At 44.0% G+C, this 71,078-nt stretch overlaps 3 protein-coding genes and 1 pseudogene across 12 annotated transcripts; 3 read left to right on the forward strand and 1 right to left on the reverse strand.

Moving 5' to 3' along the window:
• Positions 1-11,784: 11,784 nt before the first annotated feature.
• Positions 11,785-33,574, reverse strand: LOC136489453 (polyol transporter 5-like; annotated as a pseudogene).
• LOC136487076 (histone deacetylase 1-like) lies at positions 13,592-19,613 on the forward strand. 5 transcript variants are annotated; one of them, XM_066484206.1, is made up of 9 exons: positions 13,592-13,963; positions 14,028-14,330; positions 14,666-15,106; positions 15,540-15,770; positions 16,430-16,511; positions 16,625-16,683; positions 16,767-16,871; positions 18,773-18,973; positions 19,259-19,613. In XM_066484206.1, exons 1-6 carry the CDS (start codon positions 13,733-13,735, stop codon positions 16,636-16,638), a joined length of 1,302 nt encoding a protein of 433 aa, XP_066340303.1. In that variant the 5' UTR covers positions 13,592-13,732; the 3' UTR covers positions 16,639-16,683; positions 16,767-16,871; positions 18,773-18,973; positions 19,259-19,613. The 5 variants fall into 5 exon arrangements, with proteins under 5 accessions (XP_066340303.1, XP_066340304.1, XP_066340302.1 ...); XM_066484207.1 differs by lacking the exons at positions 18,773-18,973; positions 19,259-19,613 and adding exons at positions 16,973-17,138; positions 17,201-17,654; XM_066484205.1 differs by lacking the exons at positions 18,773-18,973; positions 19,259-19,613 and adding exons at positions 16,973-17,138; positions 17,226-17,654.
• Positions 33,575-35,802: 2,228 nt separating the features above from the next.
• LOC136487075 (splicing factor U2af large subunit B-like) lies at positions 35,803-41,800 on the forward strand. 2 transcript variants are annotated; one of them, XR_010767132.1, is made up of 10 exons: positions 35,803-36,111; positions 36,863-37,152; positions 38,474-38,578; positions 38,970-39,043; positions 39,744-39,820; positions 39,996-40,097; positions 40,178-40,798; positions 40,895-41,033; positions 41,179-41,402; positions 41,502-41,582. XR_010767132.1 is itself a non-coding variant. In XM_066484201.1 (10 exons), the coding sequence occupies exons 1-10, from the start codon at positions 35,941-35,943 to the stop codon at positions 41,634-41,636; spliced, it is 1,782 nt and encodes a 593-aa protein (XP_066340298.1). In that variant the 5' UTR covers positions 35,803-35,940; the 3' UTR covers positions 41,637-41,800. The 2 variants fall into 2 exon arrangements, 1 of the variants encoding a protein (XP_066340298.1); XM_066484201.1 differs by having other exon boundaries at positions 41,335-41,402; positions 41,502-41,800.
• Positions 41,801-45,686: 3,886 nt separating this feature from the next.
• On the forward strand, positions 45,687-49,052 carry LOC136487077 (splicing factor U2af large subunit B). Of its 5 annotated transcripts, none has more exons than XM_066484210.1 (9): positions 45,687-45,830; positions 46,222-46,295; positions 46,682-46,746; positions 46,996-47,072; positions 47,248-47,349; positions 47,430-48,050; positions 48,147-48,285; positions 48,587-48,654; positions 48,754-49,052. In XM_066484210.1, exons 5-9 carry the CDS (start codon positions 47,278-47,280, stop codon positions 48,886-48,888), a joined length of 1,035 nt encoding a protein of 344 aa, XP_066340307.1. In that variant the 5' UTR covers positions 45,687-45,830; positions 46,222-46,295; positions 46,682-46,746; positions 46,996-47,072; positions 47,248-47,277; the 3' UTR covers positions 48,889-49,052. The 5 variants fall into 5 exon arrangements, 4 of the variants coding, with proteins under 4 accessions (XP_066340307.1, XP_066340308.1, XP_066340306.1 ...); XM_066484211.1 differs by having other exon boundaries at positions 46,685-46,746; XM_066484209.1 differs by lacking the exon at positions 46,682-46,746.
• The last annotated feature ends 22,026 nt before the right edge of the window (positions 49,053-71,078 follow it).

Consider the following 71,078-nt stretch of genomic DNA (forward strand, 5'->3'; position numbering starts at 1 on the left):
CGTCCTAGAAAGAAAATCTCTGCCAAGGTTATGTGGTATGCTCCTATAATACCACGCTTAAAACGTTTGTTTAGAAATAAAGACCATGCAAAGTTGTTGCGGTGGCATAAAGAAGACCGTAAGGTAGACAATATGCTGAGACACCCAGCTGATGGGTCCCAGTGGAGAGCGATAGACAGGGAATTTCCAGAGTTTGCAAATGAGGCTAGAAACTTAAGGTTTGCCTTAAGTACAGATGGTATGAATCCTTTTGGGGAGCAGAGCACTAGTCATAGCACTTGGCCAGTTACTCTATGTATCTACAACCTTCCTCCATGGTTATGCATGAAGTGGAAGTTCATTATGATGGCAATCCTCATCCAAGGTCCGAGGCAACCTGGCAACGACATTGATGTCTATCTGAAGCCATTAGTTGAAGAACTTCTAGTTTTATGGAACAAACTAGGTGTACGTGTCTAGGATGAGTACAAACAAGAACACTTTGACCTACGAGCATTGTTGTTCATAACAATCAATGATTGGCCTGCTTTAAGTAATCTTTCAGGTCAGATAAACAAAGGATATAATGCATGCACACATTGTTTTGATGACCTTGACAGTATATATTTGAAAAGATGTCGAAAGGTCATGTACCTTGGCCATTGTCGATTCCTTCCTTTGAATCACCAAGTAAAAAAGAAAGGTAAGCATTTTAAAGGTAAGCTAGACCACCGAAAGAAGCCTCATAATAGAACCAGGGAAGATATACTCGCAATGGTCAAGGATATGAAAGTAGTATTTGGAAAGGGACAAGGCAGCGAATCTGTTCCCAAAGATGCTAAGGGACACGCACCCATGTGGAAGAAGAAGTCCATCTTTTGGGAGCTACCCTATTGGCAAGTCCTAGAGGTCCGCAACGCAATCGACGTGATGCACCTGACAAAGAATCTTTGTGTGAACCTGTTAGGATTCATGGGTGTGTACGGGAAGCCAAAAGATTCACTTGAAGCACACCAGGACTTGCAGGGCATGAAAGAACGAGACAACCTTCATCCAGAGAAGACAGATGATGGACGTCATTACTTAAGTCCTGCTAGCTACATGCTTAGCAAAGAAGAGAGGGACAGCATGTTCGAATGTCTAAGCAGCATCAAGGTCCCATCAGGATTCTCCTCCAATATAAAGGGTATAATAAATGTGCCAGAGAAGAAATTCCTAAACTTAAAGTCCCATGACTACCATGTGCTTATGACGCAATTGCTTCCAGTTGCTTTAAGAGGAATTCTACCTCCACATGTACGTCTAGCCACCATGAAGCTATGTGCATTCCTCAATGCAATTTCTCAGAAGGCAATCAATCCAGTGGAACTAGCTACTCTACAGAATGATGTGGTTCAATGTCTTGTCAGCTTTGAGTTGGTGTTCCCTCCATCCTTCTTTAATATCATGACACACCTCCTAGTTCATTTGGTGAAGGAGATTAGTATTCTTGGACCTGTGTTCTTACATAACATGTTCTCCTTCGAGAGGTTTATGGGAGTCTTGAAGAAATATGTGAAAGTCCGTTCTAAGCCTGAAGGAAGCATTGCCCAGGGCTATGGAACAGAGGAGGTCATTGAGTTCTGTGTTGACTTTATTCCTGACCTTGCCCCGATTGGCGTTCCTGAATCGTGACACGAGGGGAGACTCAGTGGTTAAGGAACTTTAGGGAAGAAAACATATATTGGCATGGAAGACGATTATTTCAATAAAGCACGCTACACAGTTCTTCAGAACTCGTCATTGGTGCATCCGTACATCGAGATACATAAGGAGTTCTTACGATCTAAGTTTCCAGGGAAGACTGAAGCTTGGATTAGACGTCAGCACATGGAAAGTTTCAGTGGTTGGTTGTGAAAAGAATGTCAAGGCGATGACAATATTGATGAGCAACTGTATTTGTTGGCTAGGCAACCATCATGGCATATCCTCACGTACCAAGGGTACGAGATAAATGGAAATATATTTTACACAGTTGCCCAAGATAAAAGGAGCACCAATCAAAATAGTGGTGTTCGCATAGATGGCACAGATCCAAATGGGAATATATAAACATATTATGGCCGCATAGAAGATATATGGGAACTAGACTACGCACCTAATTTTAAAGTCCCTTTGTTCCAGTGCCAATGGGTGAAGCTGACCGAAGGAGGGGTAACAGTCGACAAAGAGTATGGAATGACAACAGTGGACCTCAACAATATTGGGTACAAAGACGAACCATTCGTCCTTGCTGCCGATGTGAGTCAGATGTTCTATGTGAAAGACATGTCTACAAAATCAAAGAGAGGAAAAAACGAAGACATCAACTCAATGATTAATGAGCCAAAGCGCCATATAGTTCTTTCTGGAAAAATAAATATAGTGGAAATTGAAGACAAGTCAGACATGTCAGAAGATTATGAAAGAAATGTCCGAATTCCACCCTTCATAGTGAAGAAAGATCCAAGCATCATGTTAAATGATGAAAACACTCCATGGTTATGACAAGATCATAACCAAGGGTCATACGTAAAAAAAATTCACTGTTGTGCCCGCATGATACAACGATGCACTGTTGTGACATAGTTTTAGAAAGTCTATATGAGATTCAAGAATTTATGACTAGTGTTTGATAAAACTTTCTCAAATGGGAAAATGAGCTATATAACAATTGTAGATCTTGCTGAGATGACCAAACTTGGTATTCAGAGATTTTTCATCTGAGGTCATTTAGTGTCTCATTTGAGTAAGTTTGACCAAGTCAAATTTGGTCAAATGAAAAAACAACACTTTGACTCTAGTATTATGAACTCTAAATGACTTCAAATTGAAAAGTTTTGAATACCAAATTTGTTAAAATCATCAAGATCTACAATTATTGTTTTGGTCAACTTTCCATTTGAGATAGTTTGGACGGTTCAAATTTGTGATTTTTAAATTTCGATGCCTACAAACTAGTTTTCGGAACCCTAGATTGTCTCCAATTGAAAAGTTTTGAATACCAAGTTTGTTCAGCTCTTCAAGATCTACAATCCTTGTATAGGTCATTTTTTCATTTGAGAAAGTTTGAATAAAATGTAGTTCAAATTTCACAAGTGTGTGACAGTTTTAGAAAGTCTATATGAGATTCAAGAATTTGTGACTAGTGTTCGATAAAACTTTCTTAAATGGGAAAATGAGCTATGTAACAATTGTAGATCTTGCTGAGATGATCAAACTTGGTATTCAGAGATTTTTCATCTGAGGTCATTTAGTGTCTCATTTGAGCAAGTTTGACCAAGTCAAATTTGGTCAAATGAAAAAACAACACTTTGACTCTAGTATTATGAACTCTAAATGACTTCAAATTGAAAAGTTTTGAATACCAAGTTTGTTAAAATCATCAAGATCTACAATTGTTGTTTTGGTCAACTTTCCATTTGAGATAGTTTGGATGGTTCAAATTTGTGATTTTTAAATTTCGATGCCTACAAACTAGTTTTCGGAACCCTAGATTGTCTCCAATTGAAAAGTTTTGAATACCAAGTTTGTTCAGCTCTTTAAGATATACAATCCTTATATAGGCCATTTTTCATTTGAGAAAGTTTGAACAAAATGTAGTTCAAATTTCACAAGTGTGTGACATAGTTTTAGAAATTCTATATGAAATTCAAGAATTTGTGACTAGTGTTTGATAAGACTTTCTCAAATGGGAAAATAAGCTATGTAACAATTGTAGATCTTGCTGAGATGATCAAACTTGGTATTCAGAGATTTTTCATCTGAGGTCATTTAGTGTCTCATTTGAGCAGCTCATCAAGATCCACAATCCTTAATGAAAAAACAACACTTTGGCGGGAGCAAAAATTTCAGGCCTTCAGTCCCGGCCTAGGCCAGGAACCGGGACTAAAGGGTGGGCGGAATTGCCCGCCCAAAAATACCTTTAGTCCCGGCTGGTAACACCAACCGGGACTAAAGATCCTTTAGTCCCGGCTGGTAAGCCGAGCCGGGACTAAAGGGTTGGACCTTTAGTCCCGGTTCGGCTTACCAGCCGGGACTAAAGGATCTTTAGTCCTGGTTGGTGTTACAAGCCGGGACTAAAGGGTCCCGGTCTATATATATCGAATGGTTCATCTTCTACTTTTCGATCTACAACATCAATCTCGTCGTCTCTGCTGCGCCTACGCCGCCATCGTCGTCTACCCCCGCCCGGCCTCGATCTCGTCGTCTCTGCCACGCCCGCGCCGCCGTCGTCATCGAGCCCCGCCCGGCGGCCGTCGAGTCTCCACCGTACGTCGTCCTCGCGTGGCTCTGCTCGGCCCCGTGGCCGGCCAGCACGCCCAGCTGCCATGCATGGCCATCCATAGCCTGTTTTAGATAGTTTATTAGATACTTTTTAGATAGTTTTTTAGATAGTTTTTTAGGTAGTGTTTGATATATATGTTAGATTAAAATGTATTAAAATTTAATTAGTAGTTTATTCTTAGTTTTTAGATAGTTGTTGATATATGTTAATTAGATTTAAATGTATTAAAATTTAATTAGTACTTTATTTAGATAGTTTTTTAGATAGTTTTTATTATAGTTTTTGATATATTTAGTAATTATTATTCTCTCTCTATATATATATATGTGTTAGATTTAATTTTGATTTAGTAATTCTATCTATGTATATATGTTAGGTTTAATTAGATTTAGTAATTAATTCTATCTAGAGATTCTATATGTATACATATATATATGTACTTAATTATTTCTATGTGTATATATACATGTACTTAATTATTTCCATGTGTTGAGAGAGAGAGAAAATTGTATCTAGAGAGACATTCTATGTGTTATCACATGCATATCTAGAGATATATACATATGCACTTATTCTATGTGTTGAGAGAGAGAGAAAAAAATGTACTTATGTTATGTGCCATAGTAATTCTATCTATGTGTTATCTTGAAGAACAAATGGCTGCTTCGGATGATAACTTGAATGATGACATAATGATGAATATTATCAATGCCAGCACCAATGTGGATGTAGATGACATGAGTCAGTACTTTGCTGATTATGAGGATATCCTGAATATGCCGGTGGTTGAAGATCAACAAATTGTCGCGCAAGAAAATACTGGCGAGGTATATTCGATTATCTATCATCTCTTATAGATGCATGCGTACGTATATTTGTTGTTAATCATTGTGTTTCTACTCATGTAGCCGGTCTCTGGATCTACATCAACCACCGGCAAGAGTAGGAAAGTCCGAGGGCCAAAAAAGCCATTAGAGGGCCGTTTCATAATATCAGAATTCGACACCGACATCGGCAAACCATTGGGACCACATGCTCAGACATATGCCAATCAATATGGGTTTATTGTAAGGGATAGGATCCCAGTTAGTGCTTGTGAATGGAAGCAGAAGATATCCGCTCCTAATGTTAGTTTTGTATCTGATCGTGACAAGAACCTAGCTTGGAGAGATATCACTCAGCATTTCACATTACAAGCAGATGATGCTTTGAAGGAGCTAGTGAGGGATTGGACAATGAAGAAGATGGCAACATTGTTCCAAAGTTGGAAGAAGACATTGTATAAAAAGTTTATCTTGAAGAATGAAACGCCGAATTTCAATGCTAAGGCGTTTGTCAAGTTGGAGTCCCATTGGGATGACTTCGTACAATACAAGACATCTCAAGAGAGTGAGGAACGTGTGATGAGGAATCAGCAGAATGCTCGACAGAAGCAATACCATCATTGCATGGGATCAGGTGGTTATAGGAGTGCTATTCCCAAGTGGCAAAACCTAGAAGCAGAGATTACTGCCAAGGGAATCATACCTGAAACAATAGAGAAGAACTGGCCTCAACGCGTGAAGAATTGGTTCTACGCTCATGGGGGAAGCCTAGACCTAGACACTGGCAAGCTAATTTTCGGCCAAAAAATTGAGAGAGCAACACAGAGACTAGCTCGTGCTAGGGAAGAAGCTGATAGTGGTGTTTTCAAGCCCAATAGAGAAAAGGATGAATTGACATATGCCCTAGAGAATCCCGAACACGGTGGTCAAACAAGAGGCTATGGGGCGGTTCCGTGGCTACAAGCATTCCCAGCAGATAGGGATACCTACAGAAGCCGCCAGAGAAAGAAGGATGAGGAGGCAGACCGAATCTGTGTATTGGAGCAATTTGTTAATGAGTCACGACAAGCATTGCTTGAATCACGTGAATGAGAAAAATCTCTTGAGGCAAGAATGCAGGAGGAGATCAAGAGGCAAGTGCAGCTAGCAATGAGTCAAATGCAATCGCAATCAACGCTGGGAGTCACCATTAGCCCCGTTGGTCAGATGAAAAGCAGTTGTGCTTCCACGGAGCTACCAGTTATTCAAGGTGATGCTAGGTTGCGCTTCCCTGTTGATGACATTACCGAGCCTCTAACAACATGTGAGCTGCACATTCCAGATGGTAATAATGCATCAATCATGGTGGCTGTCGGGGTTGTATCTCCAATAGACCGAACGAAGACACTAAGAATCCATGGGTCAGTTATTCAACCTGGATATGCTAGCGTCTCGGTCGATAGAGTGCTCAAAGGTTACAGCAATGTTCCTCTTGAGATTGAAGGCGGTGATGGGGAGAAGACACTAGGAGAAGCAGAGAAGACATTTATTCAATGGCGCAAACGCTTCATCATCATTCCTGGGGCGCCACCGCTTCCCCTACCTCACCCTAGGTACGAATGAAAGTGAATGAAATATTATTTATCCATTAATTTTAAATTGGCTTCAAAAATAATTGACCCACAACATGTTTTTATAGCAGGGTCTCCCCCCAGCCTAGCCCAATCATTCATTCCCCATCTCATCACAGCGTCGCGGGGGGCGAGACGACTTCATCCCCATGGCGATCTCCAACTCCTACACCGGCCCCATCGCCTCCACAACGATCTCTAACTCCTACACCGGCCCCACCGCCTCCACAACGATCTCCAACGCCTCCACGCTGGACTCCAACACCGGCCTCATCGCCTCCACGCCGGTCTCCAACACCGCCCCCACCCCCTCCACAGCGACGCACTACAAAGACGTCTAAGGTCCCGGCGGCAAAGAAGACCCCAAAAAAGAGAGTTATTTCTCAAGAAATACCTCCTAAAAAGACTGATGAGCAAATAGCAGTTGAAGAAGACAAAAAAGTGAAAGATTTTTTTTATAGATATCCAAAAGCAGAGACAAGCGAAGCTTAAGGAGAAGTCGTACTTTTACATACCACAAGATCAGCTGAGGCAGAAGGTCGAAGCTCACAAGAAAAAGATGCTTGAAGTTCGTAAGCCTCCGCCACTATCAGACTATGACCGCTCCCTCGTGAAGTCACATGATGCACATAAGAAAAGGAAAAGAGCATCAGGGAAGGATGTCCCACAGCTCGGACAACAGAAGCAACCAATGCAAAATCTTGTTGTTGCTAATGAATATGGTTCCAACATAGAAGTCTATCGACCAGACAACTCTGGAGAAGTGTCGGTTCAAGACCTTAATGCTTTTTTGAACAAACTAGTTTAACCTTGGATCAAGTGACGGGCAAAGCTCCAATCCAGAACCTAGACGTTGATACCTGGAAGACTTATAAATTTGGTAAAAGTCTGTACAACCCTGCGGCTCTGAATGAATTGGGTACGCAAATGTACTTGCTCAATAAGTGGTACATGCAGGCGTGTGGCAGGGGTGAGCAGTGGATCTTTGTCAGATTTAGAGACCATCATTACTTCCATGGAGATGACATCTTACATATTAGTTTCGAAAAATTGCATCAACTATTCCACTTGGACGCTCTGGACAAATAAATCATTAGCTCCTTTTGTTTGTAAGTGATTCTTACTTTTATTTAATAAACTCACTTCCATGCGTACGTGTATATAATTATCCTCACATGTAACTTATATTTATATACAGATTCCAGATGTCAGAGCTCCAAAGAATACAAGACACCAGTGTTGGCTTCATTGATCCTTATATCGTATTCAAAACCGATATTATTGTTAAGGAGCACTGGGTATCTGAAGCACAGACGAATATCATGAAGTTCTTCGTGAAGCACCATGACAAGACAACAATACTTTTCCCGTATAACTTTGGGTAAGTGTTAATAATAATGTAGTCTACACATTTTATGTAATATCAATACAACTTATATGTATGTACGTGTATGTATAAACCAATGTAGGTTTCACTGGATACTCATTGTCATTGAGTTAAACTCAAGTCAGTTAGTAATCTTGGACTCATTGAGAAAAGAGCGAGCATTATATCAAGATATGATAGACATTATCCAGGGGTAATTTCGATCTCTCGCGCATAACTATTATTGAATAGACTTTGTCATAATTTATTAACGATCGTACATTATTGGTCGCACAGGGTTTGGAAAGAGTTTATTCGGCAACACCGCAAGGATTGCAAGGCACCACTTAATGTACTTGAAATACCAGTAAGTTGTACTATATATACTTCCCCACGTGTTTAATTACTATATCGTACTTCAATTTACGTGTGAGATGATGAGAATAATCTTCTTCTCGTACAGTGGTGTTTGCGGCAGGAACCAGATAATAACTTGTGTGGATACTATGTTTGTGAATTTATCACTGCATACATAAGAAGAACTCCTGAAGATGTCCTCAGAGTACGTATATATCAATTTTTATTTATTTTTAAATGAATATATATATATATGTATGTATTAATACTTTTCCTTTTATTTCAAATGCAAGACTGAATGGTTGAAACGAAGGGTCATGCAAAAAGACCATCTGAAAGCAGTTCAAGAGTCAATAGCAGGATATCTTCTAGAAAAAGTGCTAAATCCCAACGGCGAGTTCTACTTTGATCTAAGGAACTAATGATGTAAATTAAATGTTTATTGATATCGTTATTTTCGAGAACAAGATTATGAAAGTGTTGTATATATACATATATATCTATAATATATATAGTTTCATACTTTATTCGAATATAATAATGCTCGAGATGAGAATTAGATGTAATTATATGCGTGCGTGTATTTATATTAGCAGCGTAGAATACGTACATAAAAACATATTATATATTAAACAAATATGTGTAACTGAACTAAAAACAAATTAAACAAAAAAAAGAAAAAGAAAAGGAACCTTTAGTCCTGGTTGGGGTTACCAACCGGGACTAAAGGGTGCGGCCAGGTTTGCTCGGCTGGAGGGCCTTTAGTCCCGGCTCGATGACCCGAGACTGAAGGTTCCACCTTTAGTCTCGGGATCGTTGTCCCGGCGCGGTAACCGGAACTAAAGGCCGTTACCACCCGGGACAACAAGTCCATTCTGTAGTAGTGGTGAGTGGGCGACCATGTTGGTAGCGTTGAGAGCGTGAGCACTACGTCGCGATGGCGAGGGGCTGGCGGGCCACGCGTGAAGCGGGGCTGCGTAGCGGTGCGAGCCTGGCGAGCGGCACGGAGGTGGGGTTGGGTGGTGCGGGCCCTGGCGGCATGGAGGTACGTACGGCACGCCGAGCGGCGGTGCAGGGCGGGGGACCTGGCGTGGGCGGTGCGCCTGGGCGGGGCATGGGCCCTAGCGGGTGCGGGGCACACGGTCTGGCGCCAACGTGGAGGTGCAGCAGGGCACGTCTGGCGGAAGAGCTGCAGGGCACGTGCAGGAGCAAGCCGCGCCGAGGGAGTCGTCCCTAGCAGCAGCGGCGGAGGAACAGAGAGAGAACAGAGAAAAAGCGGAAGAAGAGAACAAGCGGAGAGGATGACATGTTAGTCCCACACGTCAGCTACCTCATCCCACATCCATTTGCTCTAAAACCAAACAAGGAACCGGGCAACACGTCCTAATTTGTTCACGAAATATGAGAATATACTCTTTACGGAGGTCACGGGCACGCTCATGGTGTGTCTTGATCACGTAGTCACATCATCGCCATGAGAAGCATACAATGATACAAATGTTACAAAAAAAAAACTCATGGGTAAAAAATATCTAAATATGGGTAAGATTTGGGACTTGCCGAGCTTTTGCTCTTTTTTCCAATAAATTTACAGTAGGGTCCTAAACCCCTCCCGTTTCACTTAAAAAAAAGATTTGGGACTTGCTCGTTGAAGTCATAAATAAAGACCGAGTATTTATCAGCAAACAGAAAGAAAGAAAGAAAGACTGAATTATTACTGCCTACTAGCATAAAACTCTACGGAGTACTCCCTCCGTACTAAAAAATAAAGTCGTTTTGAATATGGCTTAGGTTAAATATTAGGAATATAAATCATGAATACCTTTTAAGTTATTGAGTTTAGAAATGTGAAAGCCATATAAATAGATTTGTCTTGAAAAATACTTTCATAAAAATATACATATATCATTTTTGATAAATATTTTTATAAAAATAAGGAGTTAAAGTAATACTTTGAAGACTGTGTCGCTGTTCAAAACGACTTTATTTTTTAGATGACGTATAGCTGTAGTTTCTGCTGTAAGATCGGTTATTTCCGTTATGTGTCTAGTTAGATGACGTGTTTATTAGTTAGTACCACAACAAATAGATATATTATGAAAAATCTATTGCACTTAATAACACTCAGAGTGAAAATTCATTTCAGGTACCTGAACTTGTTTCGTAGATGTCATATATATGTCCCTAAAGTCTTAAAATGCATTTTTTTATTATCCCTGAAGTTAGTTCGGGTCTAATTCAGGCCCAAATGGGTGTTTACCCGACCCGATAGCTGATGTGGCATACTAACTCAACGCTTAATTACATGGATCTTATAGATAGCACCTATGGAATTTTCATATCATAAATTTCGATGTCTTACGTAAATTAATTTAGTGAAACTTAAAATAACTTAATTTGGTACTGGCTAGACTTTAAATCTAATGGTAGTTTAATTTGAGTCCCAAGGTGTTTAATTTTGAACTAGACACCAATTCAGACCTCCATCTTGGGTGTGCACGGACCTTTGAGCAATTTAGCCGGCCAAGGGAGAGGCACGCTGGGGATTGATGTGCTGCCACGCTGGGGAAGGGAGAGGCACGTCTGAGGCCGTGACTACATTGGAGTGTTGTGTGTTGTTGCCTCCGTTAGCCTGCTAGGGACCATCGCTTCCTCTGAGTGAAGAAAAGGTGACAGAGTGCGCGCCACAGGCGACAACTACTAGAGGCATGCTTGGTTTCACTAGGTTGCTTACCTAGGCTAGCCTTACCTTGCTAGCGCGGAGCACGAGAACCTTGTCCAGCTAGGAGAGCCACATTAGCTCTCCCAGGCTAGCTAGCAAAGGTAAAGCTTGCCTGCAGAAGGGCCAAGGTAGTTAGGCAACTCAACCAAATAAGTAATGTTGTTCAATATCTTCTCTCGGTCATGTCAAACAGTACTCAGCAAATGAACCAAGCAGCCCCTAAGGTGTCTGCGTCGGCGATTTTAGGGTTTGCATTGCCGGTTACCCGGGACCTAGGCCCTTATTAGCAAAGGTGACATTTTTAGGTGGCCCACCATTAAAAATGATTTTTTCAGATATTAACCATCTCATAGTTCTTTGGTCCATTTGTAAAGGCGGTGAGGCTTGATCGTCTCTGGAAATAAAATGGAGTCTTCCACAATCAGTTTTGAACTAGTGGAACGAGCTGCACGTGCCGTTGCAATGCTCAAAATGCTCAGATATGTCAATGTTATTATATGATAAAATTAGAACCCAACACGAAACGAAAAACAACATGATACAAAACTCTTCACAATACAACCGTCGCACCGCCTGGGCATTTGAACTAGTGATGAAGCCATCATCCTATCGGCCGACTTTCATTTGGCGAAGAGCACGTCCATGTCCTCGAGGCTCCGTCCCTTGGTCTCCGGCATCCGCGCGTACACGAACGAGCAGGCGGCCGCCCCCACGCCGGCGTACAGGAAGAAGCACCCGGGCATGGTCATCGCGTCCGCGAGCGTGATGAATGTCATGCTCACCAGCGCGGACGTCAGCCGGTTCACCGCCGTGCCCAGGCTGGCGCCCTGCGCGCGCAGCCGCAGCGGCATGATCTCGGCGCTGTACGTGCCCGCCAGCGGGCCGAACCCGATGGAGAACGCCGCCATGAAGGCCAGCACCGACAGGACGCTGGCCGCCATGCTCCCGGCACGGCCGACGCAGAGCGTCGTCACGCCCAGCGACGCCATGGACGCGGCCACGCCCGCCGTGCTGGCGAGGAGGAGCGGCCGCCGGCCGAGGCGGTCCGAGAAGAGCGTGGCCACCAAGACGAAGCACATCTTGACGACGCCGGCGACCACGGTGGCGCCGAGGACGGCCTTGTTGGACGACATGCCGTCCTTGCGGAACACGAGCGGGCTGTAGAGCACGAGGGCGTCGATGCCGGACGCTTGCTGGAAGAAGTTCACGCCGACCACGCAGACGAGGATCCGGCACACGCTCGCCGACGGCGGGATGAGCAGCTCCTTCCAGACGTTGCTGCCTCCGTAGCTGTCGCTGACCTGTGGCCGGTGATAGATCACTGAGTTCACGATCTTGCAGCTGGCTTGCAACCAGCCCGGCTCGTTACGAGCCTGCATTCCCACAGGTCCCAGGTCCACCGAAGCTGACAACATATAAGGCCTTTGGGCCTTACTCAACACAAAAGACTAGCCTGATAGGTGGGAGCTTCTTCCGCCTTATATGTTGTGCTCCCCCACCATCGCTACACGATGTGGGACTAAACCCCAACAATCTCCCCTTTTTTTATCAGGTTTAGCTTTTCTGACCATGGGTACCGGCTCCGATACCAATTGTTGGAACCGGTGGTGACCACCGAGTTCACGATATTGGAGCTGGCTTACAGCCGGCCCGGCTCGTTACCACGAGCTTGCGCTCCCACGGGTCCTAGGTCCACTGGAGCTACAACATATAAAGCCTTGGGCCTTATCAACCCAAAGACTAGCTTTATAGGTGAGGGTTCTCCCACCTTATATGTTGTGCTCCTCCACCATCGCTACACGATGTGGGACTAAACCTCAACACCTGACAGCTTGCTTGATCTCCTCGAGCCGCAGGTCGGCCTCGGCCGGTGTGGGGGTATTAACCCCTATACCCTTACGGCTAGGCTTGGGCCGGCCCAGTCCAGGGGGTCCGGTCCACTGGAAGACGACACGTGGTTCGGCCGATCTGTTCGGAGTCCCGCGCAAGGAGTCAAGATAGACTTAGAGATCAAGCAAGCACTACACCACAACACCGCTTCACCGTCAGACATCTGACGCTAAAAATTATATTTGGCGATGGATGATCTGACGCTAAAGATAACTCAGAGACCATCTGACGCTAAATCCTCATTTAGCAATTTGTTGTCTGTCGCTATAGATGTTCATGTTTAGCGTTAGCCCGTCTGTCGCTAAAACCAGATATAGCGTTGATCTGTCTGACGCTAAAAAAATGGACCCCACGCCCAGCTCACGCGCCTTGTGTCCATAAGCAGTTCGTACGCAAATTTTTGCCCGGCCCACGGCAAACGCACGCAGCCCCGGCCGCCTTATCCCATTGCTCGGCCATCGCTCCCCATCCACCCGCATCTATCTCTCCCTCACGACCTCCTCCCAGCAGACTAACGCCGCGTGTCGGCGCCCCTGCTCTTCCGTTCCCAACGCGAGCTCTCCCTCCCTCCCTTCTCCGGCGCTGAGGTCGCCCTGCTCCCTAGACGGGCCACGGTGGCGCGGGTCAGGCATGGTGCACAAGCTCATAGCCGCCAACTAGAACCCTAGCCGCCGGCCGATGGGGTGGCCGCCCTTCTTCTCCCCTAGCCAGATTGACGACGAGGTGGCCGCCCTTCTTCTCCCTCGACCGAATCTACTACGGGATGGCCGCCCTTCTTCTCCTCTAGCCGGATCCACGGCGAGTCGGCTGCCCTTCTCCTCCGGCCAGATCCACGACAGCACACCACCGCTCCCGCCACATTCTCTTCCCTTGCTGTTGTGCTTTGCCGGTGATGAGCGCACCCACCAGGTATGCACGCCCCTTCTCTTCCCTTGCTATTGTGTGAAAGCCAGCACCCGAACCCTAACTTAAGATATTTTGCAGATCTGAGGAGGAGGAGGTCGGGGAGAAGAACCGGAAGTCACAGCTCACCCGATTGATTCCTTGCTACAGCTTCAACGTCGGCGAGGACTGCCCCGTCTTCGACGGCCTCTACAGCTTCTGCCAGACCTACGCGGGCGCCTCCGTCGGTGGGGCCGTCAAGCTCAACCACGGCCACGACATCGCAATCAACTGGTCCGGCGGCCTCCACCATGAGAAGAAGTGCGAGGCGTCGGGCTTCTGCTATGTCAACAACATCGTGCTCGCCATACTCGAGCTGCTCAAGCATCACGAGGTGATGATCATGGTTCCTCAACTCTATTCCCTTAGTTTGTTTTGGTTGGCTCGATTAGTTAGGTGCTTTGGTTGGATACGTTTCCATGAGTTACCCAATAGTGGGTAATTTTTCGAAGTTGCTTGCTGGTGTGTCTAATTCTATATTTACTTGGTGATGGGTATGTGTACGATTTGGGGTAGATTAGGTCTAAAAGTAGATATAACAACTTTTTCTCCATTTCCATGGTCACCAGTTTTGATTGATAGCCTCCCTTCTCGTCTATGAATGTTCAATCAAATCACTCCTAGTAATTTTGCTGTGCTAACATGTGATGCTTCAATTAATATTTACAGAGAGTTCTGTATGTCGACATCGATATCCACCATGGGGACGGAGTGGATGAGGCTTTCTACACAACAGACAGGGTTATGATAGTTTCGTTCCACAAGTTTGGGGATTATTTCCCTGGAACAGGGGAAATCCGTGACATTGGGCACTCAAAGGGGGAGTACTACTCCCTGAATGTCCCTCTGGATGATGGGATTGATGATGAAAGCTACCAGTCCCTTTTCAAGCCAATCATGGGCAAAGTTATGGAGGTTTTCTGCCCTGGCGCAGTTGTGCTTCAGTGTGGTGCTGATTCCTTGTCTGGGGATAGGTTGGACTGCTTTAATCTTTCATTCAGAGGTCATGCGGAATGTGTTAGGTACATGAGGTCTTTCAATGTTCCATTGCTGCTCCTTGGTGGTGGTGGATATACCATAAGAAATGTTGCACGCTGTTGGTGTTATGAGGTATGATGATCTAAGTAAAAGTTGATTTTCTTGAATCCTTATGCCTGTGTACTGCAGTTGCCACCATGAGTTGGTTAAGCTAATACCTGTGTATGGTTTTGACTTTTGAGCTAGACATGTAACGCATGATTTGGAATGTTAGTATATGTTCTCTTGCTGAAATGCATATGTTAAAGAGTATAGATGTGTATGAGCATATCAAATAACAGAACACCTTGTGTTCCTCAAATTATATTGGCGATTAGCAAAAGTGCTTTGTTAGTCAAGCTTAGAGTAGATTATCCTTAGATACAGAAAACAAATTAACTGACAGGCCACCTTCCTGTTGTACCAAGGAAATTGTCTTAAAATGTTTAGATTGCAGATGTTAGAATGGAATACATTTGCACTTCTGATTCATCCATTTCTTCCCTAAAAAATATATTTTGTGCAGACGGGAGTTGCTCTTGGCCAAGAGCTTGAAGACAAGATGCCTGTCAACGAGTACTATGAATACTTTGGTCCAGATTACACTCTTCATGTTGCACCAAGTAACATGGAGAACAAAAATACACGACACCAACTGGATGATATAAGATATAAACTTCTGGATAATCTTTCAAAACTTCGACATGCTCCTAGTGTCCAGTTTCAAGATAGAGTTCCTGACACAGAAGTACCTAAGGTGAGCGACTGAGCATCCTGTTATAACTAGTAAGATAATTGTGTGTGTCCGCTCATGAGTGCTAGATTGGTGTTTTCCATTTATTTTAAAGTTCATGGTAGATTTATCTCTACCAGATGCAGACTCCTAAAAGCAAATTGGTAGTGATACCTATATCTAGTCATTATATTATTTCTTATATGCTTGTATAACGTCTAATAGATCTGCTTTTAGAACATTGTTATTTTCTTGTCGACCAAAGCTGGAACGATGGTAGAAGCTTGGATCTTTTTTTTCTACTACAAATACAAATGAACTAGTGTCTATGTTGTTCTTCAACATTGTCTTGCTCTATGTAGTGACTTGACCTGTTGATACAGTGGACATGCTATGTGTTTCAATGTTGTGATATACATGCATGTGCTATGCTTCTCAGCTGAGGTGGCATGAGAAGATAGTGCACACATTCCAGTTTCCACATTTTTTGTAGATTTCTTCTCATCCATATTTTGTTTGATATTCAGTTCATTTGAATTATTCGTGTACCACAGAATGTGTTATAGTTAAAAATTAAGAGTGGCTTTTGCCACAGAATATTCTTTTATTTGAAGCACACTTTGATGCTATTTTTCAAGCTTAGTGTTATTCTCCATGGCCTCAATCAGTCTGAATGTTAGCAGATCAAGATGATCCAGATGAACGGCATGATCCTGACTCTGATATGGAAGTGGATGATCACAAGGCTGTGGACGAGTCAGCGAGGTCTCTCTCTCCCTCCCTCCCTCTCTAGCCCCTTCCCTCTCTGAGTGACTGTACTCATTACGTTTTGGGTTTTATTTTTCATCCTGATGTGTGGCCCTCGTCAATTTTTGTAGGAGGAGCATTCTAGGTATAAAAGTTGAGAGAATTTGGTGAAAATGAGACCAAAGTGTAGGTATTTTCATTTTCTTTTGCACTTCTGTTTGCTCGACTAATGTGATTATCTGCTGACATTCTTATTGATCTTGTATTGTGCAGGATGGTGGCAGAGTTGCATCTGACCATAGAGGACTGGAACCCATGGCAGAAGACATTGGCAGAAGACATTGTGTGAATCAGTAAATCTCCCAATGTTTCTCTTTGGTAAATACTGCAAGTCTATTACAATGAATACCTCTTACAGATCTTTATAGATCTTTATTTTTTTGGGACTTATCTCACGTAGACTCATCTACTGATTCTAGTGTGTCATCAGATAGATTTCCTCCATGTCTTGCAAACTTTACACTATATCGTTTGCCTTGCAGATTCCTGTCCATGCCATATAATGCAGGTTCATGAATTTTTATTAAGGAACAAGCAGTTTCCTTACACTCCCTTATCCTGCTGCTCCTACCAGTCTTTGCTCAGGTATCCGTCAAACCTTGGGGTTTGTGATTTTGCATTGGACTACTAATACTAAAATAATGCAGGCTATGCCTTCTTTCTTCTTTATAGGATGAACAACCATTACTGCAGTGCTGTTTCCCTGTTGCATTCAGTATAGGCTTCAAATTCTGAAATACAATGACATGCGTCCTAAAATACAGCAAAAAAAAAAAGATAATTGTCTTCTACATCCAGTCTGGGCTTTGTCTTTGGTTCACCTTCTAGACTCCAGGTAATCTCCTAAGCCCTGCAATTTATGGATTCAATTTGCCTAAAAATTTGTATGGCGTGTTCAGTTACTGTGCTAACCTAACTAAAGAGGCACACTAGGTTCCTTTTTTAGGATTGCTTCTACAAAAAATAATTTAGTTTCTTCTATTTTGCCTTCTCTACTCATTCCAGCTCATCACTAGGTTTAGCAAGTTTAGTTTCAGTCTTACAAACGAAACAATTGATTACTTATAGCCTTTGGCATTTTCAAATTTCAATTTCTGTACGTTTGCCAACACTAGAATTGGATTCAGACAAATGTGGTTCCAGCTTTGTCTGTGTTTACTCAACCTTTGTTGTCCATCAAATCTCATATGTACCTGATTTAGAAGTCTCGGGAAAAAACACTTTCCCAGATTTTAGTGTCATAGCAAAATGGTACTAATGAATACCTCTTACATAGCACTCATAACATTCTTATTTGTCCTTCATAGCACTCATAACATTCTTATTTGGTAGATACATATGCCGTATTAATATTTCCCCGACATTCCTATTTGTCCTTCATAGCACTCATAACATTCTTTCTTCCTTAGGAAAGTACTCCCATTGCACACTTTTTCTTCAAAAAGATCTGCCTACACTTTTTCTTTAGTAAATACTGCAAGTCTGCTACAGGGATTTTTTTTCCTCCTGGCTTTTATTTTGGGGGAATATCCTCTAGGTGCATGAACACTCTGATGTTGATTCTCACTCAAACATTTTAGTAGTTTCAGCATTGAGGAAATAACTAGATAACTCGAAGTATCAGATTGCACACCCAGTGTCTATGTGGGACTGATATACTGACCATTGTGGTCACTTAGTACAAGAAATGACAAACCATTCGTCTTCCAATTTAACAAATGTATTTACAGCAAACTAACAGATGAAAGTCTGTGCTCACAGTTTTTCTGGACCAGATTTCTATCAACCAGCAACCCCCTAGTGGAAACCAGCTCACAATTCATGTCGATCGGTCACTTCGTGTTAGTGTTACTCATGCAGCTACATTGCTATGTAGTTCAGTATCCAATTTTTTATGCCCTGTACTAGAGGTCACATCTTTTCATCTTCTGTTAGCCGTTTAGTCCATGTAGTGTTAGTCAGGCAGCTGCTTTGCTACTACCAAGGACAAAAATGACCTCTCTGAATAGTGAATACATTGTGTTCATAACCTGACCATGCTAATATCATTCTCATATACTAACATTATTTGGTTCGTGGTTGTTGACCTGTGGTGCTAGGCTCAAATTACTGAACTTTAGCTTTTATTGTTTCCCTGTTCTTGACTTATATTTGGATGAAGCCATTTCTCTTAGTACTATCATCTTGAGGAACTAACTGGAATGGTTGTCCTCCCACAGTACGTGATGGTTGTTCTCAAGGGTTCGGTGCCTATGGCATTTGGAGGTACCCAGGAGCCTGCAGCTTACGGTGAGCTGGTTTCCATTGGAGGCCTGAACCCTGATGTGAATAAGAAGCTGAGTGCTGGCATTGCTTCTATCCTAGAGTCAAAGCTGTCCGTACCCAAGTCGCGCTTCTACCTCAAGTTCTATGACTCAAAGGTAAGCAACCACTTGTACTTGGTCACCTTATGTAGTTTGGCTGTGGCATGACATAACAAGAAGTCTGATACTCTGTGGGTTACTTCTAAGATCTGTTACATCCCAACAACCTGTATCATATGCATTCTGTACCGTCTTCAGAGACCCACTTGCACTTGGTGCCATCGAGCTAGTAGTTTCTTTCTTATGTTCTTTGTTAGTATATGGCCATGATAAGTTGCAATTCGGTACATTTGGATTCTGCGAACCCAATATTCTGATCCATGTTGCTTCTCTCTTCAACAGATCATTCTTATGTATAGAAGCAGTGGAAGATGATGCCCTACCAATCAGAAGGCGAAACATCTTATCTAACTCGAAGCAACCTGGCATTAGTTGAGCAAATATACTATGCTTTTCATCTAGTCAACTACTTAGACGAAATCAATAATATTTATATCCTGTAGTGAAAGAGTATAGACTTGTTGATTGTGCAGGTTTACAATTTTTACAGGCACGTAACTTTGCTTCTTTTGAAAGCAGTGTTTATATGCATCTAAAATGGAGTGATTCCTACTTTTGTAATAATACATCATATTGAAGCATAGTAACTTTATCTGATCATGCATCTATGTTTCAGGTTCATGAATGAATCTATTTGAATGAGAAATGTGCACAATGATGTTACTTTTGTATTAATTTGCAACCAAATGACCTTTTATTTTTTTAATGCATTTAAATGATCTTGTCAAACCATCTGTCGCTAAAAACATTTGTAACTTCAAATTGTCTGTCGCTATAGAGTACTGGCAGGCTATCTGACGCTAAAGAGTAGCAGCAGACTATCTGTCGCTAAAAAAATTTAGGGCAACGGACTGTCTGACGCTAAAAGTACTATCTGACGCTAAAGATCTTTAGCGACAGGACTTACAGCGTCTTCAGAAGTCTGTCGCTATAACTTTTTAGCGTCAGATTGTCTATCGCTGTAGCCGCTTTTAGCGTCAGATCGTCCATCGCTAATCTTGGTGTTGTGGTGTAGTGAAGATCCTGGTCGGTTAGAATATAAATCCTTATCTGACCACCTATGGCAATTGTAACAGATTAGGATTAGTTTCTAGATCTATAACCCTGCTCCCCAGACTATATAAGACGGGCATGGGACCCCTCTAAAAAACATCTCTCATTGACATACAACAATACAATCAGACGCAGGACGTAGGTATTACGCCTTTACGACGGCCGAACCTGGATAAAATCTCATGTCTGTCTTGCGTCACCATCTTGTTAGTAGCTTGCGCATCTATCTGCCGATAATCTACTACCTTGGGCATACCCCTAGATAGACTGCTGACCATATTTCGTCGACAGTGGCGCGCCAGGTAGGGGATATGCGTACTGCTCTCTAGGCGAACAAGATGGTCATCATCCCCGGTTCCATGGCTATACCGAACGGCCTCACGTTCACCATCGGCCAGATCACCTGGACCACTAGCTCCGATGACTTCATCGCCATGACCCCAGAGGAGGTGCGGGTTCAATCTGCGCCGACCACTGCTTCACCTGCATCGGCTACAGCTCTGACCATGGTGGATCTGGCTCCGACCATGGTGGATCTAGCTCCGACCATGCCAGGATCGTCTTTAGCCATGCCAACAACCCGTCGTCCGCTTCCTCGCTACAAAAGGAGACAGATCAACAACACCGACTTGCTCGACTCTATCGATCGGGTCGGCACCAAACTTGCCGAAACCCTGGCTCTAGTAAGTTCAATTCAAAGTCAACCTAATGAGCAGGTAACTATGACCCACAACAGATCTACCCGACCAGCTCGGGCCAGTCGTCTTGCACGACTCGGTACGGATCTCGTGGTCACATCTACTCCTGAAGGGCGCTCCATTCATCGCCGGCCAGCCCCTACGACGGATCTTCGGCTCTTCGAGTACGAAGCCTCGATGGAGAACCACCAGGCCCAGCCCTATGGCCTGCGCAACTTCGTCAACATGGTCCGGATTGAGGATTATCAAGAAGGATCGGTCCACACAGTTCAAGAGGGTGGCTCAAGCTCCTCATCCGGCATCACATCTCATGCCTCCGTTCACACCAAGCTCCAGCATCATGACGATGAAGGCGTTGAATACGATCTGGATATCCCAGACCACGCCCTAGGATTCTCATGATTCCCATCCTTCCCACCAAGGTGAGGAGACTTGATCAATGTTGTCAGTAATGACGAACCACCGGCAGTCAGCGAAATAGAACAAGAAAGGCTAGCACGCGAAGCACGCAATATTGACTGGTTTAATCGCCGACAAATCGAAGCCGAGGCAGAAGAGGAGGCCCGACGCATAAGGGTCCAGCCACGCAACCTTAATAATGCCTTTGATAGGGTAGGGGACAAGCAGGTCTTCAGGATTCCAAGCGCCAACATAGCTGTTGCTATGGCGATAATGCAACGACTACCCAATACCCCAGAAACATAGGCAGTTCGTGATGATATACAAGCTTACCTGATGACTGTTATGGCCCAGACCATAGAGATTGTAAATCAAGCCCGAGCTCCATCCGTCTCAGTCGAATCAAGCCACAGCCGCCAGTACTCAAGTCGCTCATAGCCACCCAACCAACGTTGCTCGCGCAACAACGACCCATCAGACAACCGTCAAGGCAGAAACGGTGGCCATGATGGTGGTCGGGACGACAACCGTCGTCGGGATGACAACCGTCGCGACTTCCGGGACGACAACCGCCGAGACAACCGCGATAATCGTCGTGATAACCACAGTCGTAGGGTTAATCAGGGTGGCAACCGAGATCGCCGTGATGGCAATAACGATCTCCGCCATTACCTCGGAGAACGCGATCTGCGCGATCGCATCAACCAAAGAGCCAACGATCGTGCATCTCACGAAAGCTATCGTCGTATGGAATATGATACTGCCCACGGCCCTCTAGGTTTGAAGCAGTTTACTCTGCACCTTCGCCAAGTCATATGGCCCAAGAACTTCAAGCTCGAAAAACTTCAGAAGTACGACGGCAAGGAGAACCCCAAATTATGGGTCATGCTCTACAAAACCACGTGCAGATCAGCCATGGCTGACGAGCATGTCATGTCTAACTACTTCCCAGTCGCTATCGGCCATGTAGGTCACCAATGGCTGGCCAGCTTGCTGGCGAACTACTTTGATTCTTGGCAAGAGCTCAAGCAAGCTTTCATCGACAACTTCATTGCTACTTGCGAGCAACCCGACAACAAATATGATCTACAGCGGATTCGAGACTGAAAAGATGAGCCACTATGCGAGTACGTCCGGCGTTTCTCGGAGATGCGCATCAAGGTCCCGTCAATCTCCGATAACGAGGCAATCGAGGCTTTCATCACTGGTCTCCGCTTCCACGATGCCCTACGGGAGAAGCTCCTCTGCAAGAGACCTGAATCAGTCATAGCGCTCCTGGCCACTGCCAAGAAATATGCAGATGCCGATGATGCTAAAAAGATAATCATCGAAGAAGCAGTGAGGGTTCCACGCTCCGACCACCCCCCCACACTGCGACGACTACCGCGGCAACCGTGGTCGGAACGATAATTTTGATCGCCGCAACCAGCGCAACGACCCCCGCGACCACCGTGACCAGCGTAATCAGCGGCGTAATCACCATGACGATTACAGGGGCAAGCGTGCTCGGGAAGACGACGGCGAGGTCAACACCGTTAAGAAAGGTGGCAGACGTCGCAACTACGAAGAAGACTACACCAAAGCATTAAAAGGACCCTGCCAGCTCCACCCCAAGTCAAACCATACCATAGAGAATTACCATGTTCTCAAGTCTATCTACACGCGTCAACATGCTCTGGATACGTCCGACAAGCCTAACGATGTAGGGGAACAACGCAACGAGGACAACGATGATGAAGACGCAGATCCCCGTCACAAGTACGTCAAGCCAACCGATCACGTCCACACCATCATTGGAGGCAAAGTGTCCATCGAGACCAAACGAGAACACAAGCTGCTCGCCCGTGCCTGCTTGAACGTGGCCAACACCGACAACCTCATCGCCGATCCGCGGCTCCCTCCTTGGTCTCACCGCGAGATCTCCTTCAGCAGAAAGGACCAATGGGCCGCAATACTTGAGCTAGGACATTTTCCCCTGGTCCTTGATCCTTGTATCAACAAGGTTCAGTTCGATAGAGTGCTGATTGACGGCGACAGTTCCATCGATATACTATTCAAGAACAGTCTGCTAGCCCTGAAGATAACCCAGGCAGATCTCAAACCATACGAGGCACAGTTCTAGGGTGTCCTCCCCGGATAGAGCTCTATACCTCTCGGGCAGATCACGCTACCTATGTAGCTTGGTACCCTGGACCACTTCCGTACCGACTACGTCAACTTCATGGTCGCTGACTTTGACGGCACCTACCATGCTATCCTTGGTCGACCATCGCTCACCAAATTCATGGCCATACCTCACTACAGGTATTTGGTGCTCAAGATGCCTATAGAAAAAGGGGTTCTAACTCTCAGGGGCAACGTATACGTAGCTTATACCTGTGAGGACGACAGCTTCAAAATAGCAGAGGCTCACGACCTCTCTATTCGCATGGCTGAGACCATGCTCGACGCCAAGAAGACCTCAGCCGACCACCTGGAGATCCCAGAGCTCGAGGCTCCACGCAAGAATATCAAGTCCAAAGAGCACAAGGCGATCCAGCTGGTCGACGGTGATCCCAGCAAAACGGCCCTTATCGGGGCCAACCTGGATCCTAAATAGGAAGACACGCTCATCAGGTTCTTGAGGAGCAACGTGAGTGTGTTCGCATGTAAACCTGCTAACATGCCCAGTGTACCTCAGAACTTGATCGAGCACTCCTTAAATGTCGACGGCAAGGCCAAACCTATCAAGCAGAAGCTACGACGGTTCGCTCGCGACAAAACGGAGGCGATTAGGGTAGAAGTTACATGGCTTTTGGCAGCCGAATTTATCAAAGAAGTGTATCATCCGGAGTGGTTAGCCAACCCGGTTCTTGTACGCAAAAAGAATAATGAATGGAGAATGTGCGTTGATTACACTGATCTCAACAAATACTGCCCTAAAGACCCCTTTGGCTTACCTTGCATAGACGAGGTCGTAGATTCAACTGCCGGTTGCGAGCTGCTTTCCTTTCTCGATTGCTACTCTGGTTATCACTAGATCGCTCTCAAAAAAGACGACCAGATCAAGACATCCTTCATCACGCCTTTCGGCGCCTACTGCTACACAACCATGTCGTTCGGGCTCAAGAATGCCGGGGCTACCTACCAACGCGCCATACAGGCCTGCCTCAAAGACGAGATAAAAGACGACCTTATCGAGGCTTACGTTGATGATGTAGTTGTCAAAACCAAGGAAGCGTATACCCTTGTTGACAACCTGGAACATACCTTTGTAGCCCTTAATACATTCTAATGGAAATTAAACCCAAAGAAGTGCATCTTTGGTGTTCCTTCTGGTATACTACTTGGCAACATCGTCAGTCACGACGGCATACGCCCTAACCCGGAGAAAGTCAAAGCTGTCTTGGACATGAAGCCGCCCAAAAAGGTGAAGGATGTTCAAAAACTTACCAGATGCATGGCTGCCCTTAGTCGTTTCATATCAAGATTAGGTGAAAAAGGACTACCGTTTTTTAAGCTGCTCAAAGCATCCGAGAAGTTTGAGTGGTCGGAGGAAGCAGACGCTGCCTTCACACAGCTGAAACAATACCTTACATCACATCCGGTCCTCACTGCTCCAAGAGAAGATGAAACTCTCTTACTTTACATTGCGACAACTAATCGAGTGGTCTCCGCTGCCATGGTGGTCGAGCGCGACGAGCCTGGCCATGTCTATAAGGTACAGCGACCAATCTATTTCATCAGTGAGGTACTCAATGAATCCAAGACCAAGTACCCACAGATCCAGAAACTGATCTATGCCATATTGATAACATCCCAAAAGTTGAAACATTACTTCAATGGATATCGTGTGGTGGTCATGACCGAGTACCCTCTGGGAGACATCATTCGCAACAAGGATGCGAACGAGCGCATCGTCAAATGGGCAATGGAGCTATGCCCTTTCTCCTTGGAATTTGCAAGCCGTACTACAATCAAATCTCAGGCACTTATCGATTTCATCGTCGAGTGGACAGACTTAAGCACACCTGCCTCTCAAGGGCCCAATGAGTATTGGAAGATGTACTTCGACGGCTCTCTCAACATTGACGGTGCAGGAGCAGGAGTCCTTTTTGTGTCGCCATCTAAGGAGCAGCTCCGATACGTCCCCAGGATTTATTTCCCGACGTCTAATAACGCCACCGAGTACGAAGCATGCCTACATGGTCTGCGCATTGCGGTCGAGCTCAGTGTCAAACGTCTCTATATCTACAGAGACTCGGCTCTGGTCATCAACCAACTCAACAAGGACTGGGATACGACTAGCGAAAAGATGGATGCATACTGCAAATCGATCAGAAAGCTGGAAGACAAGTTCTATGGCATTGAGTACACACATGTGGTCAGGGACAAAAATCAAGCAGCAGATGCGCTGTCAAAGTTAGGATCATCCCGAGCTAAAGTCCCACATGGCGTATTTGTTCAAGACCTGCTCACGCCTTCCATCGAAGAGGAAGATCCCATGGTTGACAAGCCTCCAGACCAGCTTTTGGTGGCTATGGTTTCGGCGTCAAACACCATTGAACCACCTTCGATCACTAAGGAGCCTGACTGGAGAGTACCTTTCATCAAGTACCTGACAGATGGTACCAGTTACACTGATTGGACAGAAAATGAATGCCTGATGCGTCGCAGTAAGCAGTATCTGCTCGTTGATGGCAAATTGTGGCGCAAGAACGCAAAGGAGGAAATCTTGATGAAGTGTATAACCTAGGAGGATGGAGAACATCTTCTAGACCAAATCCACTCTGGCTCCTACAGCAACCACGTGGCCTCGAGAACGCTGGTTGGCAAGGCTTTCCGAGCAGGGTTCTATTGGCCGTCCGCCATAGCCGATGCAGAGAAGCTAGTCCACCATTGTGAGGGTTGTCAGTTCTTCGCCAAGAGAATCCACGTACCAGCACACAAGATTCTGACAATACTAGCCTCTTGGCCCTTCGCATGCTGGGGACTGGATATGATCAGGCCATTCAAGCCAGCTCCTGGGAAATTTACATGTGTCTTTGTGCTGATCAACAAATTTTCTAAGTGGATAGAGTACATGCCTCTGGTATAGGCATCTTTAGAAAAGGCTGTGACGTTCATCGACCAGGTCATCCACCGCTTCGACATACCCAACAGCATCATCACTGATCTGGGTACTCAGTTCACCGAGAACGCTTTTTGGGACTTCTACGATGAAAGGAGCATAGTAGTAAAATACGTCTCAGTGGCGCACCCTAGAGCTAATAGACAGGTCGAGCGGGCAAATGGTATGATCTTGGATGCACTTAAGAAGAGGATGTATAGAGAAAACGACAAAGCTCCTGGAAGATGGCTCAAAGAGTTACCAGTCGTGGTCTGGGGCCTCAGAACCCAGCCCAGTCGCAATACCAGCGTATCGCCATACTTTATGGTTTACGGCGCTGAGGCAGTGCTCCCAGCAGATATAGCCTTCAGATCAGCGCGGGTAGAGAACTTCGACGAAGACAAGGCCAATGAAGTGCGGGAGCTAGAAGTGAATAGTGCAGAAGAGAAACGGCTCGATTCTTGCATACGTACAGCCAAATACCTTGTTGTTTTGCGCAGGTACTACAACAAGAATGTTAAGGAGCGGTTCTTCGTGGTTGGGGACCTAGTCCTGAAGTGGAAGACGAATCAGGCTGGTGTCCACAAACTCGCAACTCCATGGGAAGGGCCCTTCATGATCAAGGAGGTTACACGACCAACGTCTTATAGGTTAGCTCATCTGGACGGTACAGACGTACCCAATTCATGGCACATTGACAAGCTTAGGTGTTTCTATGCTTAACTACTAAGATATATACTCCTCTTATACTTTTGATTTAATTCAATAAAGCCATTATGATTTCTCCGACCACTCTAATGTGTCACTTCGAAGTCTACTGTTATTCTAACTCAACCAGTCAAAACCGACCACCATTCCTTCCTAGGTTTTTGGAGCAGGCCCTATCTCCGGTTCCTCCCAACGCGTGCATGGGATCTGCTCTCTACGCTACGGGTGATCGGCAGGTCCCCTCTGGTTTGACTTGTGTGCGTCTACGTGTGCACAGGCTACGCACCTCACACTCCGACCATAGGACAAACCAGGGCCATACAAACCTCTCAGGATGACGTGTCGCCTAAACTGGTACAACTAAACAGAACGCTAACATGTTCTCACTTAGTTACACCAACACGAGATCCAAGCTTAAATATGTTTTCTACAAAACAAACAAGCTTATGCAGATATACAGTTACGTTATTACAAGCTTGCCTGAAAAGGTCCAAGTTTACAATAACACAACTACATCTTCTCCTATAGCTATAGCCTATACTATTGGCTGGTCGGGTCACGCGGCACCTGCTGCTCGCTGGGCCTGACATCGTGCTCGAGTCTCGGGGACTCTTGTACTGGTCGAGCTAAAGAAGATGGCCCCTCCGATGCCTGGCTGGTCGAGACCGTAGGCTTCGACAGTTGGCTAAAAAATGACGGTGCTTCCAGCTGACTTGTTGCTGCCGTACCCTATACAGGCGCTGTCCCGCCTCCACACAGGTTAATGTCGCCAATTATTTTTGCCAACAAGCCCAGCTGGGTCATCCAAAACTCCTCAGCCTTGTCTGGATCTACCTCCTTCGGGTATCCAGCTTTCAGGCGCTTGAGATCGATCAAGGGGTAGTGAGCACGTACCATGCTTAGCACATGTGTGCCTGTGTACCCACCTGCCTCCTTCACAAACTCCTGGAACCATCCCCATGCCTTTCGGCATCTATCGACCAGTCCAAGCTGTGGCGTCCTTGGCACGTCCTCTGTAAGTGCTGGATCGATGAGGTTGAGGACCGGCAAAATGCCCGTTGCCACCTCCTGGCACCGGTTTTTCCATGTGTCCCGATCCTTGGTGATCTCTTGGCACTGCGCCTTCCAGCCGTCACGGTCTTTTATCACGGCCTCCAGATGCTTCTTGGCGTTGGCTTTTAAAACTGGAAACCGCACAAGCTATTAAAACGTCATACCACGACAAGATAAGGCGGGCAACAAAAGTGAGCAAAGGGGTTCGGAAAATTTACTTTTTAGTTCCTCCTTCATCTTGGTCGTGTGGTCCCGGAGCTGCGACTGGTCGTGCACTAGTTTTCTGTTGTCCTCCTTCAGGCGATCACACTCCACGACCGCACGACTATTCTCCTCTCGGAGACGGACCACTTCGGCTTCTAAGTCTACACTATAGATGTTACTACCAACAACGCAACAACACTTGTCATGCTCTCATTGTGATAAAGTGACTACTTACTTATTCTTTCCTGATCTTTGTTACTGAGCTGAACGACCAGGTTCTGGTTCTGAGACTCTTGCTCCGTCCTCTCATGATTGGCGGCTTCAAGCTAGTGGTGCAAGCGTTCCACTTCCGCTGTCAACTCTTTATTGCTTGCAGTGATCCCCTCGATCTGGTCGAATCATTTCTTTTGGTACCTTGCGGTCTTCATTAAGTCCTGTGTGCAAAAAGATAAGAAAGTTTGACTAGACAGCAAAATCAGGTGGTGAAGCAAGGCATACTTGGACCTCCATCACCAGTCGTTTCGCCGCTCGTTCAACTTTCTTGGTCTCTTCGACCTCTGGGATTTCCTCATGAACAACCCATTGGTCGTTCCGCCAACGCGACACATACACATGTTGTCGCTTGTCCTGTGGACGGCCCAGGACCTCCTCTACTTCGTCCTCTTCGGGCTCTTCTTCGGGTATCGGTGCTGGTCTGGAGTTAGCAGCTTCTGCGATCACTATGGCCTTCCCATGGGCTACAGCATCGACAAATGTGCTCTTTATTCTCGCCTCCGGCCGCTGCTCCTCGGCCTGTTCCATTATCCTTAGTGCTGAGGTGTTGCCCTCAGCAGGGTTAGTGCTCGGAGCATTTGTGCTTGGCTCAGCTCTTCCCTCGACCCCCTGCTCGGGGACTGTTGTCTGACCGCTTGATTGCTGGGGCCCCGACGGACCTTCTGCTATGGGTTCCTCGATGGCCGGCTGCTGGGCAGTCTTCTCTGAAATTGATGGCGGAGCCACGCCGCTCCTGGCTAGTTGGTCTGGATTTTCGGTGGACGCCGAACTAGTACATCCGAGATAAGTTCAGAAGGCAACCATATTCAATACAAATTGCTAGCTTACATTAAGGTCATAAATACTTACATGTTGGAAGCATGGAATGATGTGGCGAAGGCGCGTCTTTTCAGCCGTGCTTGCTCCACGTGCTGTGCGGGTGACACCTGATCTCCCTCTACATCCAGCACCGTCGCTGAGCCTTGGTGCTCGACCCCTTCGTCGCTTGTCCTTCACGCTGCAGTGTCGACGATGTAGGTCCCACCAGCACGGAGGAGCCACCCTGCTCCAACGACTCTAGTTGCCTCCTCCTCTTTCGAGAGACGAGTCGGAAGATGTCTGCGTCCTCTCCCTCCTCTGTGTCATCGTCTGACAAAGTAAAGATCGCCTGACGACGCTTGCTGGCCGCTGGCCGCTGCCTCCTCTCCAACTCCGAGCATGGCCCAGTCGACGTCCTCGACCCCGACGCTGGTCTAGGTGGTTGGGTCAGCAACTTGCGATCAATCTACACCAGGGGGTGGCGACACAAACACTGTCGCTCTATCCCGACCATTAATCCGGGAAACAAATAGGAGATAACACAGTAAGTTTCTACTACAATATGAGACTACGGGTACAAGGCAAGATGAGTTACCTTTGGGGGAGGTCGGGCGAGCTTGAAAGCGTGCTCGATGTCGCTCAATCTAACATAATTTGGATTAGCTAAGTAAAATAGCTCTCCAATTCTGGCTCTGACTTTGATCTTGTCAAGCGCCTCCTGTCTCGTCCTCGTTGGGTCTGCGCTACCTTGGTACTCGTAGCCGGGATGTACCCTCCTCTGACAGGGCTAGATCCGTCGGCTGATGAAGCTTCCGACCACGCTCAGACCGTCTAGTTTCTTCCACGGGATCATCCCAAATATTTCTGGAATCTGTTTCAGGTGCTCAGGCTTCTCTGACCAGCTTGTCCTCTTCTCCGGAATGAACCCCACGTCGCACAGTGTGATCGTGTTTGGCTCTTCACAGATGTAGAACCACTTCTTGTACCAGTCGTCAAGCGACGTATTCCATGGGCAGTGCAGGTACTGGGGCTTCATTCCGTCATGGAGGTTGAGGTACACACCTTCGGCTATCTTCGAGCCGCCGCTTCCTTTCTTCCGCAGACAGAAGAGATGGCGAAAAAACTCGAAATGGGGCTGGAAGCCGCCATATGCTTCGTAAAGATGAATGAAGGTGGCAACAAGGAGGATCGAGTTGGGATGCAGATTGCAAATCCCAATCTCGTAGTACAGACAGAGGCCCTGAAGGAAAGGATGTACCGGAACCCCAAATCCCCGCTTAAAGAAGTCTTCGAACACCACGATCTCACCTGGTTGTGGATCGAGGGTACCCTTCACCCTCCGGTGCACGCCATCCCGCGAGCTCCTTGTTGTGGAGTACTCCCATGGCGACGAGGTCTTCAATGGTCTACTCGTTGCTTCTCGATTTCTACCACTCCTTCGCCATGACTCCTGCTTTCTTCTGTGCGTCACTTTTCTCTATGAATCTGGCCTTGCTGATGAACGAGGAAACTGTGGAGGATTGATTGGTGGTGATTTTGGAGGTATTAGGGTTGGCAAGAGGAAGAAGAAGGCTGCGGCTGCGAATGGTAATGGGGTTCAGTAAAAAGTAACTTCCAATTCTATACTGTATTTAACCAAGAGTTCTGCCGTTTCGTCTGCCCGAGATTCTTGGAAGACGTGCGCACGCGACGCAGACCGTTGTTTTCACAGCCTTGAGATCTACGCCAATATATGCGCCTCTTCGTTATCAGTGTATGCGCCTCTTCGTTACCAGTGTGAGAGGGCCCACGCTGACGCACCTACTTACAGGTGCCACGCAACAGTTTGCTTGAAAAGACAAGAAGGCAGTATGACGTGCTATATCCGTCTACTTTTTTGACCAGACGTGTCAGATTGGATTTGACAGAGCGAGTAAATAAAAAATACACAAAATAATAGTACAAGTGGCATATGGTTTTTCGCCGCACTTCTCGTGCTCAGGGGCTGTTCAGACTACCGTTGTGCTCGGGGACTGTCCAGACCACCATTGTGCTCGGGGACTGTCCAGACCACTGTTGTGCTCGGGGACTGTTTAGACCACCGTTGTGTTCGGGGACTGTCCAAACACTGTAGTGCTCGGGGCCTGTCCAGACCACCATCGTGCACGGGGATTGTCCAGACCACTATCGTGCTCGGGGACTGTTCCGACCACTCTCCGAACATTGCTCGGAGACAGCTCTCCTCGGCTACATGTGATTTTTACTCATATACAGTCGAGAGACATTTATTTGGACCTTGCTACAAGGCTGATACCTCGCCTTCCAGCAAGCTCGAGGACTACATCGGCACGATGCACCTGCCGGTGCATCTCGTATCGCTTGTATTATGATTGGATTTTTAACTTAACTGGGAATTCTTTTTAGACCATGGCATCACGTGCCTGCGTCACCTACTACCAGGCTCAGGGACTAAGTGGGCACACTTTATCTTGCGGTGAATGTGTTTATTTTATCGACCCCTACGCTTTGACTGTTGGCCATAACAACTACTATACAAGGGTCACTTACATTTCTTTTCAGAAATACAAGTGAGCACACTTGATCAGGAAAGAAATCTTTTTTTTCTTTAGAGCGCCATGCATTCTTCGGACAACCGGAATTTTCGGCTATAATCGTAGTTTACTGCTCTCTGTACGGACCAGAATACTAGCGTATTTGCTTGGTCGATGTTTCAGCCAGTTGGAGATGATATGAAGACAGACTGTATTAGCCGAAGAAGATAAAATGGCGTGTCGCAACATAATACATGGTGCTCGGAGACTAGCTGTGGGGGTATTAACTCCTATACCCTTACGGCTAGGCTTGGGCCGGCCCAGTCCAAGGGGTCCGGTCCACTGGAAGACGACGCACGGTTTGGCCGATCTGTTTGGAGTCCCGTGTAAGGAGTCAAGACAGACTTGGAGATCAAGCAAGATCCTGGTCGGTTAGAATAGGAATCTTTATCTGGCCACCTATGGCAATCGTAACCGATTAGGATTAGTTTTTAGATCTGTAACCCTGCTCCCCAGACTATATAAGGCGGGCAGGGGACCCCTCTAAAAAACATCTCTCATTGACATATAGACGCATGACGTAGGTATTACGCCTATACGGCGGCCGAACCTGAATAAAATCTCGTATCTGTCTTGCGTCACCATCTTGTTAGTAGTCTGCGCATCTGTCTGCCGATAATCTACTATCTTGGGCATACCCCTAGATAGACTGCCGACCATATTTCGTCGACAGCCGGGGTGTCCGAGGTGCGCACGAGCACCGCGCGCGCATCGGCGTGGCACCCGCGCATCGCCAGCCACCGCGGCGACTCTGGCATGGCGAGCACGCCCACAGCGAGCAGCACCGGCGGAAGCACGCCGACGCCGTAGCACATGATACGCCAGCCAAGGTGCACCGGCTAGCCGGCGAAGGCGTAGTTGGACACGTAGCTCAGAAGTAAACCGAGGCTGATGAACATCTGCACGAGCAGAGCAACCAAACTAAGTTGAGAACGAAAACCAGCAATGGACGACGCCGTCGTGAGCGCATATACATACGTCAAGGAAAGATGAGAGGAAGCCGCGCATGGACGCCGGCGATATCTCGGCGTTGTAAACCGAGGTGACAACGACGGAGAACCCAGAGCCGATGCTGGTGATGCAGCGCGCGGACATGAGCGCGGAGTAGCTGCTGCCCAGGGACATGGCGAGCGCGCCGGCCATGAGGAAGACGTTGGCCAGCACGAGCGTGCCGCGGCGGCCGAGGAGGTCGGCCGCCCAGCCGGCGGCGAGGATGGACATGAGCATGAACACGTTGATGGACCCCGCCAGCACCTCGATCATATCTGCGCGTCAGAGAGGCCCAGGTCCTCCCGGATGAACAGCTGCGCGCTGCTCATCAGGGCGAGATCTGCAAGCACACGAAGCACCCACCAAGTCGATCACCATGACAACGAACACATGCATGCACGGTTGCTAACTTGCTACTACGAGATGGTTGAGTGGTATGATGACGACATACTGTAGCCCATGAGGATGGTGGTCATGGACGCGAGCGTGGCGCAGGCGAAGGCGTACATGCTCCAGCGTGGTTTGCCGGAGTTCGCGGACGACGCGAGCAGCGGCGTGGCGGCGCCATCATGGGCAATAATGCCGGCGTCCTTGGTTCCTCGCTCGGTGCGTAGCCCGTGGCGGGCAGAGAACGAGCGAGGGCGGCGTAACAGCTAACTAGCTGTGATGAAAAGTTATGTACCGTCCTGTTGCCTAATTTTATAGGCTTGCAAGTTGCAACAGATCTCTGCTCGTCGTCCATGATTGATGGCGATCGAAGCTGAGATCTGGCCACTCGTGAAGACGATGAGCAAGTCAGCCTGCCAGAGTCCCTATGCTCCTGTGTCTGTTAGCTCATGGAAACGACAAGTGACTGCTACCTAACACGAGAGCTGCCGTGGCCAAGATGCTTTGATTCTCGTAGATTCGAAGCACAGAGCATAAGGATGCACAGAACATAGGTAGGCTGTAGGAGTAGTAGCACATGTGTACCTTATATATTATAAGTAATGTGAAAGATGTTCATACTCGGCTATGAAATTGAATAGGAAAAAGTCTACATCACCCCCACCTTTCATACTTAGTCTAATTCACCCCCCAACTATGAAACCGTCTGTTTTACCCCCTCAACTTTCCAAAACCGTCTATTTCACCCCCTGGGCGGTTTTCAGCGGCGGTTTTGCTACAGTAACGGCGGGTTTGCTACAGTGTCGGCAGTTTGAATTTTCTTTTCTTTTTATTTATTTCCGGTGAATTTTTGAAAAATCATAGTAAATCATAGAAAAATCATAAAATGAAAAATCTAATTTTATTGGACTCCACATGAGTAGATCTACACAATGAATATATAATACAGTATGCTTTAGTACAATTTTTTTTGTAGCTTTAGATTAATTGAAAAATCCAATTTTGTCTGTAATTAATTAGAATAATTCATAGCTGCAGCTTCTATGGTCCAATTGTGGTGAAATTTTTATGGTACGCTAATTATTGTATGCTTCAACTATAGTAAAAATTTCGTACTCATTGGACTATGTATAACTTAGTTATAGATAAATTCTAATTAATTACAGACAAAATTGGATTTTCCAATTAATCTAAGGCTACAGTAAAAAATTTGTACTAAAGTATACCGTATTATATATTCACTATGTAGATCTACTCATGTGGAGTCCAATAAAATTAGATTTTTCATTTTATGATTTTTCTATGATTTACTATGATTTTTTAAAAATTCACCGAAAATAAAAAAAGAAAATTCAAAACCACGGGTACTGTAGCAAACCCGACGTCACTGTAGCAGCCCGCTGTTACTGTAGCAAACCGCCGCTGAAAACCGCCCCAGGGGGTAAATCAGACGGTTTTAGATAGTTCAGGGGGTAAAACAGACGGTTTTAGATAGTTGAGGGGGTAAAACAGACGGTTTCATAGTTGAGGGGGTGAAGTAGACCAAGTATGATAGTTGAGGGGGTCAGGTAGACTTTTTCCAAATTGAATATGTCTTGAAATCAAACTCTATACCATTGCTGGTTGAGAGCTATCGTAGGTCGTATGAGCCCTCCCACCCTCGCATCTCATGTCCGCCGCCACCGCTGCCCTCGCGACAACCACATTACACCGGCTCCCCTCCTCTTGCGCCCCATACCCCTCCCAATGTTCACCTAAAAACTCTTTTCACCATGGTCAAATGATATTCTTTTGGGAGAGGCTTGAAATCTAGCACATGCATACACTAGACATGATGTCGGGTTTTGACGCGGTTAAACAGTGTAAACTTTGAGTCATTGTCTATAAGAATGTTTTTGATTTTTTTCTAGATTTGTTCAGATATTTTTTCCATTTTCCTACGGCTGAATTTAATTTTTGAAGCATTCAAAGATATTTTCATGAGCTCTAAATATTTTATTTGAATTTGGTATTATCATTATCTATCTTTAGATTTCTCATTTAAAATTTTGAAAAGACTAGAGATACCTCATGGGGTATAAAAACCTTATTAAACATTTACCGAAATTTTTAACTAAAAAGGCATTAGCACCTTCAACACCATTCCAAACCAAGTAATTTGAACGGTTCTGAGATTTGGGAGTAAAATGTTTAGTATTAAAGCGTGGGCTTTTTCCTTGTTAGGGCTACGACCTACGAGGCATATAGGGCCTGCCAGAGCCCAAGACGCCGAACACGAAACCGGTAGCCCGCCAAGTCAGTCAGTTCCGCGGCCTGTAAGCGCGCGCACTCAGAAACGGCCCGCGCGACCAGGAGCCCAACTCGAACGCCGAAACCGGCACGAGCTCCCACGCCCGTTTTCCTATCCTATCCTAGAAAAAGCCTCCCACGCTCTACGGGCCCCACGCGTCAGCGACAAGCCACAGCCACCGCCCAACCGCATCGAACTCCCCCGGGCCCAGCGTCCAGGCACCGCCTTCCCGCTTCCGCCCCGAACCCACGCGCGCCGTACCCGTATATAACCCGACCGGTACACCCTTCTTGTGCTCCTCCTTCCAAATCCGCCTCCGCCCGCACGCACGCGGCCCAACAAACCTACCAACCAAACCCTAGCAAGATTTCGGAAAAAAAAAGTTGGTCCCCAACCCAAACCGCCGAGAAGCCCGCCGCCGCCGCCGTGAGATGGCCGAGTACGACGAGCGCTACCAGGGCAACGGCGACACGGCCGCGGCCGCAGCCGAGGGCGGCTACGCGCAGGCCGAGCACGCCGCCGTCGCCGGGGGTTCGCCGCCAGCCGACAGCAAGCCCGCCGGGTTCTCTGACCACGCCGACGGCCGCTCTTCCCAGCCCCAGGTTCGTGCGCGTGCCTCCCCCCGATCCGATGCCCTGTTGTTGGTGCTGACCGCTCGGTTGGTGGCGTCGGTGACGCGATCTGTGGGAGTTCGAATTCGATGTGGGCTCTAGAGGGATAGATCCGATGTGTCGGGTGGATTTGTTCCGTTGGGGTGTTATGGTTGCGGTGTCTAGTGGATGCAGCGGTTATTATTGCTAGCCTGTGATCTCTCTTGGTGGCTGTGTGGTGATTTGATTCCTCACCAATAATTAATGCAAATAAAATAAAAGTAAAAACTGGTGGTGAAGTGATGGTTCTATGGGACTTATTGTGGGATAAGCCTTTGGTCTATATATAGTGAGTTAGATGCCCAATGCTTATGAATTATGACAGAAAGGAATTCCTCTGTTTCTGTCAGTCTTTAGTTTACCTGTACAACTTTTACTCTGCTTATTATAATTTTATATCATCTTATTCTTCAATCTGTGTTTATGTTTCATAGTTCGTGTTGTGCAGATTAGCATATGAAGTAAGCCGCATGTTGGTACTTTATTGCTGGCTGGTTAAGGCTTCTTTTGACTAAGTGCTAGGTGCATTTTCTTTTGACCTATAGTTGAATTAATTTTTGCTGCTTGTGGACTGATGGAGCTGTGTCAATCTTTGCCAACCTTTGTACCTGCTTAGTACCATGGTTTACAGTTATTACAGTTTTTGCTGTTTGCGTTCATAATTACAGTCACCTGACTTGTTGAATTATTTCTTTTTCTCCAGCACGAGACACAATCACATGACAGTGGTTCCTCCAAATCTCGAGAAAGGGACCGAGAACGTGATAAGGGCAAGGACAGGGAGCGAGACAGGGATCGTGGCCGAGAAAAGGAGAGGGACCGAGACAGGGATAAGGATCATGAAAGAGGTGACAGAGACAGAGATCGTGATCGCCACCACAGGGACCGTCGTGAGCGCAGTGAGAGAAGGGAACACCGTGATCGTTCTGATGACCGTGACCGTGACCGTCACCGTGATGATCGTGACCGTCACAGGAGCCATGATTCTGAGAGGTACTGGGTTGTATGTGCAGCTTACTTTTGCATATTTTTCTTCTGCTTTGACTTTGATGATTTACTTTTTGCTTGTTTTAAACTAGTTACTGAATTGGGAATTTTGTAACAAGTAGCCACCTAACTTGATGAGAGCCACATTGAGGATATTTGGAAAACTGTGAGAACATATTATTTGCATGACCTCTAGTTGTCTAATAAATAATTTCTGAGTTTCGCAAGCTAGAGCTCCAGCTCCAAGAAAGACAGAGATTTGTTGGAGCTAGATATTTGTAGCTCCGAAGGGCGGGCCTGGTGCAAGCGGTAGAGTCTTACCGCCTGTGACCGGAAGGTTCCGGGTTCGAGTCGCGGTCTCCTCGCATTGCACAGGCGAGGGTAAGGCTTGCCACTGACACCCTTCCCCAGACCCCGCATAGAGCGGGAGCTCTCTGCACTGGGTACACCCTTAGATATTTGTAGCTCCAAGAAATCTTGATCTGGAGCTGGAGTATGCCGAGATCATTTAGGTGAACCATTTTGCTTTTATATACTAGTTTATTAGGCATTTATAACATTTCTACAACTTAATTTAGTCTGCAAACTAACACATCCAACCTGAATCTTGGAGTTAGATCAGTGCCAAAATCAGTCTGTTAGTGGTATTCCTTGATATTCCTAAGCTGCCTAATTTTTTGAAAAACTCTTAGTCACTAGAACTCTTTGCAGTTCCATAGTCATGCACCACTTGAGGTGTTTATTAGTGACTTTGTGTTGTATTTGTTGGCTCTCATCTGAGCATACCAAAACATGAATTATATTCTGATTCTGTCTTGGTAGTTTACTTCTGCTAGTTTCAAGGGGTTCTGGAAATTGGTGCAATATATTTTACCTGTCTAATCTTGGTTTAAAAGTATATTTTTTTAAAAAATCGCAGTGGTTTTCAGAAAAACTGTGACATGCTTCCATGGCACCTAATGTAATAAAAATCTCTTAGTCACTGGAACACTCTTCTGTTCCTAGTCACCTACTGCTTGAGTGTTTATTATTGGCTTTCTGGTTTGTCTCTTATCTGAGAGACTGAGACAACAGAACAATATAGTATATGGCTAACTTTTTGCTAATTGTTTCACTTTCTTTAGTCAGCTTTGTTTTTAAATCTGCAAAGATTTTGTAGCGAAGCTATGATTTCAAAGTGTTCTATATTACGATGCCGAAACTATGAAGTTGAAAATAATATATTTAAAGGAAAGGGGACATGTGCGTTGATATTATTATATATCTATTGCAATAAAATACTATTGTCTGCTGTTAAGATATGATGATGTATTCTTTGCTAATGCAGGAGAAGAGATCGTGATCGTGACATTGATGGCCATCGTAGGCATCGCTCCCGCTCCCCTTCTAAGAGTCGTGACCGTGACCGCAGATCACGGTCTCGATCGAAGAGGTACATGCTATAAAGTTGTTTAAAGTTCACTTTTTTGTTGCTGATCCTACTTTTGGTTTACCTGGACCCAGTGAATACACAACTTGTCTTGTGATTTGATATCTTTGACGAAATGCATTTTCCGTCACTAGTTATTGTCTCCACTGTTTTACATGTTGGAAAACTGACTCTGCAGCGAGCATTTTTCAATTGCTATATATGTTTATTTGTTGCTTCAAAATTTAGGCATGTATAAATGATGCATTGTATTGTTGATGCTATTCTTTCTGGGCACGATATATTCATTTCAAAATAATGGTTGTTCTTCTTGTCTTATTGTATGTACTATCGGTCAGCTGTACTGTGTTGTTCTGTTGTTTATCTACTTGCTAACATCTTTTGTCTTGAACAGCAAGCGCGTGAGTGGTTTTGACCAAGCACCTCCACAACAGGCACTTCCTATTGTTGCTGCTGGTGCTATCCCTGGTATGATGGAAATATCTATATATCCATAATTGGAATTACTCATCAATGAACTTGCTGATCAGTTAATATGCGTACAAGTTAATAAAAATGATATTTAAATTGTTCTTTAAGCTTTATATATCAATGTTAATATGTAAACTAGTGGTTCTGATAAGGTATTGAACTTTATTATGCCTAAGATTCTTATTAAGTGAGTTTGGCATTTGGCAACTCTCTCTAATCTGAACTGTCTCCACAAAGAGTTATCCTTGTTAGGAATGAGATTTCTTCTGTATAGAAGAACTGTCTAATTTCATTTTATTAAGCCTGATGACTGAATCTGAGTAAAATTTTTCTTGTTTGTTCTTCTTGGTGTTTTTTTGTTGTTGTGTATGTATATGGGTTAGAAGGCAACCTTGGCCCACTTTGTCATCTGCTGCCAATGGATTGAGCTGACTGCTGTAGCTTTAATGTACGAGGACACTATCTGGTTTGATATCTTGTTCGTCTTCAAATCAGCATGTGTTACATTTTTTGGTGGTTTCATAATTTGATTTTCTTGAAACAATATGCTTAAGCTGATTGGAGTTTTGAGGGGGAAAAAAGGTTTTCTATGTAGGCTTTTTAGCAATGGTGGTTTTCTATTATTTTGTTCTACAATATCTTGTGCTAAGCAAGTTTCATCATCATTTTCATAAATTCTTCTGTTGATGAATTGCAGGTCAGCTTCATGGTGTCACTGCTCCTATTACCGGGGTTGGGGTGCTTCCAAACTTGTATAATTTGGCTGCTGGACAGGTAATCCATGTGCTTCCTTTTTGGGTTTTTTAATTTGAGCTTCAACCGTGAATGGTCATTCTGTCATGATCTGGCATCTAAATTTGATAATCAACTGTCCTTGTTTCTTGGGCACTTGTATCTTCTATTATTTGATCATGTTTGTTGCTTTCTAATTTTGCTTGCCTTGCATCAGTTCAACCCCCTTGTTATTCAGCCACAAGCCATGACACAACAGGCTACGCGACATGCTCGGCGTGTCTATGTGGGCGGACTTCCTCCAACTGCTAATGAGCAGGTAATTACTTGGATAGCTTTTTTTTTTCACTTGTTCCTATTTGATCTTCTATATCCTTACCAGTTCATTATTTCATACAGACCGTTGCCATATTCTTCAATGGAGTTATGGCTGCTATTGGAGGAAACACAGCTGGTCCAGGTGATGCTGTTCTTAATGTCTACATAAACCATGACAAGAAATTTGCTTTTGTGGAGATGAGATCTGTGGAGGAAGCAAGCAATGCAATGGCCTTAGATGGCATAATGTTTGAGGGAGCACCCGTCAAGGTTAGAAGGCCAACGGACTACAATCCTTCCCTAGCAGCTGCTCTGGGTCCGAGCCAGCCAAATCCGAATCTCAATCTTGCTGCTGTTGGCTTAACACCTGGCTCTGCTGGAGGATTGGAAGGCCCAGACCGGATCTTTGTAGGTGGTCTACCATATTACTTCACTGAGGCCCAAGTGCGGGAGTTGCTCGAGTCCTTTGGACCTCTGCGTGGATTTGATCTTGTGAAGGATAGAGAAACTGGTAATTCGAAGGGATATGCCTTCTGTGTGTACCAGGATCTTAATGTTACCGACATTGCCTGTGCTGCTCTTAATGGCATCAAGATGGGAGACAAGACTCTTACTGTTAGGCGGGCAAACCAAGGAACTTCTCAGCCTAGGCCAGAGCAAGAAAGCATCCTGTTGCAGGCACAGCAGCAGGTGCAAATGCAGGTACAATCAAGCACTTTTAGATTGATTTTAGAAGAATAATGACAATGTCTATATTATTATTATTGTTTCAATTCTGACTTGAATCTTTGTGAACAGAAACTCGTATACCAAGTTGGAGGTGCCCTGCCAACAAAAGTTGTATGCCTGACACAGGTAGTGACAGCAGATGAACTGAGAGATGATGAGGAATACGAAGACATTGTGGAGGACATGAGGGAAGAAGGACGCAAATATGGTAAACTGCATGAGACCCATCGACTTCTCTTACCCTCTTTGTTTTAAAAGCTTTTATATTCTGCTGTTATGATTATGATTGCCTACCCTCAGTTACTGAATTGGTTTCCTTTTGTGTTTTTGTCTTTTGTGTGTCTTTTTTGTAGTCCCACATAATGCCATTGCAGAGTGTTTTATAGTCCGACCCTATGCAATATTGGCAATCGGGCCTTAACCCAAAGAAGACACTATTCTTTTGAGTTTGATTAATCATTATATTATTAGCCTCTTGTCTATATATGTACTCACTAACACTTGGACAGGTAACTTGGTGAAAGTTGTAATTCCACGGCCTGACCCCAGCGGTGCTCCTGTTGCTGGTGTTGGAAAGGTAGAGTTTTAATTTTCCTTTGATATTTTATTCTTAACAGCATTTGAATAATACTGGCACGTTATGTATCCTGATTCATGAGCTTTTGCTGCACTGCAGGTGTTTTTGGAATATGCAGATGTCGAGGGCTCAACCAAAGCGAAGACGGGGATGCATGGGCGGAAATTCGGCGGGAACCAGGTGGTGGCCGTGTTCTACCCTGAGGACAAGTTCGCCGCTGAGCAGTACGACTGAAAGTTCTAGAACCTATTCTAGAGTTGCAGTTGCACCACACAATGTGGTATTTTTTTAAAATCTTTGATAGAACGAGAGCAGTTTATTCCTATTGGATTTGAATCTTATCTAGTTGAGTTTCGTGCTGAACCAGTCTATATATATACAAGTGATAAGTTTCGTTCTGAACAGTTAGTCGGATGATGTGTACTATTAGGACAGCTAAGATGAATTCAGTTGCTGTTTATCCTTGCACTGTTTGCACAAATTAACAGGTGCCAATGTGGTGCTGTGCTTAGATGGAAAGACATGAGGGGACATATGGCTCCTAGTTTAAAATATGCTGCTGCTGATGAAGTATGGAATATCTGTATACTGGATCGTGCGTTTTATCTGAAGTTTGTACATTCGTAGTTCTGAAAAAATAAAATAGAGAACATCAGTGTACATTCATGCATGAAAGAATATCAGTAAGGCTAGGCATGCTGGTTTGGGTTTGTCAAACTTCTGGGAGTGTCTACATTTGTGAGGGCAGCTCTGACAATCGGCTTAAGTTAGCTCTAAGCGTTTTTCAATATTTTAATAGAAGAGAGAAAAGCTGCTCGTAATTAAGAGCTAAGGTTACGTAAGAGTGTTGGAGAAGTTGTCTAAGAGCCAGTAACTGGCTCTAACCATTGCGGGGACAGTCACTGACAATCGATTGGTTTCCTTGTGTAATGTGTTCCCATATGGTATATGTAGGTTACAGAACCTTTTCTCTTCCTATTTGGATACTGATTTCTTCTTCAATAGAACCATCCGCTTTCTTTTGAATCCTGTATACCAATTTACATCCCATAATGTTTTAGGAGTCGGTGTAAGGTGCTAGAACCCATGTTTGATTTTGGGCTAGGGCATCTTGTTCTTTCCTAGCCAGTAGGGATGAAAACGGATCGGATACGAACGGATATCACTCATATTATATTTGTTTTCATATTTATGTTCGGATTCGGATTCGGACACGGATAGCGTTCGGATACATATACGAATACGGATTGACTCGGTTACGGATACGAATAATGAGTATCGAATAGGTATGAATCGGATTCGGAGAAGGTCGGATACAAATATCTATTCGGATATTGAGTAAAAGCAGCATATATATATATATATCATACGTGCGCAAAAAATTACACCACTCTATGAGTCCATAATCCATCTAGATTAAGCCGAAAGACTAAAGAGTAAAGCAACAAATAAGATAAAGATACAGATACATCATACAAGCATCAATCTTCGCGGCATGAGTAGAAATAGCCAAGCTCATGGCTTCATGGGTCTCATGGAGTCATGGTCATGGATTCAAGATCTACAATCCTTATATAGGCCATTTTTTTCATTTGAGAAAGTTTGAACAAAATGTAGTTCAAATTTCACAAGTGTGTGACATAGTTTTAGAAAGTCTGTATGAGATTCAAGAATTTGTGACTAGTGTTTGATAAAACTTTCTCAAATGGGAAAATGAGCTATGTAACAATTGTAGATCTTGCTGAGATGATCAAACTTGGTATTCAGAGTTTTTTCATCTGAGGTCATTTAGTGTCTCATTTGAGCAAGTTTGACCAAGTCAAATTTGGTCAAATAAAAAAACAACACTTTGACTCTAGTATTATGAACTCGAAATGACTTCAAATTGAAAAGTTTTGAATACCAAGTTTGTTCAACTCATCAAGATCTACAATTCTTGTTTTAGTCAACTTTCCATTTGAGATAGTTTGAACGGTTCAAATTTGTGATTTTTAAATTTTGATGCTTACAAACTAGTTTTCGGAACCCTAAATTGTCTCAAATTGAAAAGTTTTGAATACCAAGTTTGTTCAGCTCATCAAGATCTACAATCCTTATATAGGCTATTTTTTCATTTGAGAAAGTTTGAACAAAATGTAGTTCAAATTTTACAAGTGTGTGACATAGTTTCAGAAAGTCTATATGAGATTCAAGAATTTATGACTAGTGTTTGATAAAAATTTCTCAAATGGGAAAATGAGCTATGTAACAATTGTATATCTTGCTGAGACTATCAAACTTGGTATTTAGAGTTTTTTCATCTGAGGTCATTTAGTGTCTCATTTGAGCAAGTTTGACCAAGTCAAATTTGGTCAAATGAAAAAACAACACTTTGACTCTAGTATTATGAACTCTAAATGACTTCAAATTGAAAAGTTTTGAATACCAAGTTTGTTCAACTCATCAAGATCTACAATTGTTGTTTTGGTCAACTTTCCATTTGAGATAGTTTGGACGGTTCAAATTTGTGATTTTTAAATTTCAACGTTTACAAACTAGTTTTTGGAACCCTAGATTGTCTCAAATTGAAAAGTTTTGAATACCAAGTTTGTTCAGCTCATCAAGATCTACAATCCTTATATAGCCTATTTTTTCATTTGAGAAAGTTTGAACAAAATATAGTTCAAATTTCACAAGTGTGTGACATAGTTTCAGAAAGTCTATATGAGATTCAAGAATTTGTGACTAGTGTTTGATAAAACTTTCTCAAATGGGAAAATGAGCTATGTAACAATTGTATATCTTGCTGAGACGATCAAACTTGGTATTCAGAGTTTTTTCATCTGAGGTCATTTAGTGTCTCATTTGAGCAAGTTTGACCAAGTCAAATTTGGTCAAATGAAAAAACAACACTTTGACTCTAGTATTATAAACTCTAAATGACTTAAAATTGAAAAGTTTTGAATACCAAGTTTGTTCAACTCATCAAGATCTACAATTCTTGTTTTGGTCAACTTTCCATTTGAGATAGTTTGGACGATTCAAATTTGTGATTTTTAAATTTCGATGCTTACAAACTAGTTTTCGGAACCCTAGATTGTCTCAAATTGAAAAGTTTTGAATACCAAGTTTGTTCAGCTCATCAAGATCTACAATCCTTATATAGGCTATTTTTTCATTTGAGAAAGTTTGAAAAAAATGTAGTTCAAATTTTACAAGTGTGTGACATAGTTTCAGAAAGTCTATACGAGATTCAAGAATTTGTGACTAGTGTTTGATAAAACTTTCTTAAATGGGAAAATAAGCTATGTAACAATTGTATATCTTGCTGAGACGATCAAACTTGGTATTCAGAGTTTTTTCATCTGAGGTCATTTAGTGTCTCATTTGAGCAAGTTTGACCAAGTCAAATTTGGTCAAATGAAAAAACAACACTTTGACTCTAGTATTATGAACTCTAAATGACTTCAAATTGAAAAGTTTTGAATACCAAGTTTGTTCAAGTCATCAATATCTACAATTGTTGTTTTGGTCAACTTTCCATTTGAGATAGTTTGGACGGTTCAAATTTATGATTTTTAAATTTCGACGTTTACAAACTAGTTTTCGGAACCCTAGATTATCTCAAATTGAAAAATTTTGAATACCAAGTTTGTTCAGATCATCAAGATCTACAATCCTTATATAGGCTATTTTTTCATTTGATAAAGTTTGAACAAAATGTAGTTCAAATTTTACAAGTGTGTGACATAGTTTCAGAAAGTCTATATGAGATTCAAGAATTTGTGACTAGTGTTTGATAAAACTATCTCAAATGGGAAAATGAGCTATGTAACAATTGTATTTCTGCTAGTTTCAAGGGGTTCTGGAAATTGGTGCAATATATTTTACCTGTCTAATCTTGGTTTAAAAGTATATTTTTTTAAAAAATCGCAGTGGTTTTCAGAAAAACTGTGACATGCTTCCATGGCACCTAATGTAATAAAAATCTCTTAGTCACTGGAACACTCTTCTGTTCCTAGTCACCTACTGCTTGAGTGTTTATTATTGGCTTTCTGGTTTGTCTCTTATCTGAGAGACTGAGACAACAGAACAATATAGTATATGGCTAACTTTTTGCTAATTGTTTCACTTTCTTTAGTCAGCTTTGTTTTTAAATCTGCAAAGATTTTGTAGCGAAGCTATGATTTCAAAGTGTTCTATATTACGATGCCGAAACTATGAAGTTGAAAATAATATATTTAAAGGAAAGGGGACATGTGCGTTGATATTATTATATATCTATTGCAATAAAATACTATTGTCTGCTGTTAAGATATGATGATGTATTCTTTGCTAATGCAGGAGAAGAGATCGTGATCGTGACATTGATGGCCATCGTAGGCATCGCTCCCGCTCCCCTTCTAAGAGTCGTGACCGTGACCGCAGATCACGGTCTCGATCGAAGAGGTACATGCTATAAAGTTGTTTAAAGTTCACTTTTTTGTTGCTGATCCTACTTTTGGTTTACCTGGACCCAGTGAATACACAACTTGTCTTGTGATTTGATATCTTTGACGAAATGCATTTTCCGTCACTAGTTATTGTCTCCACTGTTTTACATGTTGGAAAACTGACTCTGCAGCGAGCATTTTTCAATTGCTATATATGTTTATTTGTTGCTTCAAAATTTAGGCATGTATAAATGATGCATTGTATTGTTGATGCTATTCTTTCTGGGCACGATATATTCATTTCAAAATAATGGTTGTTCTTCTTGTCTTATTGTATGTACTATCGGTCAGCTGTACTGTGTTGTTCTGTTGTTTATCTACTTGCTAACATCTTTTGTCTTGAACAGCAAGCGCGTGAGTGGTTTTGACCAAGCACCTCCACAACAGGCACTTCCTATTGTTGCTGCTGGTGCTATCCCTGGTATGATGGAAATATCTATATATCCATAATTGGAATTACTCATCAATGAACTTGCTGATCAGTTAATATGCGTACAAGTTAATAAAAATGATATTTAAATTGTTCTTTAAGCTTTATATATCAATGTTAATATGTAAACTAGTGGTTCTGATAAGGTATTGAACTTTATTATGCCTAAGATTCTTATTAAGTGAGTTTGGCATTTGGCAACTCTCTCTAATCTGAACTGTCTCCACAAAGAGTTATCCTTGTTAGGAATGAGATTTCTTCTGTATAGAAGAACTGTCTAATTTCATTTTATTAAGCCTGATGACTGAATCTGAGTAAAATTTTTCTTGTTTGTTCTTCTTGGTGTTTTTTTGTTGTTGTGTATGTATATGGGTTAGAAGGCAACCTTGGCCCACTTTGTCATCTGCTGCCAATGGATTGAGCTGACTGCTGTAGCTTTAATGTACGAGGACACTATCTGGTTTGATATCTTGTTCGTCTTCAAATCAGCATGTGTTACATTTTTTGGTGGTTTCATAATTTGATTTTCTTGAAACAATATGCTTAAGCTGATTGGAGTTTTGAGGGGGAAAAAAGGTTTTCTATGTAGGCTTTTTAGCAATGGTGGTTTTCTATTATTTTGTTCTACAATATCTTGTGCTAAGCAAGTTTCATCATCATTTTCATAAATTCTTCTGTTGATGAATTGCAGGTCAGCTTCATGGTGTCACTGCTCCTATTACCGGGGTTGGGGTGCTTCCAAACTTGTATAATTTGGCTGCTGGACAGGTAATCCATGTGCTTCCTTTTTGGGTTTTTTAATTTGAGCTTCAACCGTGAATGGTCATTCTGTCATGATCTGGCATCTAAATTTGATAATCAACTGTCCTTGTTTCTTGGGCACTTGTATCTTCTATTATTTGATCATGTTTGTTGCTTTCTAATTTTGCTTGCCTTGCATCAGTTCAACCCCCTTGTTATTCAGCCACAAGCCATGACACAACAGGCTACGCGACATGCTCGGCGTGTCTATGTGGGCGGACTTCCTCCAACTGCTAATGAGCAGGTAATTACTTGGATAGCTTTTTTTTTTCACTTGTTCCTATTTGATCTTCTATATCCTTACCAGTTCATTATTTCATACAGACCGTTGCCATATTCTTCAATGGAGTTATGGCTGCTATTGGAGGAAACACAGCTGGTCCAGGTGATGCTGTTCTTAATGTCTACATAAACCATGACAAGAAATTTGCTTTTGTGGAGATGAGATCTGTGGAGGAAGCAAGCAATGCAATGGCCTTAGATGGCATAATGTTTGAGGGAGCACCCGTCAAGGTTAGAAGGCCAACGGACTACAATCCTTCCCTAGCAGCTGCTCTGGGTCCGAGCCAGCCAAATCCGAATCTCAATCTTGCTGCTGTTGGCTTAACACCTGGCTCTGCTGGAGGATTGGAAGGCCCAGACCGGATCTTTGTAGGTGGTCTACCATATTACTTCACTGAGGCCCAAGTGCGGGAGTTGCTCGAGTCCTTTGGACCTCTGCGTGGATTTGATCTTGTGAAGGATAGAGAAACTGGTAATTCGAAGGGATATGCCTTCTGTGTGTACCAGGATCTTAATGTTACCGACATTGCCTGTGCTGCTCTTAATGGCATCAAGATGGGAGACAAGACTCTTACTGTTAGGCGGGCAAACCAAGGAACTTCTCAGCCTAGGCCAGAGCAAGAAAGCATCCTGTTGCAGGCACAGCAGCAGGTGCAAATGCAGGTACAATCAAGCACTTTTAGATTGATTTTAGAAGAATAATGACAATGTCTATATTATTATTATTGTTTCAATTCTGACTTGAATCTTTGTGAACAGAAACTCGTATACCAAGTTGGAGGTGCCCTGCCAACAAAAGTTGTATGCCTGACACAGGTAGTGACAGCAGATGAACTGAGAGATGATGAGGAATACGAAGACATTGTGGAGGACATGAGGGAAGAAGGACGCAAATATGGTAAACTGCATGAGACCCATCGACTTCTCTTACCCTCTTTGTTTTAAAAGCTTTTATATTCTGCTGTTATGATTATGATTGCCTACCCTCAGTTACTGAATTGGTTTCCTTTTGTGTTTTTGTCTTTTGTGTGTCTTTTTTGTAGTCCCACATAATGCCATTGCAGAGTGTTTTATAGTCCGACCCTATGCAATATTGGCAATCGGGCCTTAACCCAAAGAAGACACTATTCTTTTGAGTTTGATTAATCATTATATTATTAGCCTCTTGTCTATATATGTACTCACTAACACTTGGACAGGTAACTTGGTGAAAGTTGTAATTCCACGGCCTGACCCCAGCGGTGCTCCTGTTGCTGGTGTTGGAAAGGTAGAGTTTTAATTTTCCTTTGATATTTTATTCTTAACAGCATTTGAATAATACTGGCACGTTATGTATCCTGATTCATGAGCTTTTGCTGCACTGCAGGTGTTTTTGGAATATGCAGATGTCGAGGGCTCAACCAAAGCGAAGACGGGGATGCATGGGCGGAAATTCGGCGGGAACCAGGTGGTGGCCGTGTTCTACCCTGAGGACAAGTTCGCCGCTGAGCAGTACGACTGAAAGTTCTAGAACCTATTCTAGAGTTGCAGTTGCACCACACAATGTGGTATTTTTTTAAAATCTTTGATAGAACGAGAGCAGTTTATTCCTATTGGATTTGAATCTTATCTAGTTGAGTTTCGTGCTGAACCAGTCTATATATATACAAGTGATAAGTTTCGTTCTGAACAGTTAGTCGGATGATGTGTACTATTAGGACAGCTAAGATGAATTCAGTTGCTGTTTATCCTTGCACTGTTTGCACAAATTAACAGGTGCCAATGTGGTGCTGTGCTTAGATGGAAAGACATGAGGGGACATATGGCTCCTAGTTTAAAATATGCTGCTGCTGATGAAGTATGGAATATCTGTATACTGGATCGTGCGTTTTATCTGAAGTTTGTACATTCGTAGTTCTGAAAAAATAAAATAGAGAACATCAGTGTACATTCATGCATGAAAGAATATCAGTAAGGCTAGGCATGCTGGTTTGGGTTTGTCAAACTTCTGGGAGTGTCTACATTTGTGAGGGCAGCTCTGACAATCGGCTTAAGTTAGCTCTAAGCGTTTTTCAATATTTTAATAGAAGAGAGAAAAGCTGCTCGTAATTAAGAGCTAAGGTTACGTAAGAGTGTTGGAGAAGTTGTCTAAGAGCCAGTAACTGGCTCTAACCATTGCGGGGACAGTCACTGACAATCGATTGGTTTCCTTGTGTAATGTGTTCCCATATGGTATATGTAGGTTACAGAACCTTTTCTCTTCCTATTTGGATACTGATTTCTTCTTCAATAGAACCATCCGCTTTCTTTTGAATCCTGTATACCAATTTACATCCCATAATGTTTTAGGAGTCGGTGTAAGGTGCTAGAACCCATGTTTGATTTTGGGCTAGGGCATCTTGTTCTTTCCTAGCCAGTAGGGATGAAAACGGATCGGATACGAACGGATATCACTCATATTATATTTGTTTTCATATTTATGTTCGGATTCGGATTCGGACACGGATAGCGTTCGGATACATATACGAATACGGATTGACTCGGTTACGGATACGAATAATGAGTATCGAATAGGTATGAATCGGATTCGGAGAAGGTCGGATACAAATATCTATTCGGATATTGAGTAAAAGCAGCATATATATATATATATCATACGTGCGCAAAAAATTACACCACTCTATGAGTCCATAATCCATCTAGATTAAGCCGAAAGACTAAAGAGTAAAGCAACAAATAAGATAAAGATACAGATACATCATACAAGCATCAATCTTCGCGGCATGAGTAGAAATAGCCAAGCTCATGGCTTCATGGGTCTCATGGAGTCATGGTCATGGATTCAAGATCTACAATCCTTATATAGGCCATTTTTTTCATTTGAGAAAGTTTGAACAAAATGTAGTTCAAATTTCACAAGTGTGTGACATAGTTTTAGAAAGTCTGTATGAGATTCAAGAATTTGTGACTAGTGTTTGATAAAACTTTCTCAAATGGGAAAATGAGCTATGTAACAATTGTAGATCTTGCTGAGATGATCAAACTTGGTATTCAGAGTTTTTTCATCTGAGGTCATTTAGTGTCTCATTTGAGCAAGTTTGACCAAGTCAAATTTGGTCAAATAAAAAAACAACACTTTGACTCTAGTATTATGAACTCGAAATGACTTCAAATTGAAAAGTTTTGAATACCAAGTTTGTTCAACTCATCAAGATCTACAATTCTTGTTTTAGTCAACTTTCCATTTGAGATAGTTTGAACGGTTCAAATTTGTGATTTTTAAATTTTGATGCTTACAAACTAGTTTTCGGAACCCTAAATTGTCTCAAATTGAAAAGTTTTGAATACCAAGTTTGTTCAGCTCATCAAGATCTACAATCCTTATATAGGCTATTTTTTCATTTGAGAAAGTTTGAACAAAATGTAGTTCAAATTTTACAAGTGTGTGACATAGTTTCAGAAAGTCTATATGAGATTCAAGAATTTATGACTAGTGTTTGATAAAAATTTCTCAAATGGGAAAATGAGCTATGTAACAATTGTATATCTTGCTGAGACTATCAAACTTGGTATTTAGAGTTTTTTCATCTGAGGTCATTTAGTGTCTCATTTGAGCAAGTTTGACCAAGTCAAATTTGGTCAAATGAAAAAACAACACTTTGACTCTAGTATTATGAACTCTAAATGACTTCAAATTGAAAAGTTTTGAATACCAAGTTTGTTCAACTCATCAAGATCTACAATTGTTGTTTTGGTCAACTTTCCATTTGAGATAGTTTGGACGGTTCAAATTTGTGATTTTTAAATTTCAACGTTTACAAACTAGTTTTTGGAACCCTAGATTGTCTCAAATTGAAAAGTTTTGAATACCAAGTTTGTTCAGCTCATCAAGATCTACAATCCTTATATAGCCTATTTTTTCATTTGAGAAAGTTTGAACAAAATATAGTTCAAATTTCACAAGTGTGTGACATAGTTTCAGAAAGTCTATATGAGATTCAAGAATTTGTGACTAGTGTTTGATAAAACTTTCTCAAATGGGAAAATGAGCTATGTAACAATTGTATATCTTGCTGAGACGATCAAACTTGGTATTCAGAGTTTTTTCATCTGAGGTCATTTAGTGTCTCATTTGAGCAAGTTTGACCAAGTCAAATTTGGTCAAATGAAAAAACAACACTTTGACTCTAGTATTATAAACTCTAAATGACTTAAAATTGAAAAGTTTTGAATACCAAGTTTGTTCAACTCATCAAGATCTACAATTCTTGTTTTGGTCAACTTTCCATTTGAGATAGTTTGGACGATTCAAATTTGTGATTTTTAAATTTCGATGCTTACAAACTAGTTTTCGGAACCCTAGATTGTCTCAAATTGAAAAGTTTTGAATACCAAGTTTGTTCAGCTCATCAAGATCTACAATCCTTATATAGGCTATTTTTTCATTTGAGAAAGTTTGAAAAAAATGTAGTTCAAATTTTACAAGTGTGTGACATAGTTTCAGAAAGTCTATACGAGATTCAAGAATTTGTGACTAGTGTTTGATAAAACTTTCTTAAATGGGAAAATAAGCTATGTAACAATTGTATATCTTGCTGAGACGATCAAACTTGGTATTCAGAGTTTTTTCATCTGAGGTCATTTAGTGTCTCATTTGAGCAAGTTTGACCAAGTCAAATTTGGTCAAATGAAAAAACAACACTTTGACTCTAGTATTATGAACTCTAAATGACTTCAAATTGAAAAGTTTTGAATACCAAGTTTGTTCAAGTCATCAATATCTACAATTGTTGTTTTGGTCAACTTTCCATTTGAGATAGTTTGGACGGTTCAAATTTATGATTTTTAAATTTCGACGTTTACAAACTAGTTTTCGGAACCCTAGATTATCTCAAATTGAAAAATTTTGAATACCAAGTTTGTTCAGATCATCAAGATCTACAATCCTTATATAGGCTATTTTTTCATTTGATAAAGTTTGAACAAAATGTAGTTCAAATTTTACAAGTGTGTGACATAGTTTCAGAAAGTCTATATGAGATTCAAGAATTTGTGACTAGTGTTTGATAAAACTATCTCAAATGGGAAAATGAGCTATGTAACAATTGTATATCTTGCTGAGACGATCAAACTTGGTATTCAGAGGTTTTTCATCTGAGGTCATTTAGTGTCTCATTTGAGCAAGTTTGACCAAGTCAAATTTGGTCAAATGAAAAAACAACACTTTGACTCTAGTATTATAAACTCTAAATGACTTCAAATTGAAAAGTTTTGAATACCAAGTTTGTTCAACTCATCAAGATCTACAATTGTTGTTTTGGTCAACTTTCCATTTGAGATAGTTTGGACGGTTCAAATTTGTGATTTTTAAATTTCGACGTTTACAAACTAGTTTTCGGAACCCTAGATTGTCTCAAATTGAAAAGTTTTGAATACCAAATTTGTTCATCTCATCAAGATCTACAATCATTATATAGTCCATTTTTTCATTTGAGAAAGGTTGAATAAAATATAGTTCAAATTTCAAAAGTGTGTGACATAGTTTCAGAAAGTCTATGAGATTTAAGAATTTGTGACTAGTGTTTGATAAAACTTTCTCAAATGGGAAAATGAGCTATGTAACAATTGTAGATCTTGCTGAGATGATCAAACTTGGTATTCAGAGTTTTTTCATCTGAGGTCATTTAGTGTCTCATTTGAGCAAGTTTGACCAAGTCAAATTTGGTCAAATGAAAAAACAACACTTTGACTCTAGTATTATGAACTCTAAATGACTTCAAATTGAAACGTTTTGAATACCAAGTTTGTTCAACTCATCAAGATCTACAATTGTTGTTTTGGTCAACTTTCCATTTGAGATAGTTTGGATGGTTCAAATTTGTGATTTTTAAATTTTGACGCCTATAAACTAGTTTTCCATTTGAGAAAGTTTGGACGGTTTAAATTTTGAAGCACTAAATGATTTCAAACGAAAAAGTTGTAAACAACAAAGTTTCATAACTTTTTGAGATCTACAATTTTTATTTTGATCATTTCTCCATCCAAGGTCGTTTGAATAATATCCGGATAATATCCGTTTTTAAATATCCGGATATATCCGATACTTAACCGGATTATCCGATATCCGCCGGATATCGAGGATATTACATCCGTATTTGATATCCGCCTAAGATATCCGTTTTAGTATCCGTATCCGAAAAAAATTACGGATATCCGAGTAACTATCCAGATAAGTGTTCATATTTGTTCGGTCGAACGGACGGTCGAATAAATATCCGTACCGTTTTCATCCATACTAGCCAGTCCCAAGAAAAGGACCAGAGACATAGCCTACTCTCTTATTAAGCAGTAAAGAAAGCTCTTCAAGCAAGGTAGGAGAAAAGCAGGGTAAGGAATTCAATCAACTAGTACCGTTCGTACCAAAGCAGCCACAACATAAGCCTAACATGAGGGAACTAACAACTATGAAATTCAATGTAGAAATCGACCCCGGCCATGTCGTCGTTAAATTGTTCTGTTCATAAGAACATTTTTTTTAAATAATATTACTTAAAGAAAAATTACAGTAATTGGTGTCAAAATTGAAAAATTGTAAAAGTAGCCAATCGGCCTCTGAGAAGCCGACATCTTGCAACCGCCGATTTGTCCACGTGGCATCGACCTGGAGTCCAGCGTGGAGGCTACAGTCCTGCCAGCTAGGCATCGGGATAAGCCGTCAGGGAAAAACTGACGGGAAAAGTCCATCTCCCCTGACGGGATTAGTGTTGCACAGTGCCACCAATCAAGTAGGGCAGGTCTATGCATCACATGATGTACCCAGTTGTATCATGGAACTGGTGGCCAGCGATCTTGCTGTGTGGCAGCGATTAATGGAATCCATGTGGTTCTTTTTTTTTTAAAGATTACGCTGCTCGGCTGGGCATGCTACACATTATTGTGGAAATTGATGCTGTCAACGTGGTTAAATTGATGCTGCCGATACGTTAGTAGCAATTGGCCAGAATGTGTTCGCTTGAATTTATCAGCCGGCTTATCAGCTAAAATCTACAGTATTTTTCTCTTACAACAAATCAGCTTCAGCCGACTTATCAGCTGCCTTTAATACCCGCCGAACAGGACCGAGGGACCCTGTTTTCTGTTAGGACCATGTACCTGAATATATGTTGCTGTTCTACTGTCCAGTGAGTTGGCTGGACAAAGTGATTAAATGGATATTGGATTTCAAAAAAAAAAAAAACTTTGTGTTTATCTTTCACCGTGTGTGGTCTAGAAAATGCATTGTTTTCCCTAGCAACAGACGGCCAAGAATTTGTAGCTAGGAGATAACAAAGTCCGTGTTCCCTTTTGGTTGGTTCTTTAAAGTTTTAATTTAATATCAGAGCAGATCTAGTGTGCAGGGAAACCGAACCGTGAGCATCGAAGATTGAACATTACACATTAAATCTGTGTGTCTAATATAAAAAAAAAACTCTGTGTGTCAGAGCTCGACCGGGATGAGTTTAAAAAAAAAATCAAACCATGCGGCCAGCTGTCGCTTTAGAGCTTCACGGGGTGAGCGAGGAAGTGATGCGTAGAGAGAAAGAGAATATATTTTTTAATTGGCTGTCTTCTTTACAGGTTTAATAAATAGAATCCTAACATGCATTGTATTTCGCCATGCAAAATCGTTGAAGATGCTAGAGCTGGCCTAACTTCCAGCAGTACCAGTTCTTAACTAAAGCCAAGCCTGACAAGTCAGCACTAGAGACATTGCCATAGTCGAGGAGCACAGATTGCTTGATCGTTTCTGTGGCTTATAAGCCGGCTGGTACTGTTTTGTTGTGAAAGAAAAACACTTCATCATCTGTACACTTTGTCTTTGTAGCAGGTGCAATCCAAAAGGGCTTCACGATGGGTTGGAAACTACAACACCAGAATTGCTAATCTTGTTGAAACATACACGTCCCCACTGCTAATCTTGTTGAATTGCTGATGTATCCCTAAAACCACTACCACGTCATCTTCAGCCGTAAGTGAAGGGACTAATTCGTTTCATCATCTGATAGCTCTGTTTCTAAAAACTTCAACATCTTCCAAATCTTCATCCGAATGAGCTGAATCAGAATGAACCACTTCAGTCCCACACATTTATATATCATGATTTAGCTAGTAACTGATCGAAATATATATCATGCATTTTTCACTATACACTTATATAAACAATATCCATGCACTAAAAAATATAGAAGAAATATAAAGTTAATGTGGTTTCAAATATTTATCCGTCATATATGTTCTATGAGCATATATAAGTACGAAGTATTATGAAATTAGAACCTGCTTAATTGGATACATTGCATCCATCAGTATCTAGGATGTTTTCTAATTGTACTGACCTGAGAACGAAAAGTAATAAGGTTCTCAGGTCATGGGAACGAAAAGTACTGACCTGGAAACGAAAAATAATTGCACCGGCTCCCCAGACGGAGCAACTCGACCCCCCGATCGGTGGGCGCTCGAGCGGCGCACCTCCAAAACCAACCAACTCTCTAGAGTTGGGTCGGGAGCCACTAAGTGGTGGACCCAATGAGGGTCCATTGCTCGAGCTTGGCATGCCCCCTGCGCCTTGACCTATGGCCGCAGAAGGTTGGCCCAAGAAGGCCAGCCCAAGAGGATCGTGGCCTGCTACCGAAGACCCAAGAAGGGCATGGCGCACTGGGTGATCAGGTATCCCCGGGCCAGAGCCTAGACGCTCTCGATCACCCCACCCACGGTAGGCTCTGACCAAAAGGAAGGGTGACCTCGGGCCTAGAGTTGGTAACTCCTAGACGAGTTCACCAAACCCTCGCTCGGGCCACAGACCTACGCGACATAGGACTAGAAGGGGTCCGCACCTCTACCACTCGGCCCCGATAGCCGAACGCCACCATCACACCAGGGGAAGGGCCCCACTGAAAGCTCTAGTTTGGTTTTGGTGAATTGATGAAACCCTAAGTGCTAATCTAGTTTATCAAAGTGATTATGAGATATGTGGCACTACTCCAAGTGATGAAGAAATTGTGAAGATCATGATGATGGTGATGCCATGGTGATGATCAAGCGCTTAGACTTGAAAAGATGAAAGAGAAAAACAAAAGGCTCAAGGCAAAGGTATAAATGGTACGAGCCATTTTATTTTTGTAATCGAGACACTTAGTGAGTATGATCACATTTAGGATCGATAGCCATACTATTAAGAGGGGTGAAGCTCGTATCGAAATGCGATTATCAAAGTGCCACTAGATGCTCTAACTCATTGCATATGCATTTAGGATCTAGTGGAGTGCTAACACCCTTGAAAATGTTTGTGAAAATATGGTAACACATGTGCACAAGATGATACACTTGGTGGTTGGCACATTTGAGCAAGGGTTAGGAACTTCACCGGCGGAGTGTCCGCCCGTAGAGTGCGGACAGTTCGACGGTGCCATCGGCGCCCTAGACAGAAAATATGGAGGTCACTGTAAGTGACCGGACGCTGGTCTCGGTAGGACCGGCGCGTCCGGTCAGAAGAAGCAGCGAAGACGCTAGCGTCGGTCTCTGACCGGACGCTGGGTCACTTAGTGACTCGACGCTGGAGGGTTGCGTCCGGTCCTGCTGATGTGGCAGCGCACAGAAGAGTCATCGCGTGACCGGACGCTAGGTGAGTCCGGTCGAGCATGACCGGACGCGTCCGGTCGTGAAAAGTCGTCTCTGGATGCTTACTGGAAACGACCGAACGCTGAGGTCCAGCGTCCGGTCACTTTGAGCTGCTGCGTCTGGTCTTCACTTGACCGTTGAGATCGGGCGATCAACATTTGAAGAGAGGGGACACATGGCATGCATCGCGTGACCGGACGCTGAGGTCCAGCGTTCGGTCACCCCGTGTTGTGCCCAGTGAAGGGGTACAACGACTCTATTTCATGGGGGCTTCTATTTAAGCCCCATAGCCGGCTCAAGCTCACTCCCTTGGCCATTTGCATTGACATAACAACCTTGTGAGCTTAGCCAAAGCCCTCCCACTCATCTTCATCATTGATTCATCATCTTTGTGAGTTTGGGAGAGAATCCAAGTGCATTGCTTGAGTGTTTGCATCTAGAGGCACTTGGTGTTCGTGTTTCACTGCGGGATTCGCTTGTTACTCTTGGTGGTTGCCGCCACCTAGATGACTTGGAGCAGTGAGGATCGTTGAGCGGAGGTTGGTGATTGTCTCCGGCTTCGATCATGGTGATTGTGAGGGGTTCTTGACCTTTCCCTGACGGAGAGCCAAAAGGTATTCTAGTGGATTGCTCGTGGCTTGTGTGATCCTCATCTTGTGTGGGTTGTGCGGCACCCTATTGAGGGTTTGGCATGTGATGCCAATTAGCGCGTGAACCTCCAAGTGAGTGAATCGCCACAACAAGGAGTAGCTTGCCGGCAAGCAAGTGAACCTCGGTAAAAAATCATTGTGTTCATCATTTGATTTTGAGGTGATTGGTCTTCATTGGTATTCATTCTTGTGATTGATTGGCTCCTTCTTCGACACAACGGTATAAATAAATTGCTCACTCTCTTTATATTACCGCAAACTAGTTGTCAAGCTCTTTAGTGTAGCTAGTTGTGAGAGCTTGTTAGTTTGGTTAGTGTGGCTCTTTAGTTAGCTTTTGAGAGCACACTAACTTAGTGTAGTGTCATAGCTATTGTCTGGATAGAAACTATATAAACTAGAATTTTGGTAGGTGGCTTACATTTTTAGTAGGCTAGCGCAACACTTGCTTCGCCTTATAATTGTCTAACCAGTTTGTTAAGTGTTGTTGTAGAAATTTTTAATAGGCTATTCACCCCCCTCTAGCCATTAGGACCTTTCAAGTGGTATCGAAGCCGAGGTCACCATGATTTGATGCTTAACAACCTTCGGTGTAAAAATGGCTCAAATCAACAACACTAAGAAGCCACCCCAATTTGATGGCACAAATTATCCATATTGGAAATAAAAAATGACCACACATATCAAGTCAATCAATAGAAAAGTGTGGAAGGTGGTAGAAACCAAAATTGAGATTGATGATCTGGAGAATCCCACCACGGCCGAAGAAGTGCTTCTCAGAAACAATGACATTGCTCTAAGTGCCATTCATGATGCAATTGATGAGAGAACATTTGAGCAAATCAAGAATATTGAGATGGCTCATGAGGCTTGGAAGAAGTTGGAAGAATCATTTGAGGGCACTCAAGCCGTGAAGGGTGCAAAGGCATACATTCTTAAAGAGAAGTTTGCAATCTTCAAGATGAAGGAGGATGAGAGTGTGCCGGAGATGTTCCATAGGCTTCAAGTGATTGTCAATGATCTCAAAGCACTTGGAGAAGAGGTGAAGGACAAGGACTTCTCCCACAAGTTCTTGAGATGCTTACCTTCAAGATTTGGCACATTGGTCACTATTCTAGTGAGAAGTGGTTTGGACACCATGACACCAAACCAAGTGTTGGGAGATATAATGACCGATGATACATATAGAGATGATGATGAGAAGGAAGAGAAGAAAGATGAGAAGAAAGATGAGAAGAAGAAGAGTGTGGCATTCAAGGCCACATCATCCAAGGGCAAGGCAAAACAAGAAACATCAAGTGAAGATGATGGTTCATGGGATGATGATGATGATGAGAAGATGGCTCTCTTTGTCAAGAAATTTGGCAAATTCATGATGAAGAAAGGGTACCGTGCTAGAAGGAAGAAATCTTCATCCAAGAACAAGGAAGAGTCAAGAAGGTGCTTCAAATGTGGAAGCAAAGATCATCTTGTTGCTCAATGTCCATACAATAGCGACAATGATGATGACACCAAGAAGAACAAGAAGAAGGACAAGAAGGAAAAGAAAGAGAAGAAGGACAAGATGACCTTCAAGAAGAAGAAGGGTGGTTTATATGTGGTCACTTGGGATAGTGATGCTTCCTCAAGTGATGATGATGATAGTGATGATGACAAGACCACCAAGAAGAAGGCACTTGCAAGCATTGCAATCAATGAGAAGCCTTCCCTCTTCGACACTCCATCATGCTTCATGGCTAAGGCCACTAAGGTACAAATTTGTGATGATGGAAGTGATGAGGAACATGATAATGAAAATGAAAGTGATAGTGATGATGATGAACCTACTAGGGATGAACTATTTGACATGCTAGAAGATGCTAGAGAACACTTTAACATCAAGAGAAGGGAATGCAAAAGCTTGCGTAAGGAACTAAAAGCCCTTAAGCAAGCCTTTGATGAGCTTAATGCATCTCATGAGAGGCTAGAGGAAGCCCATGAGAATCTTGGCAAGGCTCACAAAAAGCTTGAAAAGGCTCATTCCACTTTGCTTGATGAGCAAAATAAAATGAGGCATGTTGAAACCTGCAATGTAGGCTTAACTTGTGATATAATTGATGAATCATTATCTATGCATATCATTGTTCCTCCCGCTAACCCTTCTTGTAGTACTTCTACTTCCACCTCTGTCGATGTTTGACCACCGATAGCCTGCCACGGGGGTCCCCGGGGCAGTATGTTCTGGGCTTCAGCGTATGCAGAACTCGACGGTTAACGCAAGAGACAGTCGATTTATCCTGGTTCGGGCCCTCGATCGTAGACCGAGTAATAGCCCTATGTCCAGTCGGCGTTAGCCTTTGCGTTGGATTGATTGTAAAGTGTTGCGTTGTACAATTGTTGTCTGAACTCCCGATCCAAGGAGCCCTACCCTCCTTTATATAGTCAGGAGACCAGAGTCCTAGTCGGTTTACAATGAGAGTTCCTAGTAGGATTACAGAAAAATACTACTACTAAGATTATAGGGGAAGACTCCTAGTTAGGCTAGTTCTTCTCCCTTCCCTACGGGGTATCCCGTGGGTCCCGCACCGACAAGCCCCCGAGCACTTCATGGTTGAGTTCTGGAAGCCTCATCTTGTTCCTTCAAGTCTTGTCGAGCAGGAACAAGCGTCGTCCGAGTGCTTTCTTGAGCGAAACCATGCAGCGCTTTGTGAGATCTTTGCGTGGTGTGTACCTTTTTGAAGAAAAAAGTACCCCCATTTGGATGTAGCCCCCGAGCCTCTTGCTGTTTGGCACAAGGAGCTTGAGGGTCTTTTCTTGAAATCTTCCTGATTCTTCGTTGAAAGGTTCCTCGGTTTCCTAGTTGAAAAGAGCTCTGATTTAGCTGTGTTCGGGTTCTTTTTGTCGGAAAGAGCTCGGATATAGCTATGTCCGGGTTCTTTTTATCTTGTGGCCTTGAAGTCATCTGTCTTGAAGAAGTGTTCTGAGTGACGTGCGCTTTTTTGAAGGAAAAAGTACACTCACTGAGTGTAGCCCCCGAGCCTCTTGCTATTTGGAATAAAAAGTTGGAGGGTCTTGAATCTGAGTTGTTCGAAAGAACTGTATACCTCTCCTGTTGCAGCCCCCGAGCATATATCCGGGTTGTTTTGTTCAGGAAGAACTCGGATGTAGAGTCTTGGCGTATTCTCTGGTAGTCTGCTGTTGTCAGATGTAGTTGTATGGTGGTGGTTGAGTGTAAAGGCCTTTTGTTCACGGGTTGTACTGTGTTGGTATATTCTTCCGAATATGCTTGCCTTCGAGTACTGTTCCCTCTCGCCTGAGTCTTCCATTATTGAGCCCTATCTTTTCACTGTGTCCTTTGTTAGGCTTATTTCGTTGGTACTCCTAGTCCATGTGCACCGCTCCTTTGATCTATAAATACCCTCCTGGAGTGCTTGTTTTCATCCATTGAACATTCTGTTGAAACCTTCGTAGTTATGAATATGGTAGTTTGTGAAGTAGAGCAGCCCCCGGGCATGTTTTGTAGTTCTTGTGTGTCTTGTCGTAGCTGGAGGAAGTCTTGTGATAGGGATTAGAGGTAGGCTAATCCCGCAGCAACAATGTACCAGGATGTACGTGGCAGTAGTTGGAGGAAGTCTTGTGATGTGGGCTTTGTTCCTTCATCTGGCAGTTCTGGGTGATTCTCGCCGCTTGTCTTGAGACTGTCTGGTGCAGATCAACACCATATCCAGCATCACATCGGACTTGGGTAGACAGATGTCTGCCGGCCTTCTCTACTCCATGTTGTCCCGCCGTTCTGCTGATTTCTACCTTGGGTGCACTGCGTCCGTCCTTTGAAGAAAACAGTGTAGCTGAGTGTGGTTTGTTCTACCGAGTAGCGATTTGGGACACGTAGTCGTTCTAGAGCCTAGCCGTGTCCGGGTTCCTCTTTGCTACTTTGCTTTTCATGGTACCGAGTTCGTTGGGTCTTGTAAGATTTGTAATCTTCTATTTTTGAAGTCACTTGTAATGGAAAGAATCCTGTCTTCTGGGTTGTCATTTATTTTTGTGCTGTAGTCCTGGTTGTTCATGAGATTCCCGAGTTCTTTCCGTAAGAACCAAGTTCTTATGTTCCTTGTGAGGTAGCCCTTCTTTTCTTCATGGTTGATGGGTTGTTTTTTGCAGTAATATGATAACTCCACCGTAGTGCTGGATGGATAAGTCTGAAATCTACCCGTTGAATTATACTGTTGTGTGGATTTGTGCCCTCCGTCATTTTAGCTGTGTCAGTAAATGGACCATTGCGTTCTCACATGGTGCTTTAACGGGCCTGGTGGGCCGTTTTTATCGCTGTAAAATCTATTTAAAGACCCTTCATCTTCTTTTTCTTCACTGCCCTTCTCTTGCCTTGAAACCCTAGCTTTCAGAAATCCACCATCGCCATTGCCGCCGCCATCCAAGCCTTCTCTTCCCTTAGTTCCTTCTTGCCTCTGTTAGTACATGGGTAGGAAGAAAGCTGTGAGCAAGTCCTAGGCAACCTTCGTGGACGAGGAGTCATCTCTTTCTGTGATCGAAAACTAGGAGTTCGTGGCCATGAGGTCTGCCTAGAAAGCTTGGCCAGCTCCGACAACGACTGAAGACCAACTTCACGAGCTTGCCGGCGATGGTCTGATCTAGAGCAAGGCCATTGCCGAATGGAGAGTTCCAGGCGAGCATCGGGTCCCTGCTCCAGGCCCTGGTGAGATCATCCTTTTTGTCTCTTTTATCCATGCCGTCCTTTGCCTTCCTGCTTCCGCCTTCCTTCATCAGTTTCTTGGCTATTTTGGGGTTAGTCTAAACCATCTAACTCCTAATGTTGTCCTCCATCTTTCTATTTTCGTACACCTCTATGAAGCTTTCCTTGGAATTCCTCCTTCCCTTTCTCTTTTCCGTCACTTCTTTCGTCTGAAGCCTCAACCCACCGTGAAGATACCAACGTTCTTGGCGGCTGTGGGATTCAGTTTCGCCAGGGTCTAAAAAGCAAGTTCTTTGACTTTGACCTGGTTGATTCTGTGAGGGATTGGCATGCTGATTGGTTCTATGCCGCCAATTTGATTCCTTCTCTTGCCGTGCATTCTGGATCTGGTCCCTCGGTTAACGACCGGTGGGAAAAGAACTCCCTGACTCCGGTCGAGCTCCAGGCGATTCAGCCATTCCTTGAGCAGATAAGCACTCTAAAGCAGCAGGGCTTGACCAGTTTCGGAATCGTCTGAAGTTTTCTTCACCGTCGCGTCCAGCCTCTGAAGGAGTGAGAGAACTTTGGCTTCGAGTACTCTGGGGCTGAGGATCCTTTGCGAATGGTCCCTGCTCTTGAGTTGACCGATGAAGAGGTTCTCTAGCGTCTCCAGAAGATGCTGAAAGGAGCAAGCGTTGTCCCGCTTACTGTCTCCGAGTTCTCTGCCAACAACCCGCCTCCAGCTATAAGTCGTTTTCTCTTCGTGCGGGTACTTTCTGTATTTCTTTTGCTGTATCCATTTTTGCTTAATTTTCCTTGTCTTGTTGTTTTATTCTTTCCATAGGAATTGGGGCGCAACTTTGTTGACCCGATCCCTCTTGATGCCCTCCCTGCCATGGTGAATACTGGGGAGAACCTTGCTGGGGCTTCTGTAACCAGTAAGTTCCCAATCACTACCGTGTTTCCTAGAGTTTTTTCTGGAGTTGTTTATGTATATGAAGAATATGTTCCTCGTCTAGTCCCTCGAGGTCCTCATAGTGTCTCGAAGAGGGGGCGAGCGGATGGTTCTTCATCTGGTTTACCTGCTTCCAAGAAGTCTCACCAGCCAAGTACTCGTCCAGGTACTCCAGTTGTAGCTAGCATGCTCTTAGGTGAGCATATTAATACACTCTGTCCCTTTGTCTTTTTGTTATTGTCTTGAACCGAGTTCTTTTGTTCTTTTTTCAGCTGGCGCTATGGTGGCCTTGGTCGAGACTGAGGAAGAAGAGGATGATGATGTGCCCCTTATGTGGCGGTGAGTTGTTTTCTTATTTCCCTGCACTTGAATCCCTCCTCTTTGTTTTGACTTTGGTCCTGATCTTTTTGTAGTAAGCGGTCGTCGGGTACCAGTTCTTCTGAGGCTCCTGCTCCAGGTTCTTCTACGGCTCCAGAGCCGGGTTCTTCCATAGCTCTGGTACCGAGTTCTTCTGGGGCTCCGGTACTGGCTATACCGCTCCTACCGCCTAGTGGTGGGGATGTTTTTGCTGCCGTGGTTCCTCCTGTGAGGTCTTCTTTTTGTTTTACGAAGAAGAAGATAGCTGGGTGAGTGGATTCTGGTTTCGTCTCTTTGCTTCTGTTCTCCTTTTCTCTTGTTCTCATTGGCAAGTTCTCTTATCAACTTTTAGGCCTTCGTATTCTCTCATCCCCCCGTCGACTTCTTCTCAGCCCTCTGTTGTGCCACCGAGTACTGAGCCTTAGGACTCGTGGCGCACTGTTAGTGAAATGGTTGTGGGGGTGACAAGGCCTTCTGGTGACGATGCTGCTGCTGTCTTGGTTGCCCAGAGGTGACCGTGGCCATTGTGGTGGACTCATCTAGGGAGGCAGCCGGGACTTCCCATGATGTGTCCTTGGCCTTGTCTTCTCCGCATCGGCCGTCTTCCCCCTCCGCTCCTCTTTCTGCTCAAGATGTGGTTCATCAATTTGATGCCACTCATCGGTTGTCAGAGTTGACTGCTTCTTGGGGAGAGTTCGCGACCTTTGCGACTTCTTTTGGAGAAAAACTCCAAGTTTTCTGAAGTTCTTTCTTTGGGTGTTCGTCTTTCTCCTGTTCTTATGCCTTTTTTTCTCTCTTTCTTTTTGTTCAGTCCTTCTCTCGGGACCATACCGGCTTCTTCTTCTCGTCGGAAACCAAGAAGAAGTTGTCTTCCGAGTTGAGCGCCCTGAAGGCAGAGCTAGATCTCTGCCATGCTGAGATGGAGGCTGAGCGTCAAACGCATCAGAAGGAGGAGCAAGGTCTTCGTGCCCGGGTTGTTGAGGCCGGGAAGCAGAGGGATGCCGCTATCCAAGAGGCCTTAAAGAATTCGGAGGCCATGAAGAACTTGGAGGCTGTGAAGAAGGAGTGCAATGATATTGCGGGTTCTTTTTGTGCCCTTCTGCATTCAAACTCTCCTCTCTGCTGACTTGTTGTTTGTTGCCTTGTCTAGCTCTCCGGGTCGAAAAGCAGAAGCTCTCAAAGGGCGTTGATGAAATGAAGACTCTTGTTCGTACGAGTCACAACAAGACTGAGGAGGTAATTACTCATGCTGAGGAGGAACTTGCGCTTGCTAAGTTGATTTGGCATGGAGCTGATAGAGATCTTGTGTAGGCCCAAAAAACTATTGAAGACTTGTCTGGCAAGTTGGCGACGGCTACTGAAAACTGGAAAGCTTTGTGGAAATCCTTTCATTCAGTAGCCGACGTTCTCCGAACTCCAGCGGATGATGGGCAATCTTGGGCTCAGTTGATTCCTCGAATTCTGACTTATTTCCAAGAGTTCGTGAAGAGGTGCGCCCAATTGTGTACCAAGAATGTCCTGGCCTAGGTCTGAGTTCTTGCTCCAGTGGCTCCTTTGTCCAAGATAGCAGAAGAAGCTGACAGTCAAGAATACATTGATGCCATTGAGAGGATGGAGCCTGAGGTTGAAGACTTAGCTAGTAGAATAGTAGATAATCTTAATATTGTTATCTCTTCTCCTGATGATGAGGCTTGATGTATTTGACCTTTATGCCCGTGCCTTGTAATATGACATTATACCTTTTTTTGAATGAAGATTTTTTGTTGATGTCTTCTTCGCCTAGATGCCTTGTTTATTCCTTGGATGATTTGTCCAATTGGTCAGAGTTACTTGAATTACCGAGTACTTTGTCTTGCTTTTGTCTTTGCCTTGTAAACAATTCTGCGCGCTATCTTGTCAAACTTTCTTGATTTGTCGAGTACTTTTCTGTCCCATGTAAACAACTCGTTATATATAGATCTCTGTCGAGTGCTTTTCTTGTCTTCTTTTGTGCCATGTAAATAACTCGTTATATGTAGATCTTTGTGTTCTTGGGTATCTCCAGTGTAGCCCCTGAGCCTCTTGCTATTTGGAACAAGTAGCTGGAGGGTCTTGTCTTGAAATTGCTCTGGTCTATGCTCAGGCTTAGTTTCAGCCATTTTGCTTTTTATTTTGGGTGTTAGCTTGTTAGCTACCCTCATCGGCGGGCTCAAGCGTCTTTTCAGCTATTTTGCTCTCGGCCGGGATGCTCAGGCGTATTTTCAGCCATTTTGCTTTTTAGTTCGGGTGTTAGCTTATTAGCTACCCTCATCGGCGGGCTCAAGCGTCTTTTCAGCTATTTTGCTCTCGACCGGGATGCTCAGGCGTCTTTTCAGCCATTTTGCATTTTATTTCAGGTGTTAGCTTGTTAGCTACCCTCATCGGTGGGCTCAAGCATCTTTTCAGCTATTTTGCTCTCGACCGGGATGCTCAGGCGTCTTTTCAGCCATTTTGCATTTTATTTCGGGTTTTAGCTTGTTAGCTACCCTCATCGGCAGGCTCAAGCATCTTTTCAGCTATTTTGCTCTCGGTCGGGATGCTCAGGCGTCTTTTTAGCCATTTTGCTTTTAAGAAACAACTTGGAGGAAGCCATGATGAGACATATGTTTGTCGAGAAAGAATCATCTTTATTGATGATGAATATTGATATGTCACAATGATACATATGTTTTTGGTGAGCGCTATCTTTGTTGATCATGAACGTTGATCTCTTGTGTCTTGTGTACATATTTTCCCTTGAGTTGTTTTTATGCGTAGAATCTTTGTAGCTGACTGATGTGCCATGTATTGTTGACTTCTTTTCCGTCTTCAGTTATGAGCTTGTATGTGCCCAGACCGATGACTTTTGTGACGATAAAAGGACCTTCCCATGTGTTGTAACACGGCCTCCGAGAGTAGCGGAGACCTACGCGGTCAGTAGTTCGCAAGGGCGTCTCTGACCGATCACCTAAGCGAAGGTCCAGCCACCACGTCTCCAGACCCTGACCCTGGAAAGATGATAGTTTCTTAGACTGTGCTCGCAGGACGCTGCATGCAACCTCAGCGGAGCCTCCGCCCGTTAGGCGCGCAGGCACCTCCGGACGAAGAGGGTGGAGGCCGCCCCACCGATAGGCTAATCAAATGCCAACGTCTAATATGTGTGTGCAGGTAAGCAGAGGAAGGCGCTCATGGACGGCGCTGGCACTCTGGTTCGGCCTCCGCTCATATGGGCGGAGGCCCGAGCAGGAGCACGACTGAACCAGGCGTCGGAGGTCGGTGGCTTTCAGCGCCCCTGAGGCGGAGACCGACGGCGGAGAGCCAAAGGCCCATCAACGAATCCTAAGGCCTGCTGGGCCGGTTGGTCACGCAGGCCCAATATCTGATAGCGGCGTGGCAAGATTACCCCCGAGACGAAGAGCAAGTAGAGGAATATTCCCAGAATGTATTGTAGCAATTGAGGGGCACTGTTGTAAACACCGCAAAGGCGGTAGTTGAGCCCTATAAATAGGGAACACTTGTAATAGTACGGGGAGGTTGGTGAATGTATTAATGAAACCACAGCATTATGTGTCACTCCCTTACACGCCCACTTGCCGTGCCAACCCTTCCAAAGCTTCCGCTCGATTACTGCAATCATCGGGTGGAGACCCCTACCACTTCCTCACCGTCTGAGACAGCAAGTCTCAACATTGGCGCCCACTGTGGTTTGGCCAAGGCAAACCAACGATGGCAGGGAAAAGAAAAACCACCACCAGAGCAGCAATGACCACGGGTCAGAGAGGAAGGCCTAGGCGCACCACTCGTAGCACCTACACAACCTCGCCAGCGGAGGATGACACCAGAGCAGATGCCTAGGGTCAACCACCAGAACCCCAAGATCCAGAGATTCAAGATCCGGAGGCCCAACCAAATTCAGGCACAACACTCGAGCAAGAACTGCAACAGCTGCAAGCACATTTGCAAAGAGCGCAACAAGAAAGGGACAGAATGGTAGCAGCATTCGCAGCTAATCAGCAAGCTACTCAAGCATCAGCACAAGCAGCAGAAATAAGGTAGCAGTTGACAGTCCTACATGCTGAGATGCTAAGTATGCAGCATGCAGTACTAGCGTCAACCTCCACAATCCTAGCCTCCGTAGCAACACCAACTGCAACCATACCTCTGCCTGTGATCAGCCCGACCACGATGCCATCTCAGGTGATGCGGAGGCCTATCGATCCCAAGTCCTCACTCTCTAAAGGCATACAACAATCGCCATGGCCAACGACATACAAGCTAATCACACTACCAAAGTTCAACGGAAAGACAGACCCCCATCAGTTCATTATGAGTTACAAGGCAGCAGTAGCCTCCGTCGGCGGAGATGATGCCATCCTGGCAAAGTCATTTATTATTGCTGCCGAAGGTGACGCGTTGGCTTGGTATTCCATGCTCAAACCAAGCATGGTCTATTCTTGGGAAAACCTCTGGGACAAGATATTGATAAATTTCAAGGGGCTAACAGCACAGTCGCTGACATCCACAGATTTGTTCTAGTGCAAGCAAATGCAGGGAGACACACTACACGACTACTTCTAGAAATTCGTGCAACTAAAGACGAAGGCACCAGACGTCCCAGACAAGATCGCCATTGAAGCAGCGATCAAAGGCCTCCGAATCAGGCCGTTCGCAGCACACCTAGCAAGAAAGAAACCAACTTCCATACAGCAGTTGTATGATGAGTTCGAGAAATACTGCAGATCAGACAATGACCTCCGGAAAAGGCTGGAGGAGCAGGGTCAAAATAGACAGCAAAACAGCAGCAAAAACTCCCAGAAGAGCTATACGAACCAGAATGCATCAAATCAGAAACCAGGCCAGGGGCAAGTGCTCAGCATTGAGGGTCAACCTTACCCCGAACAAGGGCAACTGGCAGCGCCAGCAGGGCCGGAGACCCAGACCAGGAACCAAGGTCGGCAAGGTTACCAAGGCAAAAACTAGAACAAAAACCACAAGCAGAAACAATGCAAGCCATATTGCGTTTTTCACGGCGAAAGCGCAGGGCACAACACCAAAGATTGTCTAAAGACAAAAGAGACACAAGAAAGGATGAAGAACAAGCAGACTGCCCAACCTCCGACACAACAGAGCGCAAGAGAGGTCAACACCACCTACACAACTGGCCACCAGCAGTACTGTCCAATGTACCCAGCGCTAAACGCAAACCAAATACATCCCTCCACACCGGCCTCTGCATATTACCCAAACTTCCTACTAGCATGGCGGTCAGCGCCTTCGCAGCAGCCTCCGCGTGAGTAACTATAGGTCGGAGGCAAGCCTGACCTACATAAACCCAAAACCTCCCCACATAACCTACCTCGAAACAAACCCACCACCACAAAACGAAAAAGCAGAAAAAGGATCACCTCTGCCTGGTAAACAACGTAGCAGTCCAAGGCCTAGCAAAATACACAGATTGGTCCAGAGTCCCAATCACCTTCACAGAAGAAGATCTCCAGCTAGAAAGCTACCCTCACACAGACGCAATGGTAATCAAGACAAACATAGCAGCATGGGAGATAAGTAGAGTGTTGATGGACACTGGCAGTTCAGCAGACATCATCTTTGCAAATACCTTTGACGAAATGAAGCTCAGTAGGAATCAACTACAGCCCTCTGAATCCCCTTTGATAGGATTCGGAGGCAAGCAGATACAAGCACTAGGAAAGATATCACTCCTAGTGTCGTTTGGAACCCAAGCAAATGCTAGAACCGAATACATAACCTTTGACGTCGTCGATCTGTATTACCCATACAATGCCATCTTGGGCAGAGGATTCACAACCAAATTCAACGCAGCCCTACATATGGCCTACCTATGCATGAAAATACCAGCACTCCATGGTATTATCACAGTCCGAGGCAGCCAGAAAGAAGCAAGAAACATAGAAAAACCAATCTACAGAGCCCAAAGAAATATCAATGCAGTCGAGTCGGCAGACAAAGAAATAGAGCCTCCGGATATGCCCAGAGGAAAAACAGATATGGCAGGTCAAGAAGAGACAAAGGTGACCCCTCTAGAAAAGGAGTTACCAGACAGAAAAGTAACAATCAGCTCAGAATTGAGCAAAGCAGAGGAGGAAGAGCTCATGGAAACTCTAGTAAAAAACAAAGACATCTTCGCCTGGTCAGCCTCTGACCTCCAGGGAGTCAGCAGGGACATCATACAACATGAACTGGATATCAATGAAAACATGAGGCCAAGAAAGCAGAAACAGAGAAAAATGTCAGAGGACAGAATCCTGGCAGCAAAGGCAGAGGTGCAAAGATTGCTAGATGCAAAAGTCATCAGGGAAGTCAAGTATTCAGAATGGCTTGCAAATGTAGTACTGGTACCAAAGAAGAATGGCCAAATGAGAATGTGCATAGATTTCACAGATCTGAACAAAGCTTGCAAAAAAGACCCTTTCCCATTGCCAAGAATAGATGCATCCATCGACAAGGCAGCCAGATGCCAGAGGTTTTCTCTCCTCGACTGTTTCTCTAGGTATCACCAAATCTGGATGAAAAAGGAAGACGAAGACAAGACAAGTTTCACCAGTCCATTCGGGACATATTGTTACACCAGAATGCCGGAGGGCCTAAAAAATGCCAGAGCAACCTTTGCTAGAATGACAAAGGAAGTTTTGGGCTCACAACTAGATAGAAACATCATAGCCTACGTCGACGACATAGTGGTCATGAGCAAGAACAAGGATGATCATGTCTCCGACTTACAGGAGACCTTCGCCAACCTCAGGACAGCTGGCCTCCACCTAAACCCAGAAAAATGTATATTTGGAGTCACAAAAGGGAAGATGCTCGGATACATCATAAGCATCGAAGGCATCAAAGCGAACCCAGACAAAACCAGAGCAATAATGACAATGGCAGAACCCAAAAACAAGAAAGAAGTGCAAAAGTTGACGGGAAGAATAGCAGTGCTCAACAGATTCATCTCAAAATCAGCAGAACACAGCCTACCCTTCTTCCAAGCCCTGAGGGGCGGAGACAACTTTGAGTGGGGCTCCAAGCAGTCGGAGGCATTTCATAACTTGAAAGAGTATCTGGCAAACTCACTGGTGGTCTCCGTCCCAGAATCGGACAGCCACCTATTGCTATATGTGGCGGCCTCCGACCATGCAGTCAGCGTAGTCTTAGTTCACGAGCTAGAAAAAGAATCAGGCAAAACTCAAAAGCCAGTTTATTTTATCTCAGAAGCACTGTCCGGAGCCAAGCTAAACTACACTGAGGTAGAAAAAGTTGCCTACGCAGTGCTGATGGCATCAAGAAAACTAAAGCATTATTTCCAAGCCCATGAAATCTCAGTCCCAACATCGCTGCCACGGCAAGACTTGCTCAGAAACAAAGAAGCCTTCGGTAGAATAGGAAAATGGGCTACAGAGCTATCA

Source organism: Miscanthus floridulus, chromosome 10, assembly GCF_019320115.1.
Source record: "Miscanthus floridulus cultivar M001 chromosome 10, ASM1932011v1, whole genome shotgun sequence".
In the NCBI taxonomy this organism is placed as follows: Eukaryota; Viridiplantae; Streptophyta; class Magnoliopsida; order Poales; family Poaceae; genus Miscanthus; species Miscanthus floridulus.

Coding starts and splice junctions, on each gene's coding strand:
- LOC136487077 (XM_066484208.1), top strand. CDS start 46,844: ATGCTTAAGCTGATTGGAGTTTTGAGGGGGAAAAAAGGTTTTCTATGT. Junction 48,286..48,586: donor GGAAGAAGGACGCAAATATG/GTAAACTGCATG, acceptor ACACTTGGACAG/GTAACTTGGTGAAAGTTGTA. Junction 48,655..48,753: donor CTGTTGCTGGTGTTGGAAAG/GTAGAGTTTTAA, acceptor GCTGCACTGCAG/GTGTTTTTGGAATATGCAGA.
- LOC136487076 (XM_066484206.1), top strand. CDS start 13,733: ATGGGGTGGCCGCCCTTCTTCTCCCCTAGCCAGATTGACGACGAGGTG. Junction 13,964..14,027: donor GTGATGAGCGCACCCACCAG/GTATGCACGCCC, acceptor CCCTAACTTAAG/ATATTTTGCAGATCTGAGGA. Junction 15,771..16,429: donor CTGACACAGAAGTACCTAAG/GTGAGCGACTGA, acceptor GAATGTTAGCAG/ATCAAGATGATCCAGATGAA.
- LOC136487075 (XM_066484201.1), top strand. CDS start 35,941: ATGGCCGAGTACGACGAGCGCTACCAGGGCAACGGCGACACGGCCGCG. Junction 36,112..36,862: donor GCCGCTCTTCCCAGCCCCAG/GTTCGTGCGCGT, acceptor CTTTTTCTCCAG/CACGAGACACAATCACATGA. Junction 39,821..39,995: donor ATAATTTGGCTGCTGGACAG/GTAATCCATGTG, acceptor GCCTTGCATCAG/TTCAACCCCCTTGTTATTCA.